At 35.4% G+C, this 55,025-nt stretch overlaps 4 protein-coding genes across 4 annotated transcripts; 1 reads left to right on the forward strand and 3 right to left on the reverse strand.

Moving 5' to 3' along the window:
• Positions 1-4,612: 4,612 nt before the first annotated feature.
• Positions 4,613-6,997, reverse strand: LOC148572555 (uncharacterized). The gene has a single exon (XM_088507584.1). It carries the CDS (start codon positions 6,995-6,997, stop codon positions 4,613-4,615), a length of 2,385 nt encoding a protein of 794 aa, XP_088363710.1.
• A 2,121-nt stretch (positions 6,998-9,118) lies between these two features.
• LOC107631412 (Regulator of chromosome condensation (RCC1) family with FYVE zinc finger domain-containing protein) lies at positions 9,119-15,369 on the reverse strand. The gene is made up of 9 exons (XM_016334847.3): positions 14,819-15,369; positions 14,190-14,276; positions 13,726-13,815; positions 13,537-13,623; positions 13,252-13,446; positions 10,538-12,616; positions 10,073-10,219; positions 9,593-9,951; positions 9,119-9,507 (listed from the first exon to the last, which is right to left on the reverse strand). The coding sequence occupies exons 1-9, from the start codon at positions 14,900-14,902 to the stop codon at positions 9,387-9,389; spliced, it is 3,249 nt and encodes a 1,082-aa protein (XP_016190333.1). The 5' UTR covers positions 14,903-15,369; the 3' UTR covers positions 9,119-9,386.
• An 8,526-nt stretch (positions 15,370-23,895) lies between these two features.
• Positions 23,896-24,838, forward strand: LOC107633818 (uncharacterized). Its single transcript, XM_016337417.1, has 2 exons — positions 23,896-24,312; positions 24,455-24,838. The coding sequence occupies exons 1-2, from the start codon at positions 23,896-23,898 to the stop codon at positions 24,836-24,838; spliced, it is 801 nt and encodes a 266-aa protein (XP_016192903.1).
• A 4,383-nt stretch (positions 24,839-29,221) lies between these two features.
• LOC107633817 (uncharacterized) lies at positions 29,222-31,097 on the reverse strand. The gene is made up of 7 exons (XM_016337416.1): positions 30,998-31,097; positions 30,845-30,913; positions 30,497-30,732; positions 30,179-30,394; positions 29,871-29,951; positions 29,673-29,774; positions 29,222-29,581 (listed from the first exon to the last, which is right to left on the reverse strand). The coding sequence occupies exons 1-7, from the start codon at positions 31,095-31,097 to the stop codon at positions 29,222-29,224; spliced, it is 1,164 nt and encodes a 387-aa protein (XP_016192902.1).
• Between the last annotated feature and the right edge of the window lie 23,928 nt (positions 31,098-55,025).

Consider the following 55,025-nt stretch of genomic DNA (forward strand, 5'->3'; position numbering starts at 1 on the left):
TAGTGCTAATGATCGTGTCTTTCATCGTGGGGAAGGGTTTGAGTTTTTCTTCATGTACAATTGCGTTTTTGTGGACTTGGGTGTTAAGTTTCCCTTCTCTAAATTCGAGTGTGGTGTTCTCATGCAGCTTAAGTGTGCACCGTCTCAGCTGCATCCTAATTCGTGGGCTTTCGTTAGGGCTTTTTAGATTCTGATGAGGTATTTAGAGATTGAGCCATCCTTGGAAGTCTTTTTTGCTTTGTTTCAATGTAAGGGGGTTAGGCGAGACTGTTGGTTGAATCTCGCTAGTGTTCCAGGTCGTGCCATTTTCAACTTATATAGGTCTTCGTATAAAGGGTTTAAGTCTATGTTTGTAAAGATTGGCGTTGTTCAGGGTGAATTTTCTTGGTTTATAGATGAGTGTTTATTGGAGAGGTTCCCATTATTCTGGGTTCCAAGGCCTAGGCAAATATTGGGTATGGATGGGATGGGATACAGAAATGAGATGGTTGTGGAGTTTTTGGTTAATTATGTTTCGCCTTCGAGTTTGTTGTTGGTTGTTGAACTTCTGGAGTTGGAAATGGATAGAGATGCCTTGGCTGGATATATAGGTATTTGCTTTGTGAAATTTGTTTTTGTATGGTTCGGTAATGGTTGTTTATTCGTTATCTTTCTGTTTTGTATGTAGTTGAAAAGGCTCCAAAGGTGACCTTAAGCAGCTTGCGAGCGTATTTTTGGTCGAAAAAAGTTGAAAAGCAAAGCTCTACTAGTCATATTATGGCGGAGAAAGGTGCTGAAGTTAATCAGCCGTCTCCAAAGAAGGTTAACTTTAAAAGGAAGAGAGGAGATGGGGCGAAAGATATGCCTGTGGATGTCGCCAAGGATAAGGTCGGAGGGAAAGAGATTGATCTTGAGGTGGTCAAGCATTTTACCGAGAACCAAAGGGTGCTTCATGGTTATCGTGGGGATGAGGATTTGACTTCCCTTTGGAGTGAGCATTTCCCGTTGAGTATGGTTGTTGATGAGCACTGTCAAAATTCGGCTGATGTTAAACTTGTCCAGGAAGTTGGTGATATTGGGGTTTGTCAGTATCTACAGGTATAGTGTCACTTTGTTGTTTTATTGTGTTTGCTTGTGTAGATCTTTGATTTGTTTTACTGATTTTCTGTAGGTGATTGGAGCTTGGTTGATGTCTATTGGCCGAACTCAGGAGTTGAAGCATGCTAGGGATTTGTTTGATAGGGCTGCCATGCCTCAATTAATGTAGAATGTGGAGAAGGCGAGCAAGCTGCGTGATGCTCTTGACTTGGTAAACTCATTGCAAGAGAAATTGACGACTTATGAGAGTGCGGAAAAGGAATTGAAAGAGAAAAATGTATATTTGGAGGCTAGACTTGTGGTTCTTGGAGTGGAAAAGAAACATGCTGAAACTGAGAAAGAGGATCATAGTTTGGAGATGTTCTCGGCTGGATTTGAGAGAGCTGTTGAGCAGGCAAAGCTTCTAGCTCCTGCTGCTGACTTTTCGAAAATGGATCCGTGTAAGGTTGTTGTTGGGGATGAGTTGGTTGAGGACGAGGATGGTGTTGAGGGTGAGGGGGAGAACTCTGGTGTTTAAGATTGTAATAGGCTTGTTTGTGTAGTTTTTTGAACTTATTTGACTTATAGCCTTTCGGCTTTTGTCATGAACTTTTAGCTAAACAGATATGGTAATATTGGGGTTTGATTTGGTTATGTTTCATGTTTGAATTGTTTAGGAGGTATGTTTGCATATTGGTATTTGTTTGTTTGCAAGGATCAAGGGATTAGGATACAAGAGTTTTGTTGTTTGTTTGTTGTTTTGTATCTCTGCACAATTTGTGCTTTCGTTTTGTGCATAGAGTTTGTGGGATGAGGGGTATGCTATTAGCCCCGTTAGGACTTGTAGTCGTTTTATGCCTTTGATCAAAGAAGTTTGATAATGTTAGAATTGGGTTTGAGGAATGTATGGAATATTTGAATTGCTCTTCCGACAAATATGCTCAAATGTGTCGGAAAGTTAGTGTTTGTTTGTTTTGAAGTTGCCTACGTATGAGATGCGATATAAATAGTTGTTTGTTTACTATACAATATGATTTGTTGAAAAGGATGCGGGGTGGTGTGCCTCATTAAAACCTCTCTAGCAAAACCCTCCTTAGGGACAAAATCTGGTAGTAGGAAAAAGAGTGCATCACCTTGTCCGACTTATAGACTAGCTGAAATACATTTTCAGAGATGATATGTTCCAAGCGTTTGGTAGTATAGTTCCATTGAGCTTTTGTATTTTGTATGCTCCCTTGCCAATGACTTTTTGTATTCTGAATGGTCCTTCCCAATTTGCGCTTAGTTTGCCGTGTCCTTGTGGCCTTCGTATGTCTTCAACTTTTATGAGTACTAGGTTTCCTTGTGAGAATGTCCTTGTTTTGAATTTCTTGTTATATTTTCGAGCTATAGCTCGTTTTGCCGCTAATTGTTGTAGCGTTGATTTGTCTCGATCTTCCTCTGTGAGGTCAAGCTCGACTCTTCTGTTTTCAATATTGTCGCTTTCGTTGACGTTTGTTGTTCTAGGATTTTGTATAGATATCTCAACTGGTATCATGGCGTCGCATCCGTACACTAGCCTGAAAGGTGTTTTCTTTTTTGATGATTGTTCAGTTGTGTTATAGCTCCATAGTACTTCAGGGATAAGCTCGGCCCATTCTCCTTTTGAGTCGTCGAGCTTCTTTTTAATGCCCTGCAAAATGATCTTATTGGCGGCTTCAGCTAGGCCGTTAGTTTATGGATGTTCGACAGAGGAGAACTGTTGAAATATTTTAAAATTTTGTAAGAAATTTGTGAACTTTTGATCTATGAATTGTCTACCATTATCAGTAATAATGAATTGAGGAATACCAAAGTGGCATAGTATGTTTTTCCAAACGAAAGAAATCATTTTTCGGAAGTTATTTTTGCCAATGGTGTAGCCTCTATCCATTTTGTAAAGTAATCTATGGCGACAATTAAAAATTAAACCTGGCCTGGAGTGGGTGGGAATGGTTCGAGGATATCTAGCCCTCATTTGTTGAACGGCCAGCATATCTCGGATGTATGTAACTGCTCGGCTGGGTTGTGAATGATTGGTGCATGACGTTGGCAGTGGTCGCAATGCTTTACTTTATTCATGCAGTCTTGTTTTAACGTCGGCCAGTAGTAACCAGCTCGGAGGATTTTGGCAGCTAGACTCCGGCTGCCTATGTGTGTGCCACAGACTCCCTCGTGGACTTCATCTATTGCCAGTTTGGCTTCTACCGTGTTTAGGCATCTTAGGAGCGGTCTTGTGAATCCTCTTTTCTATAATTCGGTTCCGAACATTGTGTAAAAACTTGCTCTTCATTTGAACTTTCGTTGATTTTGGATGTTGCTGGGGATGTTACCTGTTTGCAAGTAAGTTATGAAGGGTGATCTCCAGTCATCTTCCTGTGAAATACTCGAGATTGATGTTAGCATAACACTAGGCTCTTCGAGTGTAAGTTGGAATAAGATGGGTGGTGTAGTTTGACTTCTTGTTGTTGCTAATTTTGAAAGGATATCTGCTCTATCATTTTGTTCCCGAGGTATGTGGAATATATTAAAATGTTGAAAATTACTGACGAGGCTATTGACTATGATATTGTATTTTTATAATAACGGGTATTTTACCTGGAAATTACCTGTTACCTGTTGTACCACAAGGAGGGAGTCACATTTGACATTTAAATGTGTTACGCCCATTGTGTGGGCCAGTCGAAGTCCTGCTATGAGAGCTTCGTACTCTGCTTGGTTATTGCTTGCATGAAAGGTAAATTGTAGGGATTGCTCTAATTGTGTTCCGTGTTTGTCTTCGAGGAGTATTCCTGCTCCGGAACCTTTGTTGTTTGAGGCACCATCGACATATAGTGTCCAAATGTTATCTTTAGGATCTTGCTTTTCTGTGGTGAATTCTGCAATGAAGTCGGCTAATGCTTGTGATTTGATGGCTCATCTGGATTGGTATTGGATGTCGTATTCTGACAGCTCGATCAACCATTTGATTAACCGTCCTGCTAGTTCTGGCTTCGTCAGTATTTGTCTTAAGGGTTGTTCTATTCTGACCACAATGGTATGGCTTTGAAAGTAATGTCGTAGGTGTCTGGATGTTGTGACTAGGGCTAGTGCCAGTTTCTCTATCTTTGGATAACGAACCTCGGCGTTTTGAAGAGATTTGTTGACGAAGTATACCGGGTGTTGTTGCTTTTCTGTTTTTGTTACCAAGTCAGAACTGATAGCCTGGTTAGTAATAGATAAATATAGATAAAGTGGTTTACCAGCTTCTGGGGTATAGAGGATTGGAGGGTCTGAAAGTATGGCCTTGAGCTCGGTGAAAGCTGTTTCGCATTCCTCGGTCCAGTGAAATTCTGCTTGTTTCCATAGAGTTTTGAAAAAAATGGTGTGATCGGTGGGCTACTCGAGGTAGGAACCTGGCCAAAGCTGCAAGTCGGCCGGTTAGTTGTTGGACCTCCTTGACCGTTTTTGGGATTCGCATGTTTAGAATTGCCTGGCACTTTTCGGGGTTTGCTTCGATACCTCGGCAGGTCAGCATGAAGCCGAGGAATTTTCCGCTCTATACGCCGAAAGCACATTTTTCAGGATTAAGCTTCATATTGTACTTTCGGAGTTGTTGGAATATCTCTATTAGGTCTTTGACATGGTTTGCTGTGTGTGTTGATTTTGCCACCATATCATTGACATAGACTTCTATGTTTCGTCCGATTTGACTTGTGAAAATTTTGTCCATAAGCCGTTGGTAGGTAGCACCTGCGTTTTTGAGCCCAAATGGCATAACCTTATAACAGAAATTTTCATTGTCAGTAATAAAGGCAGTTTTATCTTGGTCAGCCTCATGCATGAGGATTTGATTATAGCCAGAATAGGCATCCATAAAGCTTAAACATTGGAAACCAGAAGAACTATCAACAAGTTTATCAATGGATGGGAGGGGGTATGCGTCCTTTGGGCAGGCCTTGTTAAGGTCTGTATAGTCCACACACATCCTCCACTTACCGTTGTTCTTTTTTACCATTACGACGTTGGCTAACCAAGTGGAGTATCTGAGTTCTTTGATGAAGCCAGCGTTTAGTAGCTTTTGGATTTCTTCTAGAGAGGCTGCTCTCTTGTCGGTGCCGAGGTGTTGTTTCTTTTGGGCTATAGGTCGGACTGTTGGGTTGATGACTAATTTATGGCAAATGACGTTGGGATCTATTCCTGGCATGTCTGCTGGGGTCCAAGCGAATAGGTCAGTGTTGTGCCTCAGTAGTTCGGCTAATTGGTCTTGTTCTTCTTTTTTAAGCGTGTTGCCGAGGTAAGTATACTTGGCTTTGTCGTTTGTTAATTGAATTTTAGTGAGATCGTCTGTTGGCATCGGCCGCTCTTGATGGCTAGTTCTGGGGTCCAGGTTGGCCAGGGCAGGCAGTTGATCCGAGTTATATACTGCTTGGACATATTGCTGTTCGGGTTGTCTTGGCTGTTCGCTTTTTAGACTGGCGTTATAGCACTGTTTGGCCTCTTTTCGGTCTCCGTGGATAGTAATGACTTTGTTATCCTGCGAAAGAAACTTAACAGACAAATGCACAGTAGAAACAATAGCATTGAATGCGTTCAAAGATGGTCTGTCTAAAATAATATTATATGGGCTTTTGCAGTCTACGACAAGATACTGTATATCTATCGTCTTGCTGTTAGGATATTCCCTGAAAGTGGTTTGTAACCAAATATAACCTCGAATGGAGACGCGCTCACCTGAAAAACCTACCAATTCTCCAGAAGATGGTTGGAGATTCTTGTCGCTATGTTTCATCTTTTGGAATGTTGAATAGAAAAGCACGTCCGCGCTGCTTCCTGAATCCATTAGGATCTTCTTTACTAATGGTTCTCCGACTTGTGCTGTGATGACAACCGGGTCATCCAAGTTTCGATCATTTGACTTAAAGTCTTTGGGGACGAATGAAATTTTTGGCTTGTCCTTGTTGATAGGTTGAGATGGGGTGAATTCTGTCATTGTCATCATAGTTCGGTACGACCTTTTTCGTGCCGAGTTTGTACATCTGCCACCTGCAAAACCACCAGAAATGCAGTTTATTATCCTACGTGGTGGATGGATATCACTGTCTACCTTCTTCCCTTTATCTCGGGAATTGTCAGTTACGTTGGGTTGTTGGCCGAGGTCTTCCATGTTCCGCCTTCGTCCCCGGCTGTCAACGTATTTGTCGAGTAGTCCCTGGCGGGCCAGCTTCTCAAGGACATCTTTTGCTATTACGCAGTCGTCTGTGGTGTGGCCGTACTTTTGGTGAAAAGCACAATACTTTGATCTGTCCACATGTCGCTGGTCCTGATATGTACCAGCTCTGTTTGGGGGTTTGATGAGCTTTGAGTGTAGTATGTCCTTTATAATGTCCTCCTTTTTTGCATTAAGGGGGGTATAGCTGTCGAATTTAGGAGGTAATCGGAATGATCTCTGCTCTGTCCTACTGGTTGGGTGTTTGTTTCGTCTTTCTTCTTCCCTATTTGTGGTAGGCTTTTCCGCTCTTCGTAGTGCTCGAAATTCTTCGATTTCGATCTGAATTGTTGCCTTTTCTTGGAATTCGGCCAGGGTTTTTGGTTTCGCCACCACTATGGATTCTTGGAATTTTCCTGGTCGGAGGCCGCTTTTTAGGGCGTGGAGGTGTACTTTAGGGTTTAGGTTGGGTATTTCGTTGGTTGCTTCAGCGAATCTAGTCATGTAGTCTTTCAGGCTTTCGTTCGGTCCTTGTTTGATAGTGCTCAGGTAATCGGAATTGTGGACATATATTTTGGATGCGGTGAAATGATTGACGAACTGGTCGGCCAGCTCATCGAAGCTTGATATGGAGCCTTCGGATAGGTTGGAGAACCATATTAAGGCGGCTCCGTCCAGGAAGGTTGGGAAGGTTCTGCATAAGATCGGGTCGGACTCCTTATTCATGAACATCATGGCGTGGAACTTGGTAACGTGGACATTTAGGTCTCCTATTCCTTGTTAGGGTTTGAGCGTCGAAGGTAAGGTGAAGTTTTTGGGCATTTCAAAGTTCATAACTTCTTTTGTGAAGGGGTTGGTTCTTTTGGTGGTAGTTTTTGTGATCTTTGGGATGGTGTGTTTAGTTTCCGAGGTGTGCTCGTCATTGTCGTCCTTATTTTCAACATTTTTGTGTTCTCCTTTGCTGCGATCGTGCTCCATCTGTCGTAGGAGCTCGGCCATTCTTTGATTTTCGGCCCTGAGGGCCTCATTGATTGTCAGAATTTCGGCGTGATTGACGTCGGAGGGAGCGTGATTGTGCTCGTCCGTCATGTCTCCCGTCCTGCAAAAGGAAATGAAAAATATGTAGAGTAAAGAGTTGTGGGGTTAGAAAAATCCTCTGCCCCACGGTGGGCGCCAAATGTTCCTGTGTGAAAGTGAGCTTCGGGGTATAGCTCGTTCTGCTAGCGGTTGAACTCGCTTTTCTTAGAGCGGAAGGAGTGGAACGTCGTCTTCTCCTGGGGAGGCGGCGTTGGGTACCTGAAAAGGGACTCCAACGCTCAAATAAGTATGAGTATGAGAGAGTTCAGAATAAGATTGGAGTGAATAGCGTACCTGTGACGGAGTAAATCACTCGTATATAATGGAGTAATTGGGAAACCGTTATCCGCATTATTTTGTTACTGGTTTGGTTGTGTTCTGATATTTCGAAACTTAGTTAGCTCTGGAGAGAATTTTACGAAAGAGTTGTGTGTTGATCCTAGTTCCAAGATTCCCATTATGACTCGGTTTTGACCTAACGGATCAGATACAATTATAAAAAGAAAAAGAAATCTGATTATATAAAAACAAGAATAGATAATTGTGGTAAGATTTCATTTAGGATTTCTTACATTTATTATTAATAAATTCTGTAAGGCAAAAACAATGAAAATTGAAAAGGATAACCACGGTCCACGGAGCCAAATGAGTGATTAGTTGTTACTAGAATAGAAATATGTGTCTTTATGGAGATAATTGTTGTTAATCACAGAAAAGAAATGTCGGTGTATTCATTCGGAAAGCGAACTCCATTTGAAGTCTCAACATACGCACGTAACGTGTAACATGTTTATCAAGACTTTGCCCTCATTTTTATATGAATTTCGTTAATTGATTTAAGAGGAGTGCTAGGGGACCAACAACTTTTGTGTTTTATAACTATCAATTAGTCATCAATAGTCTTTTTAACAGTGTGAGATTATATCCAATGATAAAAAATCACTTATTTTTCTTTTAATGATTAAGTATTAGCCAAAAAATACAAAAATTGCTAGCCCCTAGACTTTTCCTTGATTTAATGCCTTGCCCCTTAACCTTGTATTCGGACACAATTGCAATAACTTAGAGATAGAGATGTAGATAAAATACAAATTTTTGTTTTATGGCTATTTAAAGCATATACAAGGCCGAAAGGAGACTCTATATGGAATCCTTTTCAGTTTTCAGGCCTAAAGAAAATAGCTGGCCAGAATGCAGGGCCCACATGATCCAGTTCTTCAAGTAGAAAATAGTGAAAAAGAAATCATTGAATATTTTCATATTTTTTGTTACTGGTTAATTTCCTGCACCATGATTACTAATCGCAGGTTGATGAATTTATATTTAATTCACAATACTCTGATTGAAAACGATTATCTTTTTAATTTTTGCACCGGTTAATAATTAAATTAGTCACAAATAAAACATTTTTTAAATTCGTTTCTCTGAAAGATTTTTTCATTAAATTGGTCATTCAAAGATTATAAATTAATTATATCTATCTTTTAATTATTCCACTAACAATTTTCGTCAACAATTGATGATATGAAATATTAACTAATAGCATACATGATATATAACATGTTCAATTAGACGATAACTAAATATGTTTACGATCAGTTTAGTCACTAGGTCACATTAGGAATAAGATTTTTGTAATTGGAGAAAATGACTAAATTAATAAATTTTCATAAGCATATTTGATTAATATCTAATTAGACATATCAGGTATTATATATGTTATCAATTAACTTTTACAACATCAATCTTTAATGTAAAATGAGCAGAAAAAAAAAAACATTGAAAATTGAAAGAGCTTTTATAAATTGAATAGTAAGAAAATCCGGGGACATTCTGTTATTTATAGCTGTACAATAGGATATATAGAATGCCCCATGATGATTGATAATCATCAAAGCATGATTATACATGCAAGATAGACTTTGATATTTTCTTTGCAGTAATAGTAATAATTAATAAGCTTCTGCTCATATCTAAGAACCTGCTCTCCACTACCAAGAATAATAGTGAAACCAAAAACTTCAAGAGATGAATGGCAAACCAAAAATTAGCCTTTCACCTGACTTTGGCTATTGTTTATACACCCTTCAATCTCATATTTATGGTACACTCTGCATTGATTCTCTTCCCACCACCGTTCTGCTTCCTTCTCCGAGAATCGTTTCCGGCTGTGAATTATGCATGTAATGCAGATTCAGAAAACATATTGTTTAGATATATTTTGGCTAACAAGAAGCATGGAATAGGCATTACCTGAATCTGACCCTTTTAAGGCCCTTTTTCCCACATGGCAAGGTTGTGAATGTGATGTAAACACCAGGCTCATACTGTTCTACCCATTCAACCTTCATGCTGTCAGTATTGTCTTGCTGTGACTGTGGTTTAGCGACGCTAGAATTTTCCGTCACTCTATCATTCTTGAGTAACATGTTTCTCCCAAGTTTTGATTTCAATGTGTCTGAGAATACTATAGGGGAATTAGATAGACTGTCCATGTTGCCATCCCTAGGACTATTCATATCTATATGTATGGGTGCCAAATTAGACATGCAATCATGTATCCCAACTTTTCCTTCTTGTCCAGCATTCTCTTTTCCTGATATTGTATGAAGCTGCAGTGGTGATAATTAATATAATGTTAAGGCCATATCATAAGGACTACTACAACATATGTTTCTTGTACGGAAGCCTTTGTGTAAATGAACAAAACAAACACAATATAAGAAAACTTACCCTTACAGCCAAAGCTTTTATGACCTCTTTTGCTGCTTTGGACTTAGCAGCTTCCTCCTTTGCTACAAACCAACTCTCCTCAATTTTCTGTTGGCACTCTTGTATCTTATGGTTTTTGAGTTCACACTGTTCTTCAAGTCTCTTTAACTATCAAAAGAAATGAAATAATAGCATGCATTAAATGCACAGTCAGATGTTTTTTAAATACGCAAGTGAACAGCACTGGTTAATTTGCTACTCAGATATAGGAAAATCAGAATGAGAGGAATGAAATGAAGCAACCTAAAGGGCTAAATGCTCACCAGTTATCCTAACGGAAAATGCGAAAACAAATTTTACAAATTTGAATTATAGTTGAATGCTGGAGATACATACAGGAATATATTCATTTATAGAAATCTAAGCAGGATAATAACTGTTTCTTTGTCACAAATGCAGCATGTACAACATTGAAACAAAAGTTACCTCAGCTCTCAGCCTCTGAACTTCTTCAATGAGCATCTTATCAGACTTTGTTGTATCTGACTCTGCACTAGAGAAGTTGAATGCTGCCGCAGGAGATTCTATATTTGGTGGGGCAACAGTAGCTACTTTATTTTTCGACGAAGAAACATGCCCAGCCAAATTTTCTTTACAATTGATTCTAAATTGGGCAGGGCATGGAACTTGCCCCCATTGGGGCATCCCACCTAACATAGAAGAAGAACTATCTTCTAAATGCTGCTGGCTCTCTTGTTGGTTTTTCCAGTCCTTTCTTCCACTGGGCATGCTTTTCCTATAACATGATTGGCCGAGCGTCAAGAGAGGACCCTGTGCCATAGTTGTCTCTCCTCTATCTTCAGTCAGATCAGGAAGTCTGTGCAGCTGCTGGGAGTTGCAATTTCTAGACTTCAAAGCCACTGCTGAATGTGTACTTCCTTGCCTTCTATCATAGCACTGATCACAAACTCGAAAGGCCTTGCTCTTACTTGGGGCTAGAGAAGCATTTATAACCTTTTTACTACTACAAGCGCGGCAGAAATGAAGGCCACAATCATAACAGTTATGCTTCTTCCTTGTGAATCCAAACGGCAGCCTACACCCACTACAAGCTGACTGGTCACTGATAGAAATCGGTCTGTGCAAACAGATTGCAGCCGTGAAACTTGATCCACAAGTTATTGTTTCTACTTGCCTGTCTCTTAGAGCCTCAACAAAAGAAGGCGTGTATCTGTCTTCGCTATCACCTAGTCCAAGTTGACCATTTTCACCTTTGCCCCATGTATAGACACTCCCGGCCGAAGTCAAAACAGCAACATGATATGAACCAGCCGAAATCACTTTAACAAACTCTTGTTTAAGCTGTCCTTCAACCATTACTGCTCTATCTCTGGCGTGAGGATTTCCGAGCTGTCCATATCTCGCGCTTCCCATTGCAAATACCTTGCCCATATTAGTAAGTGCTACAGTCAACATTCTTCCACAACTTACTTGAACAAAATCATAGTCAACGAGTTGTGAAACACAAGTCGGCACAAGCTTGTTTCCATTATCTGCATGACCAAGCCTCCCTTCATCTGCATCTCCCCAAGTAAACAGCTTGCCCGTAGGAGTATTATACCGAAAGTGATCAACCATGACTTCCACAATTGCAGCTGTATGCCATGAACCACAAGCAACAGACCTCACCTTTAGACCACTAAGAGACTCAACATGTTTCGGTCGAGAACAGCTCTGAAGATTGCCATGGCCAAGAACTCCGAAGGTACCATCTCCATATGTAAATAATTTTCCACAGCTAGAGACAATGGCAGTGTGCCATTCTCCACAAGCAATGCTTGAAATGCTAATACCATCTAGAGGACCTGAAAGTTTATGTGGTATCCATTGATTTTTTATCCGGCCTTCATTAACCAAATCCGAACAACAAACATCATTCCCCCATGCATATACTTCACCAGAATCTGTCAAAGCACATGTATGATACTCACCACAGGTTACCTGTTTTATATGAACACCATTAAGAGAATCGACTATTTTCGGGGAGCTAGTGTCTATATCAATTTTTTGCCCCAACCTTCCCCACTTCCCTTGACCCCAACAAAACACTTCCCCTTCTTTTGTTACCAAGGCAGCATGTTTTCCTCCTAAAGCTATATTTTGTACATCTAACATCATAGTGGATTCTAGCAACTTTGGAACTAAAGAATATATTCCATGTTGGTTCACAAACCTTTCATTTACAATCCCTACAAGACCTCCAATCCCTCCACCCCAAACCATTACATCCTTCAATGCATTGTTGTTTCTTATGAGTGGTGTGGCGGGGTTCAACATAGACCTGCAGGACAAATTCTTGTGCTCCTTGTTGAGACGTGTTGTTTCGATCTTAATAGGAGTATCTGGATCAATATATGGAGAACTTGGGACAGAATTATCAATCATGTCATTTGCACTGGAAAGGAAAGGTGTTGATGGATAAAACTTATCAGATGTATATGATAAGCCATCAGAAAAACACCTTTCTGAGAGTGACAAAGTGGGACTTGCGCATACACTATGTACCTTCAAAATGAAATCAAAAGTGAAAGTCACATTCAGTCTTCTATGAAAATTATACATTTTGTAATGAGCATAATTGGACTTAGAAATAGAATAAGATATTAGACATTGATAGAAATAGTTTAAATAGGAGTTAGGTATTATAACATTCATTATGGAATTTGTAAAATGCCTTAGAACTCTCTTCTTCCTAATTATATTCTTCTCTTTTATCTGATTCATTTCTTCTATATTCTACTCTGTCTGAAATATACCATTCAATTCCACAATGATACTCCTAATTTTCTATCTAAACTATAATCCAATCACTCCAAAAATAAATTCTGTTTCACATTCATTTATTTTCAAGATATTGAAGAAGCACCAAATGTGAAAGGAACCGAGAGTATAACAGGCTACCAAACCATTCAACAAGGTGAAAGGAAAATTTCCACCATGTCAGTACATGAAAGACTAATAATTTGTTGCATGTCAAACATAACTGCAAAAAGCAACATGTCTTAGTTTTATTATATAAGAATAAAAACTAGGATTATAATTTTCTGTATATGGAACTCAGAATTATCAACCAGCAATTGAGATTGATTTCTCAAATCTTTATAAATAGCTAAGGTAGATACATGGAATATGTCTATAACCTGAGCAAATTGGGAGGTATCATCCAGGAGGCCAAGATTTTTCTTTCTTCGTAATATTCCGGCCGGACTACTGACACAACTCTGAACCCCTTTGCAGCTTCTTAAACTACTGAAAGGTCGAGGATGCTGGCACCGAGAAATCACAGCTCTCAATCCAACAAACCAAGTAGTAGCCTGTGCTTTGTCCTTGCATATCTACATTTAACATAAATAAATAAATGATATATGGATATAAGAAAACAAATACAGTTATATTATATGCAATGTGCTAATCACAAATATTACCAGATCAAGAGAGTGTTCACTGTCAGCATAGATTAGCGAAAATGAATGGCACTCCTTTTCAGCTTCATTTTGCCTTTGGCACCTTATCTGAAAAAGGATTAGTGTTGTATTATTAGACCAAAACTTCAGGTTCATCTGGAAAATTCATCAAGCAAGAAGGTAGCATGGCCATGGATGTTTGTTACATACATTTCCCTGCCCTTGAATAATCTTCGAAACCGAACTCAATCGCAAATGCTTTTCCTGCTGCCCTGAGTACCAAATCAAATTCCTCTCATCCTATAATCAGGGGAGAAGACATGTTAACATCTTCATCATAATTAAAGAAACTTCATAGATAGTAGTATTTAGCATTGCAAGCAACTATAGTTTCCAGATCAAAGTAGACTTTAATTTGAAGATAGCATTATGGATTTAGTAGTTAACAGTAAAAATAAAAAACAATAAAAAACAACAAATACAAGTTTCAATCACTAGTGAGACCATTGAGAATCTAACAGGGGGAAGATTTCGAAACCTCTAAATTTAATGTTTATATAACAAATTTGAAGAACAGAATATAATGAAAATCATAGGCCACATATCATTAAGAAATTATCAGAAGAAGCAAAGAAATTATTGAAATAATGTGTCATCACAAATATGCCTATTACCGGGGAAAGTCTGAAAGGGCAGAGCTTTGGTTTTCCTCTGCGACCACACTTTAGTAAATATGCACCTTTCTTTATAGATACAATTGCCTGAACAGAAATAATTAATAAATTAAGAAAAAGGGGGAAAAAAAACAATTTTGAAGTTTGTCAGAAAGGAAGGTAAACAAACAGTAGAAACTATTGCACAAAGGAAATACCGAAAAAACAAAAATAAAATATCATTTCACATTGGCAATTCCAAAGAACAAACACTAAAGTCTACCTTTCATGATGATCCACACTGACATGGGAATGTGTGCATATATATATATACACTAAAATGAGAGAGAGAGAGAAAGAGAGAGAAGAAAGAATTCTGGTTTTTGAAAGAACATTAACATGCCTCAATGGATTCTTATGTTGTAAGAAAATTGATGTAAACAGAAAAGATGATTAATTCCCAATCCTATATAGTATTCAAAATTGAAACTAAAACTGGAATAATCAGAAGTGATATCATAAACTCAGCCAATGGCATTGCCAGAAAGGAAAATGAGGAATTCAAAATTGAAAGAAAAAAAAATCAGAGCTAAGAAGGAAAAATTCTAAACTTTGAAGTGTAGAGAGAAAATGTAAAGAGGAAATTGAACCTGTTCAACAGCTCTGTCAAATGGAAGTGCAGCTAAGGAGTCTTCTTCCATTGTCATGGTTGTTGTTGTTGCAGTTAGTTTCATTAAAGAAGAAGAATGAATGGAAGAAGACAACGGAAACAGAAGTGAAGAAACTGAAACCTTATCATTAGTTTGCACCAAAAATGACTCCTATGAGAATGCAGAGAACAGAATATAATAATCTCTCTCTCTTTCTCTCTCTGTTGTGTTGTGTTGTGTTGTGTTAAGAGTGAAGTGTCTGAACACACAAAGTCAGAAGAGAATAGAAGAGAGCATAGACAGAGTTGGAAGAAGAAGAAGAGAAGAGAAGAAGAGAGGTTTCTTTTCTCTTAGCTTTATTAACTTAAACAGTTGAATCTGTTTGGTTCATCCATTGATTCACTGTGTGTTCACTTGGAAATTCGTGCCATTTTTGAGAGAGAAAAAGAAGAGAGGGGCCTATGAAACTGAGAACTTAAAACCATATGCACGTGTACACCATTTTCTTGTATAAAAAAGAAGAAAAGAGGTGGAAGCAGTAACACTAACACACACTATTATTCTTACCACATCTCATTTATTGTCCTTATATATCTTGCCTTTTTCTTACTTGTTTTTATTTCATTTATTTATTTTCCCATTTATCATCATAAATACTAATATTACACCCTACAATCATGCATTATGCATAGCATAGCAGTAACAAGATGCCATTTTCTTCTTTTGGGCAAAGCTCACTCTTTCTTGTCTTTCTCACAAAAGGTTAAGGGAAGGGGGGTCAAACCGTAATTACAGGACCTATAAACTTTTGTGGTACTGCTCGTACATTACAATTTACAAATGTGATGTTTTTGAATTTTGAATTTTTAAATGTCACAAATATTTATTTTTTATGGTGGGAACTGGGGAGGGTTAAAACTTATATACAGTGAGTGACATTTAATATAATACATACAATAGTCTAATACTAATAATCATGTGATGCAGAAACAGTCCAATTTTCCTTAATGTACATGCATTCCATTTTTTGGCATTGGCCACTTTTTTTTTTCACCATGGCAGAAGGACGGGGAGGAGGGAGGGGGGACCTACTTTAATTTGTTCCAAAGGTGGATTCCAATTAGCAAGAGTTCATAAAAAGGAGAAATTATTATCTTTTCTTATCAATTTGACCAATCAGCAGTGAATTTAGATAATAATGGTCTTTCTAGGGACAAGAGAATCCGGCACTTGTTTGTGTAATTAAGAGGGCTATTTTTTCCTCAAATCATAAATTAAAATAAAAAAATATTTTATATAAATAATTAATTATTTTAATATGATATAAATATATAAATATTTTTATATAAAATTAAGTACAATCCCACTAGAGAACTATCAGGTCTAACAGTAACAAATTAACAAATATTTTTAAATTGTATTTTATATTAATTAATTATTAATTAGTGATTATTTAAAATTTTTTTTAAAAGATACAAAACTAATAATTATTAATTATTTCTTATTACTTTGATTCACATTTTAATATTTATTACACAAATTCTAATTCCTCTTTCCAAAAAAAACTTTGAAACTCCAAAAAACAAAAACACCAAAATATAAGATAAAGAATCATCAAAATCTTAAGGAAATAAAAAAACATGCAAAATATATAAAAAAGAAAAGAATCATCCAAAACTAATAAAAAAATCCTCCGAAATTTAGGAAAAAGAAACATAAAAAACTAGTTAAAAAGAATCGTTCAAAACCAAATAGGAGGAGGAGGAGAAGAGCCGCATGGTAGCCGGCGATAGCGTTGCATGGACGGTGGGGGACTCGCGGTGGTGCGTTGCGAGGAGGAAGCCACAAAGGCCAGGCATTGTGAGTGAAAGAGGCCTGGTGGTGACTGCATCACGACGGATGGAGAGCCGTAGGGTGCAAGTGGGGAGCAATGGGGAGTCGCAAGCGACGAGGATGCGTCGGGCAACGAAGTGGGTGCGAGTGCTGCAGGGACGATTCACGATGGAACGCAAAGTGGGTGAAGTAGAAGCGCGATGGTGGCTGTCCTGCGCAAACGGCAGATGAAGTGACGGAAAAGAATACAAGGACGACTGACGATGGCATGCGAGGACGGTGCAGCGGCAGCGCTACAGTGGCACGATGAAACCGCGGCAGCGTGGGATATTGAAAAGAGAAATTATGATTTGTAGTTTTGTGTGATGAATGATGAGTGAAAGTGAAAATAAATTAGAATAAGTTTTAATTCAAAAATATCATTAATATCAATTAATTAAATTTTAAATTTAAAAAATAATTTAAATTAATAATTATTAATTGAGTTGTTCAGTTCTTGTTTTTCTATACTTTTCTAATTACAATTAATGTCATAAAAAAATATTTTACACAACATGATATTTAAAAAAAAATTAAAAAGTATAATTATTTTTATTATATATTTACTTGTTGGTATAAAATCAAATAGTTACATAAATTTTTAATAGAATATACTAATTGTGTTAGGATTTTTTAAACTTTTAAATAGATATTTTTAAGAAAAAATATATGAAAATAAATTGATAATTTAATATTTTTGCAGTTTTTTTCCTTCTTCAATTGATTTTTCTTTTAGTTTTAGCATAAGCAAGTTTCTATTTTTTCAAAAAAAAAAAAAAACTGACTTCTAAACAATAAAATGAGTACTTATTTAAAAAAAAAATATTTTATTTATCTTGAAAACGCAAACAAACGAGCCTGCAATATAAGATTTGCCTACTGTAAATTTCATTAGCATGGCAAAATTAGTGTCCAAATGGTGGGCTATGTCACCTTTTAATTGACTATTATGCTAATTGCTAAGTTTATAAAAGGGCCTCAAGAAAAAATGTGACTTAGGATTCTTGTTCCAATTATTGCTTCCGATTAACAAGTAAAATACCTACTCAATGGTCCTTGTATTGTAGTATAGTACTGTTTTAGTAAAATATATATATATTATAGCATGATCCAATTGAGAAATGAGAGAGAAAATGATAGTTTACAAATAAAAAGCACAGGAAAATGGTAGAATTGTAGCTAGGTAGTTGAAACTTGAGAATGAAATACAGATCTATCATCTATGCAAGAGAGATTAGATTGACTTTTTTTTTTATTATTATCATTTGCTTCCAAAGTTAGGTTCACTAAAGTCATATTAACTCTGCCAGTTTTGTCTACCATGTAGGTCCCATGGACAGTTCATCTTGACCTTTGCTGAGATTTTGGTCCTTTTTTTCTTTGTTTTACTTTTATATATATATTATTATTTTTTATCTATAAAAATTTATAATGCTTATAAATTTATTTATAAATAAAATTAATTATTAAATACTTTGGTTACACCAAAATTAAATAAAAATTATAGTTTTCTGGCTCTTGTTCTTCTCTTTTTCCACATCTTTTGTGTTTTTTTTTTCACATTTGAAATTTGAAAAATGAATGAATAAATGAGTATGTGTATCTTTTAGTCCTTTCAAAAATCTCACATCCACAAAACAGTAAAAAAAAAAAAAGGAAAGGGAGGGGGGCTGCTTTTATTTTTTTGCTAAATTCCTTTCTATATATAACATCAACCTGGTCACATTGCAGATTCTCTTTACTTGTTTACATGTTTCCTATCCTTCTTTTTCACAGTGAATTGTAATTCATTGTCATGTCCTTCATGCAAAGGACATTACTCCTTTACCTTTAAAAAAAAATGACTCTAAATAAAATAAAATAAATTAAATTATCAGCAAATATCTATATGTGGAATTAATTATTTATTCACAGAATCACAGGGTCAACCTGTCCCTTTTGGAAACAGAATGATATAGGTGATTGTCCTCAGTCAATGCCATACTGTAGGTACTCTATAGAAATGGTTAAATACTAATATATTCCAAGGGAAAAAAAAGGCAACAACAAAATATATTGAAGGTAAATGCTATATATGTGATATGATATTATTCATTATTATTGACTATTTACCTAGTTATTATCTGGATTCTGGATACTTGCCTATTTATTTTTTTGACAACTCACGCTAATAATAATTCACCCGATAAATCTGCAAATTATTTAATAGGGTAATAATAATTAGCTATACCTGGCATATTTATGATAAATTTTGTATCAAATAAATATATTGCCTCATATATATATATAATAGTATGATTAAATTCCACAAGCATCCTTTAATTTATTGAAGGAGTAAAAGTTACTAATGAGGAAAAAAAAAAAAAAAAACGTAATTGTCGGACTCTGTTTTTGCTTGGAGACATTCAATCAAATTGAACTTGCCTTAAGCAATAAGTAATACAAATAACTTCAGTATGATCCAAAGAAGGAACGAACATTCTTTGGCACAAGCAATAGTAAATTAAATTTAAAAGAAAACTTTAAGAGACATTTGGTGTGTACGTTAACCCTAAATATTAATTTCTATATTGCCCACATTTTTCAACTTATTTATAGTTTGCAGGTGCAAACTGCAACCCCCCAACCTAGCTAGCTAGCTACTACAATAATAAAATTAACCTACATACACTACATCATTGAGAAAATAAACATGCACGCCTTTATTTGCTAAAAGATAAACATATAACAGAATTACTTAAAACTGAAAAACTCAAGAAATCAATAATTTTAGCGATGCCCAAAAAAACGCTTTTTAATTTTAATATGGAGGTAAATATTGGGTTGGACGCAGTTATGGAGAAAAGAGGTATTTGACCTGTGTGTGGTGTCAGAATACCACAAATTGGACCATATGAGTTTTTCATAGTTTGTCGGACGGTCCGAGTTGTAGTTAAGAATACGAATTCATACAAAAATTCATATATATATACAAAACACACAGTCCGATTTACATGCTGTGAAATTCAAATTTCAGCGCTTGTCAAATCGGACCTTCCGATTTATTAAGCAATTTTTGCCAACACAGAACTCGCAGGGTCCGAGTTCTAACTCCTGCCGCTCACATAAAGCTGTCCCACAATTTGGTCTAACACGCCCTATTTTCATATCCAGGCACATCACATTTATGGGTTTCATAACAAAAAAATTGAGCCTCCAAAAAAATAATCTTGACAAGATAAGAAAGAATGAAAACGAATACAGTGAAAATGTGAAACGAAAACATAAAAAATGATAAACATAACAACTACAAACCGATTAAAAAAAATTAAACAACAGAATAATTATTTGATTTAACTAAAGAGATCAAAATCTTTAATAATGTCCAAAAAAATAACCTTAGCAACAGAAGAAAGAATGAGAATAAAGAGAGTTAAAAATGTGAAATAAAATTTTGAAAAATTAAATGCTTTTTTCACTATATTTTATATTTAAAAGAACTCAATGTAAAGTTCGTCGGAATATATTAAAGATATGGCGAACCTTATTAATATAATGAGGTTCATCGGAAATACAATGAATTTAACTCAAATATTAAAAAAAAAATCGTATCTCAAAAATTAAAATTTGAATAATTTTTTTAGAAAAATAATTTTTTGTATGGTAAAAGAAATCCAAAAAGTAGAATATCCATATAATAATTAAGGGGTAAGTTGCTTGAATTGATGTCTATACACTATATAGAGGTTAGGAAAAAGTTAATATGTCGCTCCTAAGCAATTAACTGAAAGTGAAAACCCTTCCTTATGGTTAATTAAATTGCATTTCTATGTATAATCATATCATTTTCAAATTTGAACCCTTCCTTTCAAAGAAAGCGGCGGAACTAGTTTGACTTTAGTTCTAGTTTCTTGATAGTTGAAACTGTTAAAGCTAAGTATTCACTTCTCCTTAGTTACCAATAAAATAAGTTTATTAAAGATATATTATTTTTCATTTCTAACCATAGGATAACCCTAATTAAACATTCACTAAGCTAGTTTTAATTCTAATAATATAGTAGATTTTATATGTTTAAGTATGTTAAATATATAACTATTCATATTATTTCTTTCTATTAATTTAAATTGTTAGAATAAATGATTTTATGACATCGTATTAAAGTTCTATGTTCAAAAAGTCTAGAATTCGATACTTGGTAAACCTCAAAAGTTAAAAAATAGCATAAGACAAATAAAGAAAAAAAGAAGGCAGGTGCAAAAATCAAGCAAATCCAAAACTTTCATACAAAGAATAAACTATCATTTGTACCTATGAACTTTGAGAACACTCACAAAGTACCCATCAAACAAGAAAACTAACATTGAAAGATGGGTTTCGTGTGACAAAAGTACCTAAACCTTAAATTTTTATTTAGTTTTTAATAAAATTCCTAAATTACCCCTACCTTTTATCTTCCTAAAATTTTCGCAATTCTCACTATCACCAGCATCTTTCAGGTGCGCGAAATGGGAGCATATAAAGCTCTGTAGACCTTTGACAGTCTGTTGAATGCAGAAGAGACTTACACATTCAAAATGAATAGCCTACTACAGTTGTTTCATAGTGTATGGAGGTGGGACGAGTCGGAGAAAAGCGAAACTCGAAGAGTGTGGCTAGAATGCTTTGGGGTTCCGTTACATGCATGGCTTGCGAATACTTTCAGCATAATAGGGAGCCAATGAGGGGAGGTGGTTGGGTGTGATAACGTGACGAAATCATGCATTTTCTTTAGTGACGGCTGTGTAGAAATCGATACCTGTGTGATGGACGTGATCAATGAATGGGTCCATATCACAATAGGCACTAGCGGATTTGACGTTTTGGTGAAAGAGATGGGACGCGAAACACATGGAGTGAATTGTAAGTTGGATATTGTGGGAGATGATGAGGGAAGATGTGATCACCATAAGATCATATCTACAAGGGTTTGTGATGATGTAGCTATATCGTCGCAAAGATCAACAAATTCGATAGAAAGTGCAGATCAGGCAGCGAAAGTGGTAATCGAGGTGTTGCGGGAGGAGGTTGAAGAAGAGGGTAGATTGGTAAATTTAGAAATAATTTTGAACGAGTGGAGTTATGAATATTTAAGACTCAATCAAATGAAATTGGTAATGTATCATCCTAATAATGGTGGTATTGAAGGCATGATAGATTTAGTGGGATATGAGGTGAGTAATGAAGTGAATTATGAGCAAACTATTCCCTAGGATTATAGTTGTAGATCTAATGGGCTGGGTATAGAGGTTGCAAATATTAATTGGGTTGAACCTAAAATAAGGCCCACCAATCGAAAAGGAGGCAGCAATAACATGTTGGGCCATGAAGGCCCAAGCTCCAAAGCACTTAATCAAGTTGCTGTTGCGGAAGGGTGTACTGGGCTGGGATTGAGGCAACCGGATCACGCCTGTCCTGGGCGGGTCGTCAAGCAAGCGGGTCAATCGAGAATGATCCATCATGGGAGTGCCGCAACGAACAATGATGCCTCCATGCCTAGGGATCTTCGTGAATTGGGGGATGCGATCTCAAGGCTGGGAGAAGCATGAACATACCCTGGAGAAGAACATCTTGCGGCGGTTGGTATAGTGGCGTCGCGGTGGCCATTACACAAGTTGGGGGCGCTGGCTCGGCGAACGGTGGTGGAGCGAACCGGGGAGATGGAGGCTAAATTAACCACGATGGTGAGGGAAGGTTGACATTGCAGTTGATCCAAGAAGAATATGAATCTCAATCCTTTGTCGGTGCATCGGAATTGGCACATGATGGGGGGGTTAAGGAGGCTGGGAGAGGGAGAGGGAGACGAGCGGTGGAGGCGGAGGGTTGCAGAGGATTAAAATGTGATGGAGGGGCTATTGGGCTACAAGGGGAGGAGGGTGCGGAAGAGGGATCTAATAACAGACACGGTGATGATGATGACTCTGAGCACAGTGGTAGCATTAGTCAAGGAATTGGCAATACAGGGCTGCTAATGGAAGCGATTAGTGACAAAAAATATACTGGTACTAAATGACGAAGATGGCTACAATGATAATGACACTCTGAGGGGGCACAGCACATGTCAACGAGGATGAAGCCAGTGACAATGAGTGTTTAACATTGGATGAGCAATTGTTAGAAAATAAAAGGACTTGGGATTTAGCAAGAAAGTAAGGAGTAGAGCAATATAACGAAGAAGATGACATTATGGCTATTCTCCAACAATAGAATGAAGAAATTTCTCAAAAAAGAAGGTTGGCAAAACAAAAGGTAAAAGTTAGATGGAGTAGACCCGAAACTCACAAAAAGGTGTGTAATAATTTATTAAAATGATTTATAGTTCTTGGAATGTTAGGGGGTTGAGGGGTGACGGAAAGTTGAGGATGGTAAAGGACCCGAAGAGAAAATATAGATTAAACATGTTAGGTTTGGTGGAGACTAAAAGACAGTTAGTGACTAAATTTGATATACCAAAAATTTGGGAGAATAGTTATGCAGGGTGGGACTATGTTGAGTGTGATGGTGCATCTGGTGGGTTGTTGTTAATATGGGATGATGAATTTTTTAAAATAAAAAATAGTTATAAAGGGGAGAGATGGTTGTGTGTCGAAGGAGAGTTGTTGAAGAATAATTTTAATTGTGCTTTTATTTTGGTTTATGGTGTACATGTTAGAGATGAGAAGCTTGTTGTGTGGGAGGAGTTGAGTTACATAACTAGGTTATGCCAGGTTCCCTGTTGCTTCATGGGAGACTTTAATGAGATTGTACAGGTGGAAGAAAGATGAGGCACTGATAGTTTATCCTTGTCAGTCGAAGACTTCAAGAATTAGATGCATGACATGAGTGTGGTGGACTTTTCGATTATTGACCACAAGTTTACATGGTTCAGAGGTCGATCCTGTAGCTGTATTGATAGGGTACTGGTTAGCCTGGACTGGCTTGAGAAGTTTTCAGAGACTTGGTTACAAGGTGGTCCAAGGGATTTGTCTGATCACTGTCCTATTATAGTGGAAGATAAGAGGCAAAGAGATGGGTCGAGGCCGTTCCGAAGTCTTCACTTGTAGTTTACACACGAAGGTTTCCTGAGGATGGTCAGGGAAGAATGGAGAGGACTAGGTGAGGCGCAATTCATGGATAAATTGAAGGCCTTGATAGTTCATCTGGAAAGATGGTATAAAGATAATTTTGGTGACATGGACAAAAAAATCATGAAGTTTGAGGAAGAGATTAAGAAGATTGATGACATGGTGGGTGATGATGTTTATGATGGAATAGTGGAGGCAAGAAGAAGGGCGCTTGTGGTTTGCTGTGAGAAATGGTATGTAAGGAAGGAACTACATTGGAAGCAGATGTCGCTCTCTAGACATGCAATGGACATTGATAAGAACACAAGATACTTCCACAACTTAGCTTCTGCGAGAAGGAGAAACAATAGGATTGATGCGCTACTCATTAATGGAAGATCGATAAGAAATCAAGCTAGAATTAAAATTGCGACTTGGGACTTTTATAAGAACTTGTATCGTCAGGAGGAGTCTCCTTTGGTGGGGTTCAGGGACGGTCTAGTGGAAATGATTGGTGAAGAGGATGCTTCGGCTTTGGAGGTGCAACCAACTCTTGAAGAGGTTAGAGAAGCAGTGTAGGATTGTGAATCATCCAAGGCTTTCAGGAAGTGATGGATACGACATGAACTTCATAACAAGGTGTTGGGCTAAAATTAGCTCTGAATTCATGGCAGTGATGTCTGGTTTTTTCCTGACTTTCAAGTTACTGGCGGATGTTAATCTCACTTGGGTGGCGCTGGCCCTTAAATTTACTGGTGCAAAGGAAATAAAAGATCTAAGGCCGATCAACATGGTAAATTGTGTGTATAAAGTCGTTTCGAAAATGCTGGTTAGGAGGATGCAAGCAATAATGCCATCGCTAGTAGGTGAGACACAGAGTGCTTTTGTCAAGGGGCGAAAGATTCATGACGGGGCTCTTATCGCATGCGAAACTATTCAATGGATTAAATTGAGGAAGAAGGAAGCGGTGATAATAAAGCTAGCTTCCAGAAAGCATATAACAGAGTCAAGTGGAGCATTGTGCACCTTGTGTTGCAAAAGATGGGTTTTGGACGAAGATGGAGGAGTTGGGTTATGTAGTGTGTAAGTACGTGTTCTATGTCAGTACTGATAAACGGATCGTCATCTAAGCCATTTAATATGGAAAGGGGTCTGCGACAGGGTGATCCATTGTCTCCATTTTTGTTTGTACTTGTCGTTGATGTTCTACATAAGATGTTTGGGGAGGCGGTAAGAAACGAGCGCATATCACCATTACTGGTGGGTAGAGATCATGTTGAGTTGTTGCATCTTCAGTTTGCGGATGATATTGTTCTGTTCTGCCCCTCAGAGGAAGAGACCATAAAGAATTACAGAAGGATCCTTCATTGTTTTGAGCTAATGTTGGGGTTGAGTGTTAATTTTGAAAAAGCTAGCTTGATTCCAATTAACTGTGATGATCAGTGGGTACAACGTATGTATCGCGTGCTGGGCTGTAAGGTAGCCTCTCTTCCAGTGAAATACTTGAGAATCCCGTTAGGAGCGAATCCGAGGTTGGTGAAGACTTTGAAGCCCATTATAGAAAAAGTAGAGGAGATTAGCACATGGAAAGCCAAGGTTCTCAATAAAGTCGGTAAGTTGGTGCTTATTAAATCTGTATTGAACAGCCTCCCTGTCTATTATTTGAGTTTATATAAAATGCCAAAGGCTGTTGTAGAGAAACTGATTTTCTTACAGAGAAGATTTCTATGGAATAAGGAGGATGGTAGGAATGGTATGCAATGGTGAGGTGGGAGGTGGTGTAAGCTCCCAAAAAGTTTGGTGGGTTGGGTGTCGAGGATGCCATGGTGTGTAACACAGCCCTTCTATTTAAGTGGTGGTAGCGTTTTTCGAAGGATGATTGTTCCTTATAGAAGAATGTGATTTGCTCTTGTAACAACCTGAACCCAAATGTGATGTTGTCATCCCAGGTGTTACCTGTTTGGGGGAGGGGGAACGTGGAAGGATATCTACCATATATAGTTGAAGGATCAACAAGTAAGATAGAAGATGATACCATATATACATACATTGCTCTATTAGTGTTCTTTGCGTTGGTTGCTTGTTTTATCTGTTCTTGATTGTTTCTATTTGTTGTCTTCTTATGCTCCACTTGTTGTGTTGAACTTTTTTCTTTCAAAAAAAAAGAGTTGTGAAAGTTTGAAATTTGAGAAAGAAGATAAAGGGTGGGGGTAATCGGAGAATTTTATTAAAAAAGTCAACAAAAAATTAGAATTTTGGTACTTTTGTTATACGGAACCTATCTTCCATGAGTACAACATTAATTTTTTTTGTTTGATGGATATTTTTGACAGCGTTCATAAAATTTATGAATATAAATGGTAGTTTATTCTTCACATAAATTAATAATATTAAAGAAATAATAATCTAAAATTATTTTATTTAATCTAATATCTAACCTTATATATTTACTTTGATGGTAACTAATGAATATAAAATAAGATAATTTTTTATTAATTTAGACTGATTTTTAATATCTTTTAAATATTTTTTTCACAAATTGTCTTAATTAATGCTCTATAACAAACCGTGGATATGTGCTTTATCATATAGTCATATACAGAAGGGAGAAGGAAAAAATTCATTCTCAATATAGGGTATGAAAGAACGGTTCCATCATGTTAATTGTTAAGCATTGATATATAGCTGGTCTTGAGTAGTGTATCAATGATTCAATGTTCAACTTCTAAATTTCACCAAAATTAGGGTTTAGTAAGCTATAATTGAAGAAATAATTTTGTCAAATAAATTATTGTGTACCTTAGTTTCTTCCAATTATCTCCTTTCCTATTTAATATTACATCGCCATAATTAAATTCCAAATAAAGCAATGTTTGTATGGTACCAGTTAATTAACAACTAGTAAATACCGTATATTAATAATACAAATCTTGATAGAGATACTTTTTAATCATATATGTGTAATTTAATTTTCTCTTTTAAAAAAAATGGACGTGAATAATATATACATAGGGTTCATATGCTGATATACATAATTATATTAGGCATACATAACTACATAAGTAATGTAAAGAAAATGCAATGACATTTTATATATATTAATTAAGGATATAAAAGTGACGAAGATACACAATAACAATGTTATCAAATTCTCCTACAATAATGATTATCTATTCTTTATCAAATAACAAAAGGTAAATAATTAAACCAGTTTTTTATTCATCAATCATCAACTCAAATTCATAGCATTTCTTATTCAAGAGATCCTTTATCTTTTAATGATTGAAACCATTAGCTTTTGACTATTGATGAATGTAATAATATAACCCCCACAAGGATTCTTTTTGTGATGGAAAAAATCGAACCGTGGTAGAGTTAGTAAATTGTAGCTGGGGCACGCAAAAGACAAAAAAAAATAAATATAAGGTACAATTTAACAACAAAAAATTATAAAATTTATTATTTTTTAACTATAATTAGTCAATAATATTTAAATATGTGAATTGAAAATATATTATTAAATTATTAAACAAAAAAATTAGACTAATAACTAACAGTATTTACCAAAAATAATACATTCTGTTAACTTTTGAATTTTTCTCAATTAAAAGATTTGAAACACCAAACTGAAATATATTTAATTTAATTTGTATGAAAATGTGAAAAGTTGTGTCATCACTTTCTTTAATTGTCTGAGGCTTCATCCCTGCATGTCCCGGTAATTAGCTTCCAAAATTATTATTATTATTATTAAAACATGTCAAATTAACATTATTTAGTAATAAACAATCCCTGAAATGCGAAAACAATATAAGTATGTAGTACGGACACCTACCTCTGACTCCAACCAATGCTAAACTAACCAAAAGAGATTAGTAACATATCTTAACTAAAAAAGATTATTTATCCAAAAGCAACTTTAATTTGTCTCTCTAAAAGACTAGGTAGCTCAATAGCTCTTATTATATAGGAATCTTTGAAGATTGTACCAATGCTTAAAATCCAAAATTAAAAGGCAAACAAGTAAATTAAAGGTGTTTAATTATCTTTTCCTTCTATTTTATATGAATTGAATAATAATATTTCATCTTGATATTGCTCCGTGTTCCATGGTTTTTATTGCTCCGTGGTATATATTTCTAAAAAAAATATTATTTATACACTAAAATCAGTCATTAATATATTTATATATTTATGTATAAATATATATAGTTTAATTTATTTTTAATATATATTTATATTCTAACATGTATCTTATACTAATAACTAATTTTAATAGTTGATTTTAATATACATGTAGCAATACTCATATATCAAATATCTATACACACAAAAGATAAGTTCTATGTTTTTTAAGTGAGTCAAATCATATTTTTCAACTTAAATTATCTTGTCATCTTATTTTTAAAAATTTATATGAATCTCTTTCGATTATTTAAATCTAAAACCTGAAATTTGAATCTTTATAAATTTTCTAACAATCTTTTTTATTTTCAGTTTACATAGAAGACAACTAATAGTTATACAAATCTCTTGATTTTCTAAATCAATCGGATTACATATGAAATTATTCAAAATAATCTTTATAAACGAGAATAAAACATCAATTAAAATTTTAACTTTAAATTATATATTCTCATTAGTTTTTATGAATTGTTTATATTTCGTAATAACATACATTATATTACAATAATATTATGCATGAATTAAAGTCCTATATATATACTTTAAATACTTTTATTTAATAAAAAAATAACATTCTCAACATATTTTTGAATGTTTAATTTTATCCTAAACATCCTCCGACCCTAGCTATATACTACAACAAACGTGACAGATGGCGGCGGTTGGAACCTCGGATGGCGGCGGTTTTCTGACCGCCGCGAGACATTTTGCAACGGTTGGTTGACCGCTGGCAGTATGGGCGTCGGTAAACTTTTAGCGGCGATTTTTTACGACCGCCGGAATAACCGCTGCCAAACTGTGTTTAGCGTTGAAAGTATTTTGCGGCGGTTAGCAACCGCTGCTATCTTCCAGAACTGATTTTAGACCCATTTCGCGGCGGGTAGATAACCGCCGCTATTTAATTTTGTTAACAGTCAGGATTTTGCGTCGTCCCATAGTAACCGCCGCTAAAAGTTCAATTTTATTTTTATTTAAATTGATTATTTGAATTTTGTTTTCATATCACAATCAATATTTAAAAAATCTTTTAATTTTAAAATATTACGTATTAATTTAACTGATTATGTTTGCTATTACAGTAAAAAAAATACTTGACTTAAAACACAATGATGTGGTATTCTAACTGATATATATAGATCACAAACGAAAATAGTTAATAACAAATACTTCTCAAAGTATACTGTTCACAAAGGAAAAAAAATTGTGTTTAAGATCCCTATTTTGCTCCACTCCCCAAAGACTTCAGCTGTGCATCAATTTCAGGTGGCAAAGTATGTCCTTGCTGTTAGATGATGTATTTCACCAAGTTCTCCATTATCTGTATCTTTGCCTTGTCCTCTGCTGCCTCTGCCTTATGTTCTGTTGCTGCTGCCTTATGTTCTGCTGCTGCTGCCTTCAATTCTGTAATCTCTGCCTTTTGTTCTGCTGCCACTTCCTTCAATTCTGTAATTTTTCTCTGATACTCCTCAATTTGCACTCTAGGGTTCGATTGTGGAGTATTACGAATAATTTCGCTTGGACATGGTCCAAAACCTAACCCCCGAACTCGCCCTGAATGCTCCTTTCCAAGGACTTGCGCAAGCGAATCAGTAACAGAAATCTCCTTCGAGGTTCCACCTTGGCTCTCGATACTCGCAATTGCTTCCTACAGACATTCCAGAGTTAAGTTTATGTGTTTTTGAAGTTAGCAACACGAATAGAGTAACAGATGTAAATCATTCTTAACCACTACTTACTCCAACAACACGCGCATCATCATTCATATATGAGCTATCCCTTTTTCTATGAGTCATAATAAACATCTCTCCTCTACTGATGCGCCTTTGCTGTTTTTTCTCCTACAACCACATAAAATATTTACCCAATCATACATGTTATAAAAGAATATAACAAACCAAAAAGTTATGTATCAAACATAATACACATATAATTACCTCTTCATCCCTTAGCCTTGCTGTTGTCTTAGAGCCCCAGTATGTGTATATCGTTGCTTCGACCGATTTAGAGAATTTTGTCTGCACATTTCCTATAAATAAAAAAACAAATACAGTTTATCATGTAATGAATTGTATACAGTAATGATGCCTTCACAGTGTCACGGATTTTATTTTTTAAGGTTTGAAACTAATTTGACTGATGTTTGGCTTTTTAATTATATCACTTTCTATCAATTATTTTATTCACGTATTAAAAATGTTAAAAACTGCAACATTAAATGGAGTACCAATTTAATATTAATTACCTTCGTAGATTCCTTCAAACGATAGTAAAGGAACCATCTCCACTGCTGTGCATCTATTCCTGATGGGTTACGTTTGGCATTTACTTCGTAACTCTCTTCCTCGTCGTAAACCTTGTGAAACAAGTGGTTTCTTTCTTCCTTCCAGATTTTTCCTAGCCTTTGGATCATTACCCGCTTTATTGTTCCCTTGTCATCCTCCTCATACCGAAAGGTACACTAAAATTTTGAGACACAATGCGATGCACGTCCACAAATGAAAAAGTAAGAATTTGATATGATTTTACTTAACATAATAAACTCTAAATTTTAATATCATACCTTAATTGTCTCATATGCATGTTCCTTTAAAGCTTTGTCCATTGTCTTCCAACTGTCTTCACTGATGGGAAAATGTTGAAAGTCAGCACCCAGATTCCCTAAAAACCCACTCAATAATCCAGCCGCCTGACCGATCGGTTGCAACTCTTTATTAAACTCCAAAATGATTTTTCTGCTAGAAGGAAGTACTATGGCCTCCTTGACGCTCAAACTCATCGTTCTTGTGATGCCATCATCTAAGAAACAAATTAGAAGGATTAATTGCATTAATGTTACCTTAAAATTAAAAATAATACCAAAGTCATCCAATTATGATTAAATAATGCAGACCAAAGATAGAAATTTTACCGCTTACGATAACATTCCAATAATCCGTATCCTTGCGACCGTTGGACTTGTTCCGGGGTACAGCTTCTTCTTCAGCATATAAGTCATCAACGTAATCATCTCATGAGTCAACCTCATCAACCTCGGGATCATAATCTTCATCATCCGAAGAACTTTGGGCAGGCTCAGCAACATGTTCAGTCCCAGTGTTGATATGCTGATTTTTGTCAGTGCCAGCGTTGGAGATACAGATGTACCGCGGTTTCTTAGGCATATTTCCAAACCTTCAAGCAAACTACTAACACTTATTAGAGAGTAAAAACCTACCAAAAGCCAATGATAAAAATGTAATAAATTTAAAATTTCAGTGTAACTACACAGATTACATGCCTTAAATAAAAATCACATCTATTATTGAAAGTTTGCAAATTAAAATGTCACCATAGATTTGACAACACGACAACCGTACAATGGAGCACATAAGATGAGCTTTCTAACAAGAGTTTAAATTGGATGAGAAGTGCTTGAGAAAAAAATATATTCAAAGATTGCAATCCAAGTTAGTTAAGGAAGGGTTGTGATTTGGAGCACACCATTTATGATATGTTATTCACAGTTTTCTGAAGATGTGTGTGTTCAAACATAAAAAAATTTCTTAGTAAATGAGTCTCACCATATTTAAACAAGCTTCCAGTAATACAGCAAACTCTATAACTATCCTCTCTTCCTCGCTTTCTGAAAACTATATATTCAAGTGAATTTTGATGTCACAGGAAAAGAAGAAGTTCGGTAATTGATTTTTCATTCAAACCAGGTGATTCCTATGGTGCCTAAAATGTGATGTCTAGTTTGCAAAAAAGGTTTAAAAATATTTAATTTAAAAAATTTAAAACTAAATCATTTTTAAATAGTTAAAATTTACTCTAAAAAATAAATTTGGTAAAATTTAGACACTATAGAATTCACCTTGAAACTAATATTCTGTCAAAGGACTACACTAATTCAATTAAAAAAAAATTCAACTACTAATTTTTGAAAAGTCTTCTTATCCAGAAACAGAGTATATAAACTTAGAAAGAGCAATTCTACACAGTCAGCAAAATACTATCAGAATTACTAAGAATAAAGTAGTCTAATCCACTATTCTGTCTATCCATTCAGGAGTAAAGCAACATGCAACACAATTCTAACAACCATATCCTCATAAAATTTCTTGCACTAAACATTTTTCCAATTTTGTACCACTTATGGGATGTTACAATGGAAGTTTACAGATTATAGAAACTAAACTAAGTGCATGTTTGGGCACCATTATTTTGTTAAAAAAAGATCTTTTTTCAATGAAAAAAGATCTTTTTTTTTATTTTTTAACGTGTTTTGTAAATTTCTAGTAGTAAAAGTAAAAGTACTAGTAAAATAAAAAAAAAATATCTTTTTTGAGAAGCTGTAATTTACATCTTTTTTTAAAAGATCTTTTTTCCTTAAAAAAAGATGTTTTTCATGTAATAAATAAACAAAAAAATACTTTTATATTGTTATACCCAAACATAATTTATTGATAAAAAGACATTTTTACATGAGATATCCAAACATAAAATTACTTTTACTTCTCTATAAGATCTTTTAAAAAAATATCTTTTTTTAAAAGCTCACCCAAACAAGCCCTAAAAGCAGATCACTTTTCTATCATCACATTTGGTGTCTTTGACATTATCACAAACAGTTGGTGGAATAAGACTTAAGATGCATCAAAATCCAAACTTTTTTACATAATAGTGTTATTAACCAAATGGGTTTGTCTTCAAGAGGAAAATGAACCTGAGAGTAGTATTGCTTTCAGCTATTTCATTACCTACCATACACTTTTTCTATTTTAATATGTAATTTTTATCACATTTAAAGGTCTTCGGTCAATTAAAACAAATATTAAATAATTTATTGAAAATAAAGTAAATATATTTAATATTAATCAAACTTTAAATTTTTTTTTTTCGTTTTTTCTGTTTTATTCTAAGTGAAGGAAACCTTTAACAAAGCTCAATAGTTGACTGAACCTAATTAAGTAAACATAAAAAATGAATTCAATCAAAGGAAACATAAAATAGCTACAAGCTTTCAGCAATTTGAATGGGTTAACAAAATGTTGTGACTATTTAATACCCCATAAATCTAACATCAGGTGTACTTTAAATTTTCATAGACTTAGTAAATATACAGCAAATTTTTTAAGCACTTAAATTTTGTTAAATAAAACAATAATGATAGAAGTTTTGTTGGATACATTGGCAAATTAAGAATAATAGAATAACTCACCACAAAATCAACAAAGGAGTGAGCTCAACAAGGACCAGACCAACCGAAGAAAACAGAAGACCTTATACAAGTACAACCAAGAGGAATGAGGAACACAATGAGCGTATTAATCTGGTCAACAAAACAGGATTTCAAGCTGTGGAGGAGCAACAATACTAGAAGCACGCAGCGCAGATTATATAGCAGATTCTGGCACAATGGCTGCGAGATAAAATACTGCTTGCGGCCCCAAAATAGGCGTATGAATGTGAAGAGGAGGTGTTGAAGATTAAGTTAGGTTTTTGGGCGGATACGACTACTAGTAGGGGCTTAAAACAAGATCACTTGGGTCTGACTAGTGTTAACTTCTCTCGTTCGATACACACCGGTAATCAAGAGGACCATGAGCCGTACATATTGGCATCAGAGGCTCATCTTGTATACTATGTGGATGATGAAGTAGATAAAGCATGGAGTATAGTGGTTCATGTCAAGCCACGAGACTTGTATGACATGGGAGAAGAGAATGAAGTAGCTGAAGTTGATTTTTCTCCACAACCAGGGTTGAACTTCTCAGCGGCAGGTGACATTAGAGACTTGCAGTTGACCAGGGATGATGATGTAGAAGACCCCGCAGACAATGCAGATGAGAATATTGACGAGGTTGCATAACAGAACTACGGTTAAAGTCAACGATTGTTAACAACAGTATTTTTATGTGTGGCTTAATGTTCATGGCGTATGTAGCTTCATAGTTATATCACGAGTGGTATTTTCAAAATTCAATTAAATCTTGACTGAATAGTGGGTTTTAATAAATAAAAGTTGTGATCCAATTCTTTTTATGGTTTTGTTGGAAATTTTTAGCTTACAATGAAGATATAAGTTCGTTATTATCGTATTTTGCAAACTATTAGATATAATCAATGCTAAAGTTGTTATCACTACTAAATATTACAGCACATAAAATGATAGCATAACAGGGCAAATGAAAATGAAGGACTTTTTATCATGCTGTGCAAGCACAACATTCGCTAAAGAGATGGCTATGGCCTCGCCATTCTCCTCATTAGGACATGCAATTTCTGTTGCTAGAGAGATATGGTTTCGCAAAATGAATGTGTGGTGTTGGTTGGAGGCTATTTCAGGACGCTCTTGTTGTAACAACCACCCCTTCTAGAAACAAAATTTAAATTTCAAAGTTTGAAAATCGGTTAGGAGATAAGATTAGAATTTTGAAATTTTGGATAGGAACCTAGTAACCGCCCTCAGTTTGAAATTTAAAATATCCCAACCACCTCATCCCCAGACGTATATAAATAGGGGAGCACCCATAGGTAGAAAATCACTCCTCTCAATATCAATCCTCTCCCTTCTCTCTCTCTACAAAGAAATAGTATTCTGTGTGCAAACACAAGAGGCAGGCTCGAAGAAGCGTTAAGAAAAAGAGTAGGGAATTATGCCTTTCTTACTTATGTTGGCATGTAGTATGTTTTATTTTGTTTTCTTCCATCCATGCATGGCTATCACCTTTCATGTATTTTATGGCATGAATTATTCTTTGCATCTACATTGAGCATGATTATCTATTTTGTCAATTATACCCTCTTGAAATCCATTAATATGTATCCCATATCTTTTCTATGTGCATTTACATGACCCTTTAATCACTATTCCTTTTATGTTAAGAGTACATGTCCCTTTATAACATTTTATTAAATTATTTAACAATCCCTAATTTTACTATGTGCCCTTACATGACCTTTGATACCGTTACCTTATTATTATTCCTTTTATGTTAAGAGTACATGTCCCTTTATAACATTTTATTAAATTATTTAACATTTCCTAATTTTACTATGTGTCCTTACATGACCTTTGCTACCGTTACCTTATTATTATTCCTTTAATATTGAGAGTACATGCTCCTTTTTATATCTTGTTCAAGGAACCCTATTTTATTATATGCAACTAAATGACCCCTTATATCATTATTGCTCCTTTATTTTAAAGATCAAGGGTACATACTTTTTATAATATCTAATCCAAGTATTTCAAATACTCACTTTCTTACTATATGCACTTAGATTATACTTTTTACATTATATCATTAATATCTTCTTAGGGTCAAGAGTATATGTTTTCTTATAGTTGTTTTATTCAGCTAATTAATATCCTATTTTCTATAATGTATTGTTTGTGAAGAAAAAGGACGGCAGCATGAATAGGACGGCAGCATGCGTCTCTGCGTGGACTATAGGCAACCCTGGGGAGCTCCGGTATTGTTTGTGAAGAAAAAGGACGGCAGCATGCGTCTCTGCGTGGACTATAGGCAACTCAACAAAATCACGGTGAAGAACAAGTATCCCCTCCCAAGAATAGATGACTTAATGGACCAACTACAAGGTGCAACAGTATTCTCAAAAATTGATCTGAGATCAGGGTATCATCAAATAAGGGTAAGAGAGAAAGACATTCCAAAGACAGCATTTCGAACGAGATACGGGCACTACGAGTTCACAGTAATGTCTTTTGGGTTGACCAATGCCCCCGCCCTCTTTATGGACTACATGAATAGGATTTTTCGACCTTACCTCGACAGTTTCGTGGTAGTATTCATAGATGATATCTTGATTTTCTCCAAGACAGAAGAAGAACACAGGGAGCACTTGCGTGTAATACTGGGAACCCTTCGAGAGAAGAAGTTGTACGCAAAACTATCCAAGTGTGAGTTTTGGATGAAAGAGGTACAATTCCTTGGACACATGGTTTCCGGCAACGGAATATCAGTGGATCCCAGTAAAATAGACTCGGTACTAAACTGGGAAAGGCCGACGTCAGTCACAGAAATAAGGAGTTTTTTAGGATTGGCGGGCTACTATAGAAGGTTCATAAGAGGGTTTTCTCAACTAGCCCTGCCGTTAACCCGTTTAACCAGGAAGGATACCCCGTTCACTTGGACGCCAGACTGCGAAAGAAGCTTCCAAGAGTTAAAGTGTCGTTTGACATCTGCCCCAGTACTAGCCTTACCTAACCCCGACATGGCCTTCGAAGTTTACTGTGACGCCTCAGGACAAGGATTGGGTTGCGTACTAATGCAATGCAAAAAGGTAGTGGCGTATGCGTCAAGACAACTGAAGGCCCACGAAGCCAACTATCCAACTCACGACCTTGAACTAGCTGCGATAGTATTTGCGCTGAAGACATGGAGGCATCATTTGTACGGAGTTGGATTTCAAGTATTCTCCGATCATAAGAGCTTAAAGTACCTGTTCGACCAGAAGGAACTCAACATGCGACAAAGGAGGTGGATGGAGTTTCTTAAAGATTATGACTTTGTTCTAAATTACCACCCAGGAAAGGCTAACTTGGTGGCTGATGCTCTGAGTCGGAAGGTACTCAAGGCATCATGGCTGATGATAAAAGAGGCAGAGTTGATAAAGAATTTCAGAGACATGAACCTACAAGTCACCCTCGCTCCAAAAAGCATACGTCTGAACCACCTAACAGTGGCAAGTCAATTCAAAGAACAAATAACCAAGGCGCAAAGTTCCGATCCCGATTTTCAGGAAACCCTGCGCCTTGTCAAAGAAGGAAAATTGAAAGGCTTCACCGAAGGAGAGGACAAGGTGTGGAGATACCAAGGTCGAATCTGTGTCCCAAAGGAAGGCGATCTTCAAAGCAAGATTGCGGAAGAAGCCCACAAAGGAGATTTTACCATTCATCCTGGCATGACAAAGATGTACCATGATTTGAAAAAGATGTTCTGGTGGCCAAGGATGAAAAAGGATTTAGCTACGGTCGTGAATAAATGTCTGGTTTGTCAGAAGGTAAAAATTGAACATCAGAAACCATCAGGGGTATTGCAACCCCTTGGCATCCCAGAGTGGAAATGGGAGGACATATCGATGGATTTCGTCATGGGACTACCTCGTACTCAAACAGGGCGTGACGCTATATGGGTCATCGTGGACCGACTTACAAAGACTGCCCACTTTCTACCAGTCAAGGCGACCGACTCATTGGAAAGACTAGCCACGCTATATATCAAAGAGATCGTGAGGTTACATGGGGTACCAACAACCATAGTCTCGGACAGAGACCCAAGATTTACCTCGAGGTTTTGGAACGCACTGTAGAAGGCATTCGGGACAAAATTGTGCCTGAGCACATCATACCACCCGCAAACAGATGGACAAACGGAGAGAACCATCCAGACGTTGGAAGACATGTTACGAGCTTGTGTCCTGGACAGACCAGGAAAGTGGGAGAGTCACCTACCACTGATCGAGTTTGCTTATAACAACAGTTACCATGGTAGCATTGGGATGGCACCATATGAGGCACTGTACGGGTGAAGATGCCAATCTCCTTTATGTTGGTACGGACCAGAAGATAAAGGCTACTTAGGACCGGAGTTAGTAAGACAGACCACAGAAGATATCAAGAGGATAAGAGAAAGAATACGCACCGCCCAAAGTCGACAAAAGAGTTATGCAGATCAACGAAGAAAACCCCTCGAATTTCAGGAAGGCGATCACGTATTCCTAAAAATCACCCCCACCACCGGGGTAGGGAGGGCTCTCAAGGTACGAAAACTAAGCCCCCGGTACCTGGGTCCATTCCAAATCCTCCGGCGTATAGGAAAGTCGGCATACCAGCTTGCCCTACCACCAAATCTATCAAGACTACACAACGTGTTCCACGTGTCCCAACTCCGAAAATACCAGCACGATCCAAGCCATGTGTTGCAGCAAGAGGACGTAACACTCAAAGACGACCTGACTTTTGAACTACCAGCCATGGAGATTGTAGACAGAAGCATGAAGCAACTAAGGAGCAAGACGATACAACTGGTAAAAGTGGCATGGGGCAGCGGCAATTCCAGAGACTACACATGGGAAAAAGAGGCAGACATGAGACAGAAGTTCCCAAATTTGTTTACAGGTAACAATCATGGTGAGGATTTCCTTTTCTCCCCAACAATAGAAAATTTCAGTAAGGCCCCTAAGTTAATTAAGATGACCCGTATCGACCAAGTTCAGACATGGAATTTGGGGACAAATTCTTTTCTTACGGGGGTGATAATGTAACAACCACCCCTTCTAGAAACAAAATTTAAATTTCAAAGTTTGAAAATCGGTTAGGAGATAAGATTAGAATTTTGAAATTTTGGATAGGAACCTAGTAACCGCCCTCAGTTTGAAATTTAAAATATCCCAACCACCCCATCCCCAGACGTATATAAATAGGGGAGCACCCATAGGTAGAAAATCACTCCTCTCAATATCAATCCTCTCCCTTCTCTCTCTCTACAAAGAAATAGTATTCTGTGTGCAAACACAAGAGGCAGGCTCGAAGAAGCGTTAAGAAAAAGAGTAGGGAATTATGCCTTTCTTACTTATGTTGGCATGTAGTATGTTTTATTTTGTTTTCTTCCATCCATGCATGGCTATCACCTTTCATGTATTTTATGGCATGAATTATTCTTTGCATCTACATTGAGCATGATTATCTATTTTGTCAATTATACCCTCTTGAAATCCATTAATATGTATCCCATATCTTTTCTATGTGCATTTACATGACCCTTTAATCACTATTCCTTTTATGTTAAGAGTACATGTCCCTTTATAACATTTTATTAAATTATTTAACAATCCCTAATTTTACTATGTGCCCTTACATGACCTTTGATACCGTTACCTTATTATTATTCCTTTTATGTTAAGAGTACATGTCCCTTTATAACATTTTATTAAATTATTTAACATTTCCTAATTTTACTATGTGTCCTTACATGACCTTTGCTACCGTTACCTTATTATTATTCCTTTAATATTGAGAGTACATGCTCCTTTTTATATCTTGTTCAAGGAACCCTATTTTATTATATGCAACTAAATGACCCCTTATATCATTATTGCTCCTTTATTTTAAAGATCAAGGGTACATACTTTTTATAATATCTAATCCAAGTATTTCAAATACTCACTTTCTTACTATATGCACTTAGATTATACTTTTTACATTATATCATTAATATCTTCTTAGGGTCAAGAGTATATGTTTTCTTATAGTTGTTTTATTCAGCTAATTAATATCCTATTTTCTATAATGTACATTTATACCCCTCTAGGGACGAGAGTACCTACTTTCGTATAAAATCTTATTTAAACATGCTTATTTTATCATGATATATGTCTCTCCTCTCGCATGGTTCATTCTTGTATATGCCTAAAATAACCGTACTTGTTAAAGAACTGAGGGAATGATCCTTCGGTAAGGGAAGGTGACCCCCAAAGACAAGATATCGAGATGATCCCTCGGTAAGGGAGGGTGATCGATCGAGATGATCCTTCGGTAAGGGAAGGTGATCGCCAAAACGTTTGGGATAAGAACCTTCGGTAAGGGAAGGGGACTCCCACTTATACCGGTTTGAGCTCAATACCCTCCATATAAGTTATAAATTAAGAAAGAAAGAAGGCACGAATGAAAGCTTGAGTTCTATGTTTTCCTTAGATTTAATTATGATTATGTTGATGTTATCCTTCTATTTTCCTATATGTTTTCCCTTTTTTTTACACACATGTTTTACAAAAAAGAAGATGCATATTACATGCCATGTTATACGCTTGTTTTTAAAATCCCGCACGTGGGCTGGAGATGGATATGGAGGTGTTACATAGCACTCCTACTGAGACGTTAGGTTCTCACTCCCTTTCTTTTCCCATACTATCTCCAGAGAAACATGGCACAGCGGATAGAGACGACGCAGTGCCCCCGAGGGTAACTTCTGAGTATGACCCCCTCAAAGCACGCGTGGGTAGTTGCGACCACTACTACCGTGCTCCAGACTATCCACTTAGGTCGAGAACCCGTGGAAGAAGAACCCCAGCTGCCCGTCATAACCTTCCTAGATAGGAATGCTTCAACATCTAGAAAGCGGTCACCTAAGGTGGTACACCTCGAGTCCGACTCCGAGGCCGAGGAAGAGGAATCCGACGACCCTGGCCAGAAGGAAGACACCATGGAGGCGGATACAGAGAAGAAGTTGAACCCTTGCGGAAGTCCAAAGGTGGAATACGTACCCTATTCCCCCACTTCGGCACCCCGTCGAGTTTTGGTTCATCCCACACAACGGAACCGGGTCTTCACTGAGCGAAAAGGTGTTGGAGGGAGACCCCTGGTACCTCGATTCGTGAATAACTAAAGACTCCTGATCAAGGATAGGATAGGATGCAAGTAGGGGAGTCTCTTCGATGAGATTAGTTTAGGACGTAGTTAGCTTCTTTTCCTGTTTTAGTTTCCTATAAGTATTTTGAAACGTACTCATGGTTAAGATGTTTATTTCACTTTAATCCAAATCCCAACATTTTAGCGCTACTCGTTTTCCGCTCTACACGTATTTACTCCTTCCTTGCGTAACGATTTAGTCATTTCTTTGCTTAATCAAGTGTGGCACCTTATTTTAAAAACCTCCACGATAGTATAAGAACTTAGGGTGTTACATTATTGGTATCAGAGCAAATTCGATCCTAGGAGATATGACTAATGGAGCCTCTTCCTATGGTTATCCATAAAAAGGGAATGTCCAGCAGTTCCCCCACCCCCTGCCAATGCACCCCAACGTCAAGGACGAGTCTTTGCCCTCAGCAGCGAGGAAGCCCACCAGTCAGAAGATCGAATCGAGGGTAAGTGCACAATTAATGGAGCTCCTTTAACTATCCTATACGATACTGGTGCTTCTCATTCATTTATATCTCTCTCTGCTACTAGTAGAATCAGTTTATGCATGACCAAATTACCATATGTCCTACTAGTAACCACCCCAGCCGGTAAGAGTGTCGAAACTCAGCAGGTTTGCCAGAGGGTTCGCATCCTCATTTCAGATAGATCATACGTTGCTGACCTAGTATGCCTCCCTTTAGTAGGATTAGACATCATCCTAGGAATGGATTGGCTCAACAAAAACCGCGTCTTGTTAGATTGTTTTGAGAGAAAAGTCATCTTCCCTTCCCAACCCACACGAGACACACGTGATCTTCCAAGATCCTCCGAAGACACACGTACGAGGCAAGGATATGCCTTGCTAAATTCGGTAAAAGTAGATTCCCATCAGGAGTTCTGTGAGATACCAGTAGTACAAGACTTTTCAGATGTCTTTCCCGAAGATATACCCTCGTTTCCCCCAACACGAGAGGTTGAGTTCTCCATAGAACTGATGCCTGGGACAGGGCCAATCTCCGTAGCCCCTTACCGAATGGCTCCGTTGGAACTCACTAAACTGAAGAACCAACTAGAGGAGCTGCTGCAAAAAGGATTCATCCGACCAAGTGCCTCTCCCTGGGGAGCTCCGGTATTGTTTGTGAAGAAAAAGGACGGCAGCATGCGTCTCTGCGTGGACTATAGGCAACTCAACAAAATCACGGTGAAGAACAAGTATCCCCTCCCAAGAATAGATGACTTAATGGACCAACTACAAGGTGCAACAGTATTCTCAAAAATCGATCTGAGATCAGGGTATCATCAAATAAGGGTAAGAGAGAAAGACATTCCAAAGACAGCATTTCGAACGAGATACGGGCACTACGAGTTCACAGTAATGTCTTTTGGGTTGACCAATGCCCCCGCCCTCTTTATGGACTACATGAATAGGATTTTTCGACCTTACCTCGACAGTTTCGTGGTAGTATTCATAGATGATATCTTGATTTTCTCCAAGACAGAAGAAGAACACAGGGAGCACTTGCGTGTAATACTGGGAACCCTTCGAGAGAAGAAGTTGTACGCAAAACTATCCAAGTGTGAGTTTTGGATGAAGGAGGTACAATTCCTTGGACACATGGTTTCCGGCAACGGAATATCAGTGGATCCCAGTAAAATAGACTCGGTACTAAACTGGGAAAGGCCGACGTCAGTCACAGAAATAAGGAGTTTTTTAGGATTGGCGGGCTACTATAGAAGGTTCATAAGAGGGTTTTCTCAACTAGCCCTGCCGTTAACCCGTTTAACCAGGAAGGATACCCCGTTCACTTGGACGCCAGACTGCGAAAGAAGCTTCCAAGAGTTAAAGTGTCGTTTGACATCTGCCCCAGTACTAGCCTTACCTAACCCCGACATGGCCTTCGAAGTTTACTGTGACGCCTCAGGACAAGGATTGGGTTGCGTACTAATGCAATGCAAAAAGGTAGTGGCGTATGCGTCAAGACAACTGAAGGCCCACGAAGCCAACTATCCAACTCACGACCTTGAACTAGCTGCGATAGTATTTGCGCTGAAGACATGGAGGCATCATTTGTACGGAGTTGGATTTCAAGTATTCTCCGATCATAAGAGCTTAAAGTACCTGTTCGACCAGAAGGAACTCAACATGCGACAAAGGAGGTGGATGGAGTTTCTTAAAGATTATGACTTTGTTCTAAATTACCACCCAGGAAAGGCTAACTTGGTGGCTGATGCTCTGAGTCGGAAGGTACTCAAGGCATCATGGCTGATGATAAAAGAGGCAGAGTTGATAAAGAATTTCAGAGACATGAACCTACAAGTCACCCTCGCTCCAAAAAGCATACGTCTGAACCACCTAACAGTGGCAAGTCAATTCAAAGAACAAATAACCAAGGCGCAAAGTTCCGATCCCGATTTTCAGGAAACCCTGCGCCTTGTCAAAGAAGGAAAATTGAAAGGCTTCACCGAAGGAGAGGACAAGGTGTGGAGATACCAAGGTCGAATCTGTGTCCCAAAGGAAGGCGATCTTCAAAGCAAGATTGCGGAAGAAGCCCACAAAGGAGATTTTACCATTCATCCTGGCATGACAAAGATGTACCATGATTTGAAAAAGATGTTCTGGTGGCCAAGGATGAAAAAGGATTTAGCTACGGTCGTGAATAAATGTCTGGTTTGTCAGAAGGTAAAAATTGAACATCAGAAACCATCAGGGGTATTGCAACCCCTTGGCATCCCAGAGTGGAAATGGGAGGACATATCGATGGATTTCGTCATGGGACTACCTCGTACTCAAACAGGGCGTGACGCTATATGGGTCATCGTGGACCGACTTACAAAGACTGCCCACTTTCTACCAGTCAAGGCGACCGACTCATTGGAAAGACTAGCCACGCTATATATCAAAGAGATCGTGAGGTTACATGGGGTACCAACAACCATAGTCTCGGACAGAGACCCAAGATTTACCTCGAGGTTTTGGAACGCACTGTAGAAGGCATTCGGGACAAAATTGTGCCTGAGCACATCATACCACCCGCAAACAGATGGACAAACGGAGAGAACCATCCAGACGTTGGAAGACATGTTACGAGCTTGTGTCCTGGACAGACCAGGAAAGTGGGAGAGTCACCTACCACTGATCGAGTTTGCTTATAACAACAGTTACCATGGTAGCATTGGGATGGCACCATATGAGGCACTGTACGGGTGAAGATGCCAATCTCCTTTATGTTGGTACGGACCAGAAGATAAAGGCTACTTAGGACCGGAGTTAGTAAGACAGACCACAGAAGATATCAAGAGGATAAGAGAAAGAATACGCACCGCCCAAAGTCGACAAAAGAGTTATGCAGATCAACGAAGAAAACCCCTCGAATTTCAGGAAGGCGATCACGTATTCCTAAAAATCACCCCCACCACCGGGGTAGGGAGGGCTCTCAAGGTACGAAAACTAAGCCCCCGGTACCTGGGTCCATTCCAAATCCTCCGGCGTATAGGAAAGTCGGCATACCAGCTTGCCCTACCACCAAATCTATCAAGACTACACAACGTGTTCCACGTGTCCCAACTCCGAAAATACCAGCACGATCCAAGCCATGTGTTGCAGCAAGAGGACGTAACACTCAAAGACGACCTGACTTTTGAACTACCAGCCATGGAGATTGTAGACAGAAGCATGAAGCAACTAAGGAGCAAGACGATACAACTGGTAAAAGTGGCATGGGGCAGCGGCAATTCCAGAGACTACACATGGGAAAAAGAGGCAGACATGAGACAGAAGTTCCCAAATTTGTTTACAGGTAACAATCATGGTGAGGATTTCCTTTTCTCCCCAACAATAGAAAATTTCAGTAAGGCCCCTAAGTTAATTAAGATGACCCGTATCGACCAAGTTCAGACATGGAATTTGGGGACAAATTCTTTTCTTACGGGGGTGATAATGTAACAACCACCCCTTCTAGAAACAAAATTTAAATTTCAAAGTTTGAAAATCGGTTAGGAGATAAGATTAGAATTTTGAAATTTTGGATAGGAACCTAGTAACCGCCCTCAGTTTGAAATTTAAAATATCCCAACCACCCCATCCCCAGACGTATATAAATAGGGGAGCACCCATAGGTAGAAAATCACTCCTCTCAATATCAATCCTCTCCCTTCTCTCTCTCTACAAAGAAATAGTATTCTGTGTGCAAACACAAGAGGCAGGCTCGAAGAAGCGTTAAGAAAAAGAGTAGGGAATTATGCCTTTCTTACTTATGTTGGCATGTAGTATGTTTTATTTTGTTTTCTTCCATCCATGCATGGCTATCACCTTTCATGTATTTTATGGCATGAATTATTCTTTGCATCTACATTGAGCATGATTATCTATTTTGTCAATTATACCCTCTTGAAATCCATTAATATGTATCCCATATCTTTTCTATGTGCATTTACATGACCCTTTAATCACTATTCCTTTTATGTTAAGAGTACATGTCCCTTTATAACATTTTATTAAATTATTTAACAATCCCTAATTTTACTATGTGCCCTTACATGACCTTTGATACCATTACCTTATTATTATTCCTTTTATGTTAAGAGTACATGTCCCTTTATAACATTTTATTAAATTATTTAACATTTCCTAATTTTACTATGTGTCCTTACATGACCTTTGCTACCGTTACCTTATTATTATTCCTTTAATATTGAGAGTACATGCTCCTTTTTATATCTTGTTCAAGGAACCCTATTTTATTATATGCAACTAAATGACCCCTTATATCATTATTGCTCCTTTATTTTAAAGATCAAGGGTACATACTTTTTATAATATCTAATCCAAGTATTTCAAATACTCACTTTCTTACTATATGCACTTAGATTATACTTTTTACATTATATCATTAATATCTTCTTAGGGTCAAGAGTATATGTTTTCTTATAGTTGTTTTATTCAGCTAATTAATATCCTATTTTCTATAATGTACATTTATACCCCTCTAGGGACGAGAGTACCTACTTTCGTATAAAATCTTATTTAAACATGCTTATTTTATCATGATATATGTCTCTCCTCTCGCATGGTTCATTCTTGTATATGCCTAAAATAACCGTACTTGTTAAAGAACTGAGGGAATGATCCTTCGGTAAGGGAAGGTGACCCCCAAAGACAAGATATCGAGATGATCCCTCGGTAAGGGAGGGTGATCGATCGAGATGATCCTTCGGTAAGGGAAGGTGATCGCCAAAACGTTTGGGATAAGAACCTTCGGTAAGGGAAGGGGACTCCCACTTATACCGGTTTGAGCTCAATACCCTCCATATAAGTTATAAATTAAGAAAGAAAGAAGGCACGAATGAAAGCTTGAGTTCTATGTTTTCCTTAGATTTAATTATGATTATGTTGATGTTATCCTTCTATTTTCCTATATGTTTTCCCTTTTTTTTACACACATGTTTTACAAAAAAGAAGATGCATATTACATGCCATGTTATACGCTTGTTTTTAAAATCCCGCACGTGGGCTGGAGATGGATATGGAGGTGTTACATAGCACTCCTACTGAGACGTTAGGTTCTCACTCCCTTTCTTTTCCCATACTATCTCCAGAGAAACATGGCACAGCGGATAGAGACGACGCAGTGCCCCCGAGGGTAACTTCTGAGTATGACCCCCTCAAAGCACGCGTGGGTAGTTGCGACCACTACTACCGTGCTCCAGACTATCCACTTAGGTCGAGAACCCGTGGAAGAAGAACCCCAGCTGCCCGTCATAACCTTCCTAGATAGGAATGCTTCAACATCTAGAAAGCGGTCACCTAAGGTGGTACACCTCGAGTCCGACTCCGAGGCCGAGGAAGAGGAATCCGACAACCCTGGCCAGAAGGAAGACACCATGGAGGCGGATACAGAGAAGAAGTTGAACCCTTGCGGAAGTCCAAAGGTGGAATACGTACCCTATTCCCCACTTCGGCACCCCGTCGAGTTTTGGTTCATCCCACACAACGGAACCGGGTCTTCACTGAGCGAAAAGGTGTTGGAGGGAGACCCCTGGTACCTCGATTCGTGAATAACTAAAGACTCCTGATCAAGGATAGGATAGGATGCAAGTAGGGGAGTCTCTTCGATGAGATTAGTTTAGGACGTAGTTAGCTTCTTTTCCTGTTTTAGTTTCCTATAAGTATTTTGAAACGTACTCATGGTTAAGATGTTTATTTCACTTTAATCCAAATCCCAACATTTTAGCGCTACTCGTTTTCTGCTCTACACGTATTTACTCCTTCCTTGCGTAACGATTTAGTCATTTCTTTGCTTAATCAAGTGTGGCACCTTATTTTAAAAACCTCCACGATAGTATAAGAACTTAGGGTGTTACACTTGTTTCAATGAATACTTGGAAACGGCTAACGAATCTATCATGCAGGTTTGTTCATCAAGCATACCCTATTAAACTTGTTTTAAACTCTATTTGATCAATACATATGTTAAGTTGAAATATAATAACAAACTTGCTGCGTTAATATTTGCAATGTCAACATTCATATTTGTAGGAACTTTATGAATGGGGATCAATGTATGAGAAGAAATTTGGATATGTTTTTGTGACATGTACATCTGGAAAGGGCTCTGAAGACATACTTACTGAACTGAAGGTTAAAAAAATATATTATATACAAAGTTCTTAATACAGACACAGTGTTGACCGAAAAAGATAATGAACTATGAATTTTATTATATAGATGCGCTTTACAAACAAGCATGTAATTGAGTTGGATATTGCATCACAGGAGGAAATGAAATTTATAGAATTGCAAATTACACAGCTTTTTTCCAAAGAATCTTCCCAAACGGTCAACAACGGAGATGGTAATTGTTGTTTATTGTTGTTTAGTTTTGAATCCTATGTTAGAAAATTACACGTACCATTTTTTCCCTAAAGTACTATCTAATGACTTGGAAGTTATTGGCATCTTCTGATTATACTAATATTTTTGTATGCGGATTCATATTTTCAGTTCTAGCTGAATATTCAGGCGAAATAGTTAACGACACTCTAGATGGGGGCAGAGATTGATTCAGCAGACAATTTAGACGACATCTCATCCACTGGCATTAACATGTCCATGCAGTTTGACCTGAATAAGGTGTCGGAAGAAGACAACAAAACTTCAGATGACCAACAAGTAGAAGATGGCATATATGTTGCAAAACAGCGCTTCAATCTGAACAAAAAACCATGGTTTGGAGATGACCTATCATATCCTGTGTCACGTGAAGCCAGTAGATTTTTGACAGAATTTTTCTAGCCGGGTCAATATGATGTTGACGAGAAAAATTGATCTTTTAATAAAACAAACTACATTGTGTCCTTTAATTTAATGGTCGGATTGCAGTATTACCTATTTCACTACTTTTACAATTAATTGATTTATGATTAGTAAGGTCTAAGTTCGAAGAAGCCTATTATAAACACATGCTAAACTGAAATTAGCATTAATTTATACATATTTTACGTATTTCTTTTATAGTTATGCCTGAATACAAACATAGAAGTTATTATACTGAATGAAAAAATCTCATTTCCAAGATTGTTCACCTCATTAAATATATTATTAAAATAAATTTTTTGTAACATAAAACGAGTGATACGGTTGATATTCCCTTAACATCAAACGTATTTGTGAAAATAAACTTATTAGAATATATCAAAAATTTAAATACAGGCAAACTCAATTTAATTACTAACGGAAAACTCTAAATTTTATGAAAGACAACATTTTTGTATTACGAGGGTCAAGAAATTAGTGAAAAATTAAGTAGTCTGTACTCTGTTAGTCTGTAAAAAGTTATAACGTTCGAATATCGAAGTTTATAGAAATGTTAAAGATAGCGGCGGTTGGATTGAAACCGCCGCTAAACAGCAAACATTGAATTAGCATTTCTTCCACCGATGGTATTTAATTAGCGGCGGTTACAAAAAAACCGCCACTAAAAGACAAACGACTACCAACACCCCGTATAGCCGCCGCTAGTTTCAGATTTGCAACGGTTAAAGGTCAACCGCCACCGCCATCTACCGCGTTTGTTGTAGTGATATATATATATATATATATATATATATATATATATGAAAAACTTTAAAATGATTATATTTTTAAGATTTCAAGATATTATTTATGATTACTTTCTTTATTTAGTGCTTACAAGAATTTTTAGGATAATAACTACTCTATCACATATTCACATTCTTTGTGTTGCTGGGTCTTTGGAATCTCCATCTAATTAACTTTCGATCATTTTGAAATGATTTAAACATTCAAATGTTATCATGAAGCCAGCAGACAAATTAATAAATGGGTGGATGCCAGTTGCTTTTTATATATATATATATATATATTAAAGAAAGAACAGTAAAACCTTCATAATCCCAAAATACTATTAGAGTATTATGTGTTAAACTGTTAATCCCTTGGCTCCAGACCAACCAAAAAGATTATTAACACTTTTAATTAATCAATTAAATAATGATCATAAAAGGCAACTTTCCCTTTTGATCAGTGGTCCATGCATGACATAAAGACAAGTTTGTCCAAATGTAGCCAGCAGAAGAGCAAGATGTAATAGAATTATACAGCATAGTGTTTGATGCAAAATGCTTAATTTATTTTATTATTTGTGATATCAATATCATTATAAATTCCATGCCAAGCAGTTCATCAATAGCTTTTGAAAGGTTGTTTGTATGTCAAGTTATTGTAGAGTATAATTGATGATATATTTGTAGGATTCTTTGCATATATTGAAAACGAAGAAGAGGGGAGGTTAATTTTTTTAGATATGGAAAAAAATTGAGTGTAATTCATACTAATGGATAATTAGTATTTTTTTTTTATATAAATTTTTTTTGGTTAATTTTAAATAATAAACTAAACCTTCAGATTTTGAGAAGTAGTAGAGAAATTTGAGAATCAGATTTTATACTACTGTATAAATTAGAGAGTTTGATTTGTGTTGAAAAAAATTTTTTTCTACCGTAAAATAAATTGGATGATTTGATTTGTACATTAAAATTTTTTTTTAACGATTTGTACATTTAAATTTTTTTTAATATTAAAATATAAATCTGAGAGCTAGATTTATATGTTTTAAAAAATTTAAAATAAAATTCTAAATTTAATCCTCATATTTATGTGTTTAAAAAAAATTAAAAGTAATAAATTTGACTTTTAGATTTATGCTTCACACATAAAAAAAAACACAAACTCTTCACATTGTTTAAAAAAAATATCATTGGAAATTCAATAACAAAAATAAAAAGCAACCATGAGACTGATTGGTCTCTTGGAATTAAATCAAATACATACTAAATAACGTAATTATCACCAGGACGCCAGGATTCATATGATTGTTCGCACATTTAGCACAAATTATTACGAGTTATATTTATTTAAGATGAGAGATCTTTTATACCCAAGGTTACACAGTTGAGTAATTTTTTGTACGCCATAGATTTCATTAATCCAACTGTTGAATCATGTCATATTATAATGATAATCAAATTTGCCAATATATATATATATATATATCATTTTGCATTTATATAATTTAATAATTATTATATTTTCTTGTATTATTTTTTTTTTCTAAAATTAAGAATAAAACTTGAATTCGTAATCTTTAGGTGAATATATAGGAGACTATATGTCATTTGAGTTATAACTTATTGGCTTATATTTTTAAAATTTAATAACATATTCAAATCAATTTTATATTTTATAAATATCAAATTATTTTCACGAGTAAAGTTAACTATTAGTACTCCTTACTCCTACGAACATAAATAATATTTATTTAAAATTTTATTTAAATAAAATCTATATCTAAACATATTGTTGTCAAACTATAGGGAATTAAAGATATAATACTTACAAATGGGAATTTTATATCAATAATGGTGAGTATTATATATATAGTTGTTTAAAAATTCTCTGAAATATTCTTATGATTATACTAAATAAAATAAAAATTAAGGCAATTAATATATTGACATTTTTAATTAATAATAACAAAATAATTTATTTAGTAATTTAAAACATTTTTTAAAAAGTCTTGTCAAGAGAATAAATTATTTCTACTATGTTGACCATTAATAGAGAGAGATAAAAAGACAAAAGAAATGAATGATGATGTAAAACTAAAGTCATGTTGTCAATTAAACAAAAACCTATCAATAAGTAAGATTATTGTTATTCCATATTTCCATTGTACATGTTTGTTTGAATGTTTTTATATATGATTGATGTAACTCCGCGATCCATACTCACACTCTACTTGGGAAAATTAAATAAAAAGACAAATTTGATATGAATTTTTTTTTCTTTGTTTTGGTGGGGGGTGGGGGTTTAAAAGCATTTAATTCCTCAACTGTGTGAATCTGACTATTTTTATTTTTCTCGCTCTAAGTTTTTCCAATATTCCATACCACATATTTCTATGCTCAAACCAATAAGCATCTACTAGTATATAGAACTGATCCAGAAATTAACAAGCTCAATAAAATAACTCACAGGATTTGATTCATGGATAGAGACTTTTACCGCGGTGAAAGAATATCAAAGTCTTTAAAGAATCAGGATTTTTATGCAAATTTTTTTTTTAATTTTAGGGTTCATTTGATATTAAATCAATTTAAAATTAAAGTATATTTTTTTATTTATTTATACATGTGGCACAATAATCACATTTCACCCTCCACACAAATAAATCTCTATTATATTTAATTTATTCTCCAGTTTTTTTATTTATTTTTTCGACAAATCCAATTATAAATTAAAATTACATTACATAATTAAATTGTAATTAAAATAACCTTTTATGAACACACAATTTTATAATTTAAATAGTATCTTTTATATAATAATGACACATAATTTATCATAAAAGGTATTTTAGTCTCTTAAAATTAATTATAAAAAATTATTTTAGTATTTTAAAAGTTAAGTATAATAATATTTTATTTTTTTACTATTATATTAAATTTTTTAATTTTAATATAATCAAATAATTTTAATTAATCTTATAAAAAAATTAGTCTTTTTCATGTTAATGATTAAAAGGGTATTTTAGTATTCTAATATGAATTACAAGAGTTTTTTATTTTTATTTTTATTTTTATATCATATTCAAACTTTTTAATTTTAACACAATCAATAATATGAATTAGTCCTATGATGGTTTTTTTTTTTTTAATTAACCTTCAAAAATTGTTTTGTTTTCTTGAAAATCAATTATAAAAGTATTTTAGTCTTTTTTTTTTTAAATTAATACTAAAAGTTTCTTTCTGTTTAAGTTTAAAAAAAATCTTAATCATTTAAAATAATCTAAAAAAGTATTTTAGTCTTATTAAAATCAAATTTAAATTTTCAACTCCAAACTATTTATTCATGTGAATTATCCCATTATCTACAATAATAAACATAATAATACTAATATATTTTTCCTTATTAGTCTTAAAAAAATGTATGAATAATATAAGCTGGTATTTTTTTTGGTAGGAAAACAATAATAAAAATTATTAACTAAGTTAATTGCATAATAAAAAAAATATGGATACTTTTTTAACTAATTTTATATAAAGAATGCATGTTTGGGTAATATATTTTTTTTATTAATTTTGGAAGGACTAAAATTAAATTATGATCGACATATATATAACCGATTTGTCCTTAATTAGTAATTACTATATTAATTTAAAATCAAAGAAATGTTGAAATTTTTTCATTTTAAATATATTAAAAACAATTAAAGACTTGATTATATTTACTTAACTAATAGTACGTATTATATAAACAATAATTAGAGCAATTAAATAATATTACTGTATTTTTAATATTTATATTACTCATGATATATATAAGGTTTAATTACTCTATTAGTCCCTCTAGTTTCACGAAATTTTTAATTAGGTCCGTATACTTTTTTTTTTTACTTGAATCCTTGCACCAATTTTTTTTTTAATTGAGTCCTATACTTTTTTTTTCTTTTATTTGAGTTCCTGCACCAATTATTTTTTTTAGTCGGATCTCTATACAATTAAGCCAATTACTATCAAGAGGGACCTAATTAAAAAAAAAATTTGGTACAAGGACCCAATTAAAAGGAAAAAAGGTACTGGGACCTAATTGAAAATTTTACGAAACTATTAGAACCAACAGAGTAATTAAACCTATATATAATTACCAAAATTTATCTACTAATCTCTTTGAATATATATAAATTACATAGTTTGTAAATAAGGGTTTCAAATTAAATATTTACTTAGTTAATAATTTTGTTGAAAGATTCAAATTACTTATATATTTTTTTGGTACCAATAAAATAAAGCAAAGTAAATAAAATTAATACTAATTTTATTTTATTTTTATCAATATAAAAAATAAAGGAATAACTGATTATTTTGATATTTACTTACATATATTATTTTTAACAAATTAATTTTACTAAATACATGTTTATCTCAAAAAGTCCACATTTTTCTTTCACTAAATTTACACCTTAAAATTATTAGTATAATTGACTATTTTTTAATTTATTCATTATAATTTTACTAACTTATTAGAGGTCATCCATGCAATATAAAAAATAGATTTAATTTGAATCCTCTAAATTTTGAATTTCATTTTAGAGGGTAAAATATGATCTATTACTATTTATTTTATAGGTAGGACCAAGAGAAAATATGAGAGAAAAAACATTCAATAGTAAAAGATCTTACTTTATCCTCTAAGGTGAAGATCTAAAATTTAGAGGATCCAAATTTTACAAAAATAGTGTAAGAAATCTTCACAGCTACAAAAATAGCATATTCTCTTTAATCTTGAAAGAGTTACTTTATATTTTTCTCACCATTCCTTGATTCATTGATTGGGAGTTATATCTTACAACATTTACAGTTTACTCTTCTGGAGAAACAAAAAGTAAAACAATGGAAAATATTTTTAAAATTATGGAAATATAGTGAAATATAGGCCTATAGGGTAATCAAATCCTATTTTCAGACAATTGAGTAATTAATTTCTCATTTTTTTAAAATTGTTTAGATGATAAATATAAATGAAAATATTTTATATTATTATTATTATTATTATTATTATTATTATTATTATTATTTCTATTTTCTTAATTACAATTATATTTTAATATGATTCTTATTTGTTACTATTGAAGTGTTATTTGTTATCCCTAAATATTATTGACAATTAATGAAACACTTACTTTAAAATATTCCAATATTACTATTAATATATATAGAGAATGATATTATTTAAATCACCAGTGTTAGGAAACTAGCACTTTTTTTAGATTTTGAGTCAGCAAACAATATTTGAAAAAAAAAAAAGCAATAAAGATAAAGTTTGTGAAATATTTAGAAAGAAATGATATTTGTCAGCTAAATAATGATTAAATTTGATTAAAACTGTTGGTGATATAGACTTTTTTCTATTTAAATATATACGTATATTAAGGAGATATCTACCATAATAAATAAATGTAAAATAAAAATTACACTAAAATTTGAAAATAATAAAATAGATGTAAATGAAAAATATGATGATTTAAATTGTGAAATATAGGAGTATGCTAGGCATTATCGAGAATAGTTTATCTTCTGTTAGTTCATAAATATAGCAGTTTTCAGATTTAGATTCGCTGTGTGTGTGTGTATATATATATATATATATTTTTTTTTTTTTTTCACTTCCAACTATTTTTGTTTTATTTTATTTTTGTGAGCGTCTATAGGAATATTGTCAAGTCAAGACAAGATGGACAGAAGAAAATTGGGTAAATATTCTTTTTAACGATTTGATTGGTCCTCTGATCTCTCCTGTCACTAATTCAACCCTATTAGCACCAAATAATAATGTCAATTTCAGAAAGACACTATTCATTAGACCGGAGAAATAGCATAGCATGTAGCATTCATGACCCTCCCCGACCCAATGTTTTTTCTAAAGTAAAAAAGCGAGTGCATTAAATTATTGTGATTATAATATCAATGTGATCATCACACGTAAGGCTACATTACAATCTTGATGTAATTATATCAATTTTTGATTGCACCCAATGAGAGAATGAAGGGAATTGGAATGAGAGGGTTAGATGTTATGTGATATTAAACTTTAAAGTGATGGGTCATTGTGTCTAAAAGGGGCATGCATCATGGAATAGGCTTAAAATTTTGTTAACATGACAAGAAATGGCCATATAAGTTTCTATAACTATTAGGGGGAAAGGGGCACGTGCCCTTGTTGTCATGTTGTAAACTGTCCTCTTTAAGGGATGGCGGTGTCCTTATGCGTGCGCGTGCTTTCAAACATATAACATGTCAAACACAAACAGACATATATACATGGCAAACACTTCAAAATTCAAATATCTGTTGTAAACAATTCTTTAGTAGTAGATAATCTGATTAACTTTTAGTAAATTGATTGATTATTGAATCTATTTAAAGTTAAACGTTAACGTAATTAAAAAAAGACACATAATTTAACAAGCAATTAAAGGACGTGGCAGTGATTTTGGCTACAAATCGAAGCTAGGGGATCTTAGTGACATCCAGAGAGAAAATCCCAAAATGGATATTGTCGATCACATACATGATACATACAACAACCCCCTATCGCGTGTGT

Source organism: Arachis ipaensis, chromosome B3 (genome assembly GCF_059453495.1).
Source record: "Arachis ipaensis isolate K30076 ecotype BB chromosome B3, ASM5945349v1, whole genome shotgun sequence".
NCBI lineage: Eukaryota > Viridiplantae > Streptophyta > Magnoliopsida > Fabales > Fabaceae > Arachis > Arachis ipaensis.

What these genes read in the sequence shown, in the direction of transcription:
- LOC107633817 (XM_016337416.1), bottom strand. Translation starts at nt 31,097, where the DNA reads ATGCCTAAGAAACCGCGGTACATCTGTATCTCCAACGCTGGCACTGAC. An exon ending in TGTTGCTGAGCCTGCCCAAA is followed by an intron (nt 30,914 to 30,997) that starts GTTCTTCGGATG and finishes TATATGCTGAAG; the next exon opens with AAGAAGCTGTACCCCGGAAC. An exon ending in ATGCATATGAGACAATTAAG is followed by an intron (nt 30,395 to 30,496) that starts GTATGATATTAA and finishes TCAAAATTTTAG; the next exon opens with TGTACCTTTCGGTATGAGGA.
- LOC107631412 (XM_016334847.3), bottom strand. Translation starts at nt 14,902, where the DNA reads ATGAAACTAACTGCAACAACAACAACCATGACAATGGAAGAAGACTCC. An exon ending in ATACCTCCCAATTTGCTCAG is followed by an intron (nt 12,617 to 13,251) that starts GTTATAGACATA and finishes TTCATTTTGAAG; the next exon opens with GTACATAGTGTATGCGCAAG. An exon ending in TTCAGAGGCTGAGAGCTGAG is followed by an intron (nt 10,220 to 10,537) that starts GTAACTTTTGTT and finishes TTCTTTTGATAG; the next exon opens with TTAAAGAGACTTGAAGAACA.
- LOC107633818 (XM_016337417.1), top strand. Translation starts at nt 23,896, where the DNA reads ATGAAGTTTGAGGAAGAGATTAAGAAGATTGATGACATGGTGGGTGAT. An exon ending in TGCAACCAACTCTTGAAGAG is followed by an intron (nt 24,313 to 24,454) that starts GTTAGAGAAGCA and finishes CTGACTTTCAAG; the next exon opens with TTACTGGCGGATGTTAATCT.
- LOC148572555 (XM_088507584.1), bottom strand. Translation starts at nt 6,997, where the DNA reads ATGATGTTCATGAATAAGGAGTCCGACCCGATCTTATGCAGAACCTTC.